A 72,089-nucleotide genomic window follows, 5' to 3' on the forward strand; every position below is an offset into this window, starting at 1 on the left:
GTTTTACTGCTAGGACCTACTAAATAACTCAAAACAAAGATAATTACGGTTTCCTATCTGGCCATTTGTATTCACCTTTAAAATATGTACCAAAAGTTCTTTCTACAATACAATGTGGCAAGTAATTCATGCATTCCAGCAGAATATTTGCAAGCATGTTTGATTAATACAAATATCAATACATAGAAGAATTTCATGTATACTAAAATGATTGTACATATGAAAGATGCATTCATAGTGAAAGTATTGCAGCAAATACAACCTAAAGAAGATACAGAAGCATCAAGGAACTATATGTAACAAAAGAGGAGAGTTTATTTCCAGAGTGGAGAATTCATCTTCAGATATTAGAGGCTAAAATTAAGGAAATAATGGGAAAGCAGCTTAAATCTTACAATTCATACTTTATATTAGCCATCTCTACAAGAATTTTTCCATGCTGGCTGTCAAAGTTGCTTTAGGAACTACACCTATTATTGCCTCCTTCTGATACCATATCGGGATGCAATCGAAGAGTTGTTATCAGTATCCACCTTGTAAAATTTAAACTTTCCTTCATACTCTTTTGATAAATCATCAATGATCGGATGAATCATACGGCAAGGACCGCACCATGAAGCCCAAAATTCAACTACGACGGGCAATTTAGATTCTATAACTTGTGACTGCCAGGTAGCTTCTAAAGCAGCAGGTACTGCAACATTCAAGGAACATGCAATTTCAATTAACAAATAATGCTTTTTCGAGGAGAGAAAGAGTAGGTGCAGGTAATATTATCGACCTCCAATGAGGTAGGCAGCAGAGAAGAGTCGAAAGAGAGCTTAAATTAAAAAATTATTTTATGGATAACAAATTCCTATGACGAATATACTAACATAAATGAGTATTTTGCCTCTCCCGAATTAATATAACATCACATCAAGTGATCGAGTATAAGTATAAACAATGATACAGAGATCTGAACACAAAGTCAGTTTAAAATGTCAGAAATTCTTAAGGTTCAAACAGAAATTTTCAAAAGTCTTCTCCCCATGATCTCATAAATAAAATAAATGTTGGGTATATGGAAGCAGACATGGAAAATTTCTATACAAGCAAACCCCCAATACAAAAACAAATGGAATTCTGTAATCAAATTAGTAAAAGAAAAAAGGACTAGCAACTAAACAAACAATTATGAATTATATACACTACATACAAAAGTGTGTACTTGGGCATGCTTGTATAAGAGAATATAAAGATAGCTGAAATGTACCATTTCTTAACCATTTCGATAGTTCGAGAGCTTTTATTTCAAACCAATCATGCAGAATAACAATTAAAATGCAATATGTTGGAATGACAACCATTAACACACGCACTATTATCATTTCAATGTTAATACTTAAACCGATTGTTAAAACTCAGAATTCGATGCCATACAATAAAATAAATCAAGTTGCATACAGAAACACACGAAAACTGTGGGATGGGAGAACAGGACACAAGAGAGAAAGACAAATGGGGCATTTTGTCCCAACATATTGAGCCAATATCAGACCAGCTCCCTACTGATCATTCTTAGTAGCATCATTAAGACTCAGGCACGGCAGAAACCATCTTCTCAATCAGCAACTATTACTCCTAATGCTTAGTGACAACCTCCCTCTCTTACAAGCACAGGTCCCTTTCAAGGATTTGTTGACAAAATTGGTCTGTCACTCACCAATTGGGTGTTCGTTGTTCACTGATTGCCTAAGGCATCATCTCGGGTAATAATATATGGTCAATGTATTAAGTCGTTAGAAATTTTAAAGCTCAAGCTTTCACTTCAAAATGGAAACACATCTCTACAGCCCAATTCAGAGCCTATTTACAATGACTTTTTGTAGAGTTTGATGAAAGCAATTAGAAGCCATTCTAAATAGGACAGCAGATTCATCCTAATTTAGTATCACTAAATTTTACATTCAGATCAAAGCAAATGCAAGGATATGGAAGGAATATTGACAAGTACATAAATTCAAATAGGAAATGATCTGTTATAACATGTCAGCATCAATCCACCAAACTGACTTCCTTTTTAGTTACTTCTTCCACTTTCGCTCTAATTTTATATTATGCATATACATAAAAAGTTAAATTCGTCATGATCTGACGCTATAAGTCATAACTCTAGAGGTGCTTTAACATATTATTTACTAATCGCACACGTCGAGTTTCATAAGTATCTAAACCAAATCAAACCAAAATAAACACCAATAGCTACAAAGAACGTGATCTTAAATCCACGAAACATCCAAATTTCGTCAAAAGTTTCATTCCCTCGTTTGTCCAAACAAGAGAAAAACGACAGTAAGAGAAAATAGGAGAACAAAATCCCAACCAATGGCAGCAGTTTCCTGAGCTTCACAAACAATAGTTGCAGAACGGTGAGGAAATCTAGCATTGGATCTGGCAGATCGTAGAGAGTGAGAAGTGAAGCTGTGTGCGATCTTCAAGCCTCTGCACTGCGGACGAGAAACGGGGGTGCGACGGGCAGAGAAAGCGGTGGAAGCAAAGGCGGATGAACAAGGAAGAGTGAGGGAATCGAGAACCGTCGCCATCGGAGGAAGGGATTGATGGGTGGTGATGGTGGTTGTGAGTTAGTGAGGGGGAGAGAGAGAGAGGTTTGGGCAAAATTGGGGAATTGGGTTTTTGGTTTGATGTGTCAATGAATGGAGGACGAATGGATGAGGGTGCTGGGGAGTGGCGCACCGTGACGTTGATCCAAGTTCAAACACGGACCAATGGAACTTTAACACGTTGATTGACAGGTGGCGTTCTTACAATAATTAAGTCGTAAGTCGGATTTGGATCTTCAACTTTCACAACTCCAACTTAAATTCCAAATTCAACTGCATCCTGGACTCATGCGAAGGGCCAAAGTTGAAGGCATCACAGTCATTAATACAACTGATACATACGATGCGGTTACGTAAACTTTTAGTACATTTTTTTAAAGAAAATTTTGGCTATCTAAATTTAATCTAAAAGATTTTAAATGTATTTCACTACATCTAGGAATCATACAGGTACAAAGTACAATACAAACATTGGAGTATAAAAGAAAAATAACGTCAAGATTGTAGAAATACAACAATCCATAGAATGCAATAAAAAAGAGACACAAATTTATCAAATCAAAGGAAGAAGACTAAAAGAAATGAGTCTTTTTAAATATAGAACAAAACGAGAAAATATTTATAGAACAATTTTGAAAAATGACAAAACCTACAAGCCCACAACGTGGAATAATAAAAATATCCTACAATTAATCAGTCACATATGCGCTCAAAAAAGCTTCTAACTTAAATGATCATATAATATAATCTAAATAATCATTTAGATATTAGTACACGATCATTTGAATCTATCATTTAGGTATTATCACTTTGCCACAATAGGATAGACGACTTATTGTTTATATTTTGGTAAACGATCATTTGAATCTATCAACTATCTATCTAGAATAGAGAGAGATAAACCATAGACAATGATAGTGGTTTATCTCTGTCTATCGATCTGGGATAGATGACTGATTATTTAGATATTGGTACATGTTCTTCATACATGATCGTGTACTAAGATCTTAGTAAACGATCTTAGTACACGATCTTGTACCAAATATAAATGATTTCGATATACGATCGTTTAGATTTGGTAAACAATCGTTTACCGTTTAGATCTTGGTAAACGATCATTTAGATCTATCACTTGCCACACTGGGATAGACGACTTATCGTTTAGATTTTGGTAAACGATCATTTGCATCTATCAATTATCTATCTGGGATAGAGAGAGATAAACCATAGACAATGATAGTGGTTTATCTCTATCTATCAATCTGGGATAGATAATTGATCGTTCGTACACGTTCTTGGTACATGATCTTGTACTAAATCTAAACGAACTTAGTATACGATATTTTACTAAATCTAAACGAACTTAGTACACGATCTTATACCAAATATAAATGATTTCGATACACGATCATTTAGATTTGGTAAACAATCATTTAAATTTTGGTAAACAATCGTTTACCATTTAGATCTATCACTTGCCATACTAGGATAGACGTCTTATCGTTTAGATGTTAGTACACGATAGTGTATTGAAAAAAGAACAAAAAAGAAGATGAGATATGATGATCACATAAGAAATTCTAAAAGAAAAGATGAAGAAGTCACAAACAAGAAGAATTGGAAATATGAAGAAAGGTAACTAATATTATGAAGAAGATGCACATGAATTTAATACTCGTCTGGAGAAAGTCAAAACCAATAAAAACAAATCTGGAATTTATAAACATACAATGGTGGTTTCATGGATTTTTACTTTTTGTTATTGCTCCAGTTTTATTAGGCTATTAAAGTCAATTATGAGTTTCTACTTGCGAAAGCGAGTGGATCTTTATTCATGTGTTAAAATGTCAATTTTTGCTTGTCTCAGTCAAAGTCGACCATGTTGATTTTGCAATTTACAGTGAGGTAAGTTAACATTATATATACTAATTGATTTGATTCAAAATTTACAATTGATTTCATGGAATCTATCGTAGACCATTCGGGAGGATGGTAAACCACGACATGATCATGGTCGGGTATACGTCCCCACTATTACATCTTAAAAAATTCATGGGAAATCGTCTAAGGAGAAGATGGTTACATGAAGCTATTGATGAATGCAGAAATAGCACATGATTTCAATTTACACAAAAATGCGCCATCATAACCTTGCATTAAAAAAAAAAAGAATAAATCACCTTTCAGGTTTTATACTTGATGTGTTGTACGTTTTATTTATGTTAAATATGTCATATATAATTTTAAATAAGTATACATATAATATCTACATTTCATATATGTATATATAACATATACATGTAATTTGAGAAAGATTGTTTAGTATCCGTGCAAAATCAACATTTTAATTGGTTAGTGAAATATTAAAAAAAATGGTTTGGAGTCAAAAGTCGAAACGTACATGAAGATGAAAAATACATACGAAAGCGGGTGGATTTTTATCCATGTGTTAAAATGTCAACTTTTGCTTGTCTTAGTCAAAGTCGACCACGTTGATTTTACAAATTAGAGCGAGGTAAATCAACATTATATATACTAATTGATTTGATTCAAAATTTACAATTGATTTCATGGAATCTATCGTAGACCATTCGGGAGGAAGGTAAACTACGAGATCATCGTGGTCGGGTATACGCCCCCACTATTACATCTTAAAAAATTCATGAGAAATCGTTTAGGGAGAATATGGTTACATGAAGCAATCGAGAGATGCAGAAATAACAAATGATTTCAATTTACACATAGATGCAGCCATCATAACCATTGAAACATAAGATAATTTTGAGCGTTAGTGTATTTACATTAAAAAAAGAATAAATCACCCTTCAGGTTTTACACTTGATGTGTTATACGTTTTATTTATGTTAAATATATCATATATGTTTTTAAATAAGTATACATATAATATCTACATTTCATATATGTATATTTAATATATACATGTAATTTGAGAAAGATTGTTTAGTATCCATGCGAAATCATCATTTTAATTGGTTAGTGAAATATATAAAAAAAAAATTGCCTTGGAGTCAAAAGTAGAAACGTATATGAAGATGAAAAATACATGCGAAAGCGAGTGGATCTTTATCCATGTGTTAAAATGACAACTTTTCCTTGTCTCAGTCAAAGTCGACCATGTTGATTTTGCAATTTACAACGAGGTAAGTCAACATTATATATACTAATTGATTTGATTTAAAATTTACAATTGATTTCATGGAATCTACGTAGACCATTCAGGAGGAAGGTAAACCATGACATGATCGTGGTTGGATATACGCCCCCACTATTACATCTTAAAAAATTCATGGAAAATCGTCTGAGGAAAAGATGGTTACATGCAGTGTTTTAAAAGGCACGCTGAGCTTGCACTTATTTATGGAGAGGCGAGGCAATGATGAAAAGGCGCGAAAGCCCAACAGGTGCGGGCTTTATTATTTGGGCTGAGTTGTAATTTAAAAAAATATTATACCTATTAGTATTACGTGTTTTACATATTATATTTTACCTATTATGTGTAACTTGGGTGTGAAGAAACGAAACGACGGCTAACGGCTCGACTTCAAGTTCCTTTCCGTAGAATTTTCGATTTTGACTTCCACGAATGACAGCTCGATTTTGACTTCAAGTTCTGCCTTCCATTCCTTTTCGTAGAATTTCCGTCCCTTTCTGCAGAAATTCTATCCACGGCGGCGTCGCCGGCAAGGGCCACCGGCACCGGCCACCTTCTTCTTCTTTTTCCATCCAATCTTATTAAAAAAATCATTTGGTGGTGCTGCTGCCATTACTCTGTTTTTTGGTGCAAAAACAGAGGAGAAGAGAAGACAAAGAAGTAAAAACATGGCTGATGAAAGTTCGAAAAAAGATCCAGTATGGAAATATGGTCGATTGCAAAATGACCTAGATATAAATACTTTTGTCTATGGATTTTGTTCGAAAGTAACAAAAGGAAAGGTGTGTCGATTGAAACAACACCTCGTTGGTGGTTATAGAAATGCCACAGCTTGTAGAAAATGTCCGGATCATGTGAAGGAAGAAATTAAAGATTACATGTTCAAGAAAAAGGAGATCAAAGAACAAAGAAATTTGATTGTGGACATTGATGTACAAGATTACAGTATCGAGGATGAAGATGAAGGGAGTATTAGTGTAAATAACAGAGCAACATCAAGTGGCTCGAGCTTGAAGAAGCCAAGACAAAAGGGTTCAATGGATGCATTTTTTACTCCCAATCCAGAAATCGTGGTTCAAAATAGAAAGAACGACAAAGGAAAACAAACTTCGTTGAATGCGACGTACAAGAAGAAAATGAGGGAGCACACCATCCATAAAATTACTCGATGGTTCTATAATGCATGAGTGCCTTTGAATGCTTGCACATATGATAGTTTTGCCCCTATGATGGAGTCAATTGGGCAATTTGGTCCTGGATTGAAACCACCAACATATCATGAGTTGAGAGTCCCATGTTTGAAGAAGGAATTAGAAGCAACAAATGAGTTGATGAGGAGCCATAAAGCTGAGTGGCCTAAGGTTGGATGCACTGTTATGGCTGATGGGTGGACCGATAGAAGAAATAGGATATTAATTAACTTTTTAGTTAATAGTCCTAAGGGCACCATGTTTATTGAGTCCATCGATGCTTTATCTTATGTGAAGGATGGAAAGAAGATGTTCGAGCTACTTGACAATTTTGTAGAGCGCATTGGAGAAGCAAATGTTGTACAAGTAGTTACTAATAGTGCCTCAGCAAATGTGATGGTAGGTAAGAATGTAAATTATTATGTTAATAGGGAGATTGTTAGATTTAGTGAGTTCTATGCTAAATGTGTACTTATTTTCTTTGTTAATAGGGAGATTGTTAGAAGCAAAGCTACCACAATTAATATGGTCTCCATGTGTTGCTAATTGCTTAGATTTGATGTTGGAGGATATATACAAGATCTCTAATAGCATTGAAAAGAGGCACGGAGATTAGCAACTTCATTTATGTTCGTCCTAGATTATTAAACATGATGCGACAATTTACTAACCAAAAGGAGTTAGTTAGACCAGCTAATACTCGCTTTGTTACTGCTTCCATTACATTATCGAGTATACATCATCAAAAGAACAACTTAAGGAAGATGTTTACTTCAGATGAATGGAAGGATAGCAAATGGAGTAAGGAGCAACAAGGAAGACGAGTAGTTTAGACTATTTTGTTGGCTAGTTTTTGGTCTACAATTGTGTTTACTCTTAAAGTATCTGGCCCACTAGTCCGAGTTCTTAGATTGGTTCATAACGAAAAGAAGCCACCTATGAGATATATTTATGAGGCCATGAATAGAGCTAAATAAGCTATTGCTAAGTCGTTCAATAATAACGAAGAAAAATACAATGAGATTTTCACCATAATTGATAGAAGATGGAAGCATTAGTTGCATCGTCCTCTGCATGCAACATGGTATTATTTAAACCCGTCATTCTATTATTCGAATCCTAACATCCAAGAGAATGATGAAATAGTTAATGGGCTCTACTCATGCATAACAAAAATGGTTGCTTCATTAGACGTCCAAGACAAAATACTTGTAGAACTAAGCAAGTATAAGAGAGTTAAAGCATTGTTTGGACAACCTTTAGCAATCAGACAAAGGGACAAAATATCTCCAGATAAATTTCAACTAATCGATTAGTCGATTACTCAATAGTAAATTATTTTATTAATAGATATTTTTTGTTTGTACGTTGTACCTATAGTGGAATGGTGGGATAATTTTGGACAATCAACTCCAAACTTGCAAAAGTTTGCTGTGAGAATTTTAGGTCTTACTTGTAGTGCTTCTGGATGCGAACGTAATTGGAGTGTGTTTGAGTAGGTTAGCTTTCCTCTCCTTTACATGTGAATGTAATTTTTTTGATTCACTGGCAGTGACAAATGAAATTTTCTAATTTTGTAGCTTCATATCAAGAAACGAAATAAGCTTGCTCAAAGTTGTTTGAATGGTTTAGTGTTCATCAAATACAATAGAGCATTAAAACGTCGATACAACCTTCGAGATATCGTCGATCCCATCTCTTTAAGAGATATTGATGATAGTAACGAATGGTTGATTGGAAGATTGAATGATGATTCTGAGGAGGATGAGCTGGTATTTGATGATGATACTTTAACGTGGGGTGATGTTTCAAGAGTTGCCGGAGCAAAAGAACCAACCTTCTATTCTAGAGCTAGGGCCTCAAGAGCGACTAATGTTTCATGTTCATCCTCGTCTACCATACAACCCACACCCAAACAAATAAATTTGGATGACTCTGATAAGGAAGAAGAAGATACCGATAGCTATAAGTCCAATGAAGGAGTGAATGAAGATGTGGATCAATTTAGTGATGATGAGTTTGATCTTTAGGAATGAACTTTTATTTTGATTATTGTTGAATTCTGACTAGTTTTCTATTGTGTTTTGTTTTTTGGGTAGAAAACTAATATTATAATATTTTATACATTAGAGTTGAATTCCCGCGCCTTTTTGTGCGTCTAACGCCTAGGCCCCAGAGGACTAATGCGCCTTAGTGCGCCTTGTAGGGGTGTAAGAATAACCCGATCAACCCGAGAACCCGAACAACCCAACCCATATTATATGGGTTGGGTTGGGTTAGTTTAAAATGTGGGTTGGGTTGGGTTAAAAAAATTTAAAATTTTCGGGTTGGGTTGGGTCTCGGGTTGGGGGTTGAAAAATTCGGGTCAACCCAACCCAACCCGAATTAATATAATATTAATATATTTATATTTATATTTATACTTTATATTATATTTTTTTTAAATAAAAGATTTATTTTTAGGGTTTCTTTCATTTGTTGAAATTGAAAATCTTCAAACTTCAAAGGACAGCAGTAGCCTCACGTCTCCCATCCCAGTCCCTCCTCAGCCGTCATTCACATCTCCCCGTCGTTCACGTCTCCCCAGCCCCAGCCCAGTCGCCGACTCCCCAGCCCCAGCCCCGACGACTCAGCCCCGACGACTCCCCAGACTCCCCAGCCCCAGCCCCGACGACTCAGCCCCAGCCCCAGCCCCGACGACTCGTTCACGTCTCCCCAGCCCCAGCCCAGTCGCCGACGCCCTTCACGTTCAGCTTCAATCCCCAACAACCACACTTCAATTGCCGACAACCACACTTCAGTCCCCGTTCTGCTAGCTTCAATCCCCATTCGACGTTTAGCTTCAGTCCCTGTTTAGCTTTCAAACTTCAACCCAATCGACTGCCATTGTAACAGGTTTGTTCTATTTGAATTTTGAAATTTAAATTACATTTTATATAAATTATTGTTTGTATTTTGAAACATATTTATATAAATTTTTGTTGGTTACCATAGAGTGCTTGCTGGAAATTACATATTTATATGAGTTGATTGGATGCTTGCTGGAAATTACATATTTATATGAGTTGATTGGATGCTTGCTGGAAATAATTGCGGTGATGGTTGATTGAATGATTGCTGGAAATAATTACTGAATTACATAGAGTGCTTGCTGGAAATAATTTTAATTATGGTTGTCGTAATTGTTTATATTGTTGGTTGATTGTGTGAGCTATCTGACTTTAGCTGTTATACTTATATTTTTTTGTTGGTTGCGATTGCCTTGACTGTTTAAAATTGTTGGTTCATTGTGTGGGTTATCTGACTTTAGTTGTTATATTCTTTTAGACCATGGAGACAAGTAGTGGACAACATAGTGAAACTAGCCCCAGTCTTAGTCCTAGTCCTGCCCCTTCCACTAATAACGCAACGGGAACTGTGAGTTCAAGTAAACCACCACTACCAGATAAGAAGAAAGTTAGAGCCACTAAGAAAACAACTTCCACGGTATGGGATCACTTCACAAAGTTGGAAGAGAATAGTTCTAGGTGCACATGCAATTATTGTGATAAAGAGTATTGTTGTGATACTACATCATGTGGAACTAGCACATTATGGAAGCACCTAAAAAATCAGTGTAAGAAGTACCCATATAAGGAAGTAGAAGTAGGACAAACTATTTTGACTCTCCAAACTTCCACTAGTGGAAAAAGTGGTAGTAACTTTGTGACCTCTCTTTTTAGTCAACAATTATGTAGGGAAGCATGTGCTAAGATGATAATTGTTGATGAGTTGCCATTCAAGTTTATCGAGAACGAGGGATTTAGAAATTTTTGTAGAGTGGCTTGTCCTAAGTTTGACCCTCCTTCAAGAGTTACAATTGCTAAAGATATATATCAATTGTACCTTGATGAAAAGAAGAAGTTGAAATCATTCTTAGTTTGCAATTCTCAAAGGGTATGTTTAACAACTGACACATGGACTTCTTTGCAAAATGTTAACTACATGGTACTCACTGCACACTTCATTGATTCAGATTGGGTTTTGCATAAAAAGATTTTAAACTTTTGTCAAGTTGCTAATCACAAGGGTGAGACTATTGGAAAGTTGATAGAGAGTTGTTTATTGGAATGGGGGATCGATAAAGTCTTTTCTATAACTGTTGATAATGCAAGTTCAAATGATGGGGCAATTTCCTATATTATGAAAAGACTTAGAAGTTGGAAAACCCTAATTTTGGAAGGAGAACTGTTACACATGAGGTGTTGTGCTCACGTAATTAACTTGATTGTAAATGAGGGATTAAAAGAAATGCACGATTCAATTGCTTGTGTTCGTAATGCTGTACGGTATGTTAGATCATCTCCTAAAAGATTGATAAAGTTTAAAACTTGTGTGGAGCAAGAAAAAATTGATTGCAAAGCTCTTGTTTGTTTAGATGTTCCAACAAGATGGAATTCTACATATCTTATGCTTGAGCATGCACTTAAATTTGAAAAAGCTTTTCAAATATTAGAGGAAGAAGAGTTAGATTATCAAGACTATTTTGCAGAAGATGAACATGGGAAGAAAAAGATTGGGCCACCAAGTAATTATGATTGGAAGAATGTTGAAGTGTTTGTCATGTTTTTTAAGGTGTTTTATAATGTCACTAATAAGATTAGTGGTTCCTTATATGTGACTGCCAATTCTTTCTTTCATGAGATGTGGGGGATTAATGATCTTTTAATTGGTTGGAGCAACGAGCATAACTCTATTTTACGTAATATGGCTATAAATATGAAGTCAAAATATGACAAGTACTGGGGTTCAATTGAGAAAATTAACAAGCTTGTATTTCTAGCTGTGGTGCTGGACCCTCGATATAAATTGGACTATGTTGGCTTTTGCTTTGGAAGTATACATGATGATGCTACGGTTAAAGTTCTTGTTGATGGGATTCAAGCTTATTTGATGCGTTTGTATAATTGTTACAAATCACAAAATGGTGACTTTGCCTTTCGTAATGATTTGAGTGGTCAAGCTGTTGTTTACGAACAAGTTGAATCAAGTGATAGTTTAAAAGTATTGAGTTCGGGAACTACAATGGAAACTGACGCGAGTTGTAGAGTATTATCACGCTACAAGAGAAGAAGACAAGAACAAAATACTTTATAATTGAGGAATGATGTTGATCGGTACTTATCCGACCCTTGTGAGGAGCTAAATGATCAGTTTGATGTTCTAACTTGGTGGAAATTAAATGCGGTCAAATATCCAATTTTGTCAAAAATTGCTCAAGATATTTTTGCCGTTCCGGTGTCTACTGTGGCTTCTGAATCTGCATTTAGTACTGGAGGAAGGATTCTTGATTCTTTTAGGAGTTCCTTATCACCTAAAACAGTGGAAGCTTTGATTTGTACACAAAATTGGATTCGTGGCAAAACAACCTTATTGGATCTTTGTCCAGAGCTTGAAGAAATGGAAATTTGTGAAAAAATTGAGAACGGTAAGTTTTGTACTCTCCAACTTTTATTTTTATTGAACATTGTATTCTTATATAGTTATATTACACTTTATAATTTTATTTTGTGTTTTTAGATAATATCAAGTTCTCCATCACATCATCAACGTGATCTAAACATGATTTATGGGTTGACAATTTTCATGGTAAGTTGATTACTTGTATTTTCGTCATTTCGTTTATTTTATATATTTAAACTACTAACTTGGTATGTTTTTTTTTTTTCAATTTTCAGGACAAATTTGATTGCTTGGGATGCTTATTGGATTTTAGAAATTTATATTTGGCTTCTCTTATGTTTAAGAACTTTTTTATTCCTTTATTATTAAAGTTGTACTTAGTGTTCTTTTATGAGTAATTTGTTTGGATTTATGTATCTTAATGTTCTTTGAATTTGTTTGGATTTATGTATCTTAATGTTCTTTGAATTTGTTTGGATTTATGAGCTTTATAAACTTTGGTATTTAAAAATTTAAAAAGAAAAAAACAACCCGACAACCCAACCCAACCCAACCCATATTTTATGGGTTGGGTTGGGTTGGGTTGGATACATAATTCGAGTTATTCGGGTTGGTAACCCACCCAACCCGAAAATATGGGTTGGGTTGAGAATATCTCCCAACCCAACCCAACCCATTTACACCCCTAGCGCCTTGAGCCCTTAAAAACACTGGTTACATGAAGTTATCGAGGGATGTAAAAATAGTACATGATTTCAATTTACATATAGGTGCAGCCATCATAACCATTGAAAACATAAGATAATTTTGAGCGTTAGTGTATTTACATTAAAAAAAGAATAAATCCCTTCAAGTTTTATACTTGATGTGTTGTACGTTTTATTTATATTAAATATGTCATATATGTTTTTAAATAAGTATACATATAAATCACCCTTCAGATTTTACACTGTGTTATACGTTTTATTTATGTTAAATATGTCATGTATGTTTTTAAATAAGTATACATATAATATCTACATTTCATATATGTATATATAATATATACATGTAATTTAAGAAAGATTGTTTAGTATATGTGCGAAATAAACATTTTAATTGGTTAGTAAAATATATAAAAAAAAATTGGCTTAGAGTTAATGAAGGGAAAACATCAAGAGACATGTTGCAGCGGAATAAAGAGGATCATGTTTTACTCTATATGCATCTAAACGATTTAGAAGTTGACATACATGTGCTATGCGATGGACCTAAATGAAGAGCATAAAAGGTAAATGATGAACTTACCTTTTATAGTTTTGAACTTTTTCTTCAATTCAAAGCTTCTTGTTTGCCTGAAAATCACGAGCAAGGAAAACTACTAAGTTGACTTACTAATCTCAGGACCAAGAACGGAGTTGTGTGACTCGGTTTTGTGAAGTAAAACTTAGAGAGAAAGGAAGGAGGTGTATCGTTTAGGTGATTTTTCAGCGAAAACATCATCATTTCTCACTGTAATGAGAAGTTTATATATGAAATTTTCATATAAATTGCATGTAAATTATTTTATATAATCTCAACACCTAATTAATCCATTAACTCTTAATGGAATTAGTGACTTCTATTTCACAATAGGCTGCCACATTACACATTAACTTTTCATTAAGTAATTAGTCAAAAGGGCAATTTGGTCATTTGACCAATTAAGTCAAAGTCAAACTTTGACTTTTCTTAATCAAAAGTCAATTTTTTTGACTTTTTGTTATTTTACCCGTTTTGACTAATTCTAACCTCCCGAGTATGAATCTGCATTCATTTTTATAAAATTCAAATCATATTTGAATATAAATCCGGTCAAAGTTCAAAGTTCAAAGTCAACATGTTGACTTTTACAACTTTGACCGTTTCAAAACCTTCCAAGCTTTTAAATATGAATCTATATTCATATTTATTTAAATCATATTTAAACACAAAGCTTATAGTTTATTTCTATCGACTTATATCTTATATATTTGTTGATTTGTCTCTCTTTTCTTAGTTCGAACGATTCAAGTTATTTCAACATATACTTGTTCTTAATTGAATTCATATGAGCTAGTAGGGAAACCTAATGGACCTATAGATCATGGACTCCAAAGATTCGAGATTAACTGGCTAAACTCTTTTGGACCAAGCTTAATAAACATTCGTTAACTAAAGAGTCATTCCACTAAAAACTCTTAGTTGCACTATTGAACAATTGGTTTAAGGTCCAACCTATAAACCTAAATTCTTCTTGGGCCAATGAGAAGGTGGGGCCCCTTGTTCGAGACTTGGATTCAGTCTTTAAGAGAACAACCTATCTATTATCCCACAAGTGGGTAGGAGTGAATTCCGTTTTGCACCCTATGTCTCTAGCTATCCACTCGGTCTTGTCCCTGAAATAGAAGGCTTATTGGGCCAACGAATGATGAGCTACCCTCACCTATGCAGATCTAAGGATACTAGCGAATGAACAAAAGTTCATAGTTAACTCATGATTAAAATCAAGTTACCCAAGTCATCATAAATGAAATAGTCAGATTATAGTTTACGGTATTATAACTAAAAGTGACTATTTCGTGGTTCCAGTCTAATGTAAATCATATACATAGGATGCCCCCACTTTCACGTCTCTACATGAACGATTTAAGATTACATCGTTTGTACTAACTATGGAACGGGCCGCATACATAATGTTTTTCCAGAATAAGGCGCCCAACCTTATTCATACACTATAGACTATTTGGGATATTAACTCGAACTTAATCCATGTTTATGTCTTTACATAAAGTTCAAGTGTATTGGACAAACTCAGTAAAATAGCTTTAAGACTATAATATTCAATAATAAATTTTATTGAATCAAATAATAAAGTACGAGTTTTATGACACAAATTTCAACAGTTAAAAATCGAAACGTACATGAAATTGAAAAATACATGCGAAAGCAAATAGATCTTTATCCATGTGTTAAAATGTCAACCTTTGCTTGTCTCAGTTAAAGTCGACCACATTGATTTTGCAATTTACAGCCAGATAAGTGAACATTATATATACTAATTGATTTGATTTAAAATATACAATTGATTTCATGGAATCTATTGTAGACTATTCGGGAGGAAGGTAAACCACGACATGATCGTGGTCGGATATACGCTTCCACTATTAAAAATAAATCACCCTTTAGGTTTTACACTTGATGTGTTGTACGTTTTATTTATGCTAAATATGCGATATATGTTTTTAAATAAGTATACATATAATATCTACATTTCACACATGTATATATAATATATACATGTAATTTGAGAAAGATTGTTTAGTATCCGTGCGAAATCAACATTTTAATTGGTTAGTGAAATATAAAAAAAAAAAAAATTGGCTTAAAGTCAAAAGTCGAAACGTACATGAAGATTAAAAATACATGGGAAAGCTAGTGGATCTTTATTTATGTGTTAAAATGTCAACCTTACTTGTCTTAGTAAAAGTCGAGCTTGTTGATTTTGCAATTTACAGCGAGTTAAATTAACATTATATATACTAATTGATTTGATTTAAAATTTAGAATTGATTTCATGGAATCTATCGTAGACAATTGGGGAGGAAGGTAAACGACGACATGATCGTGGTTGGGTATACGCTTCCATTATTACATCTTAAAAAATTCATGGGAAATCGTATGGAGTGAAGATGGTTACATGAAGCTATCGAAGGATACAAAAATAGCAAATGATTTCAATTTACACATAGATGCAGCCATCATAACTATTGAAAACATAAGATAATTTTGAGCGTTAGTGTATTTACATTAAAAAAAGAATAAATCACCTTTTAGGTTTTACAATTGATGTGTTGTATGTTTTATTTATATTAAATATGTCATATATGTTTTTAAATAAGTATACATATAATATTTACATTCATATATGTATATATATTCATATATGTATATATAATATATACATGTACACTACTACAAATTTGATCTTTCTTGATGCACGTAAAATTTGATTTCTTGATGGTCATGGCAAAGGACCATTAAGAAAAATACAATGTTTATCTTGACGGTCATCTACGTCAAGAAAAGTTCTCATATTTTGTTAAAGAAATATAAAAATTCTTTAAAAAATGTGGATTATTAATTTCCTTGATGGTCAAAATTTCCTAAGTTTCGTTGATAGTTTGAAAACGTCAAGAAAACTATTTCTCGATGGACAATAAACATCATGGAAAATATATTAGTTGACGGACAATGCCCATCCGGATAACTAGGTTTTCTTGATGGATGGACAAGATCCATCAAGGGATGAACTTTCTTGATTCGCAATAGCCATCATTGAAAAAAAATTAATATATTTGTTTTGGATTTCTTCATGGGTTTAGACCTTTATTTGACTGGGCATGAATCAAAGAAAAGTATATCAATCTCCTTTTCAGCCGAGGCCTTGGTCAAGAGAAGAGATCAGGCTCCCTACCCAGCCCCCGGCTTCTTATTGCAGACGTTAGGAGCAAAGAATTTGCGAGGCGAAGGACTCTCTTAAATCCACTTAAACGAACTCAAGCTAGAGCTTAAACTGAAAGAACGAGACCGCCAAAAAGAATGAAACTAGGATTTCTTCATGGGTTTAGAATTTTCTTGATGGGTCGGGTTTCTTGATGGACATAAAAGAAAACGATGGGCAAGGTCCATCAAGAAACATGATATCTTGATGGACATTGCCCATCAAGAAAAAGAATTATAATTTTTGGTTTGCAATAAGATCATGAGCAAGTCCCATCAAGAAAACAATAGCTTGATTGACAATGCCCATCAAGAAAAAATATTTTCCACTAACCACAAATTTTGGGCCCTCATTAATGGACTAAAACACGATATTCATCATTTTTATCTCATTCACTCTATTCCTAAACTAAATTAACACTACTCTAATTTTATCATTTTTCTTATTAATTTCTAATTTTTTTAAAGTAAAATCAAATGGTTAGGTACATAACTTCAATAATTTTTTTCTAATATTAAATTAATAAATCCATTTACATTTAAAATTTATTTAAGCAAACCCATTAAATACAAAAGACCAAATGGTGTAGTCATTAATTAAATTTAAAATTATTTAATTTATTGTTATATCTATTAGTTATTTAATCAATTAAAATAAAAAAATATATATGATTTCAAATTATTTTACGTCAAGTATAGTGTAGAGTTTGCTTGACGCTGTGGTCGTGTCAAGTATAGGTAATATTTACTTGACGTGAAAAAAACGTCAAGTATAGTTTACATTTTTATTTAAAAATATTTTGGAAATGTTTAATATAGAAAATAAAAAAAAAGTATAAACATATCATTTATTCCATCTTTTCATTAAATAAATTTATTAAAATAAACTTAATAAAATAAGGTTATTAAAATTAATTTGTTAAAAATTATTTTAATAAAACAATTTATTAAAATAAATAAATTAATTAAAATTTCCCTCCTAACCCTAATTTTCATTTTCCCTCTTTCTCTTCCAAATCCATCTCAATATCTCAAGCCTCTATCCAATCTCACCGCCGCCGCTGGACGCCGACCCACCCGCTGTAACACCGTTGAAGCCGCACCAGATCCATCGTTGAAGTCGCAACAACGTCGTCGCCCACACGTCCACACGTTGTAACGCCCACACGCTGTACCGCCGCCGCCCACACACTGTAACGCTGTCGTCGCACTCACTGTAACGCGCCACCGCCTAACCCGTTGTAACGCTGCCGCCGCACCGACTGTAACGTCGTACCCGACCTGTTGTAACGCGCACACTCTAACCGCCGCCGCTGCCACTATTTGTTGGTAAGTCTCTTCAGCCATGAACTTTGAGTTTGTTACATCGATGGAGTGGTTTAGTCTTTGTATTTAACTTAGAGATGTTTAATTTATTGATTGTTTAATACCTAATAATGTGGTTGATTTTTGTATGAATGAAATGTGATGTTTAAATGAAATGTTGATTGATTTTTGTAGCTTAATATTATAAATATTAAAGGGATTAGGCCAAAGAATTCAAAATTTTTAGGTTAAATACAAGGAGAAAAGAGCATTCTTCATGGGTTTGAAGATGAGATTCTTTTAAATTTGAAAAATGTTAACTCAATAAGTTCTAATTGTTATTGTGCATTCCCTCTCCTTCAAGCAAGTGACAAATTTTGTTATTATTTTATATATGCTATTAAAGTTCAAATTTAATATAGGTGAATTAATTTAAAATACATAGATTTTGTTATGTGTGCTGTTAAAGTAGAGTGATCACTTTAGGTGTGTTAAACTAAAATACATAGATTGTGTTATTACTTTAAAAGAGTTATAATTTTATACCTATATTTGATAGTTTAGACATTATAATCATAATCATATTTTAGTTTAGATATTAGAATCATAATCATAAGAATACATAGATTTTGTTATTACTTTCTTTCTTTTCTTTTATTTTATTGGATCTCTATATTTACTATAGGCAAAAGGATCTCTATATTTTGTCTTTTGGTTTGAGATCGTATAGTTTGTAACTTAAGTTTGTTTATGTTTTATGTTTGGATCCTTGATTTGAGACTACTCTAAGGCTTGACGATGAGTAAATTTGCTTGTTAGATGTTACTACTAGAACACTTAAGATAGATTGAGATTTCTTTGTTGATATGATAGTAAGTTGCATGTACATAAAATATTAGTGATGAAGGTGTTAGTTCTAAACAATATATTTATATTTAAATAATTAATTAAAATCAATAGTAATTGAATAATTTAAATTACTATATTAATTAATTAAATTATATCATTTATATTTTGATGGGATTAATTGAATTTATAAAAAACCTAATTTTGAAACTTTTCTCACAGTTGTCATCGATAAGCAGAAGTTTTCAAAACTTTTCTCAATTTTTCTATTCAATTGTCGTTCAATCCGCCGTCGTCAACCGAAAACTTTGTTGATTTTACAATTCTTCTACTGTTCAACCCCTCGCCATCAACGGAAAGTTTTTTTTTTTAATTCTTTTGCCGCTCAACTCCGCTACCATCAACTAGAATGTTCATGATATTTTTATTCTTCTGTCGCTCAACCGCTCGCTGTCGATTGAAAAGTTTCCTATATATCAATTCTTCTGTCGCTTAATTGGAAATTGCATTGAATATTCCATTTGTTTTCAACATTCTCCCCAAGGTACTCTTCTTCACTGTTTCAACCCATTTGCCCCCTTTTAAAACTAAAATGACATTGTCTTGGTTCTTCCAACATGATTTTGGTTCGCAAGAAAGCTTCATGACTTGAGGTGGCAAGGCAGCAAAGTAAATACTAAGGTGCCCTGCCTTCAATCTTCTTGTTTTTGTGCTGTGTAAGTTGCATCAGTTTTAGAAACTATAAAGTGATGATTTCAATCTTTATTTTGTTGACGACGAGCTTCAAGCAATTACAAACCAAATTTCCTTCCCCTGTAAACTGGTGTTTTTTAATTTCAAAGACTTTATTTAACACTTGTACAAGTAAGTTTGCTATGAGACATTGAAAGGAACAAGATATAAGTAAAGAAAAGGGAAGTCATTTTTACAAGACCACCGACATATCCTTCCTATTTTTCGATTATCCAATATTGTTCATCTATATAGTCCAACTTCGAGGGGGACATTAGATGAAAGAAGTTGTTATTGATATGATAGATTAAAAAAATTTGTTAATTATGAGTTATTTGGTTTGTCTCGTCATTGTAAATACCCCTAAATAGAGAAAATATCAATATCAAAGCCACTTATGTTTCTTTTCCAATATTCAAATTTTAATAATTTTCATGTTTTGTTTGTTTTTTTCAAGTTAAACCTTTGTGACTTTAAACATATATTATTAGATAATCAATATACTAATTTATAGTTAGCAGATAATTTAGGTTAATTAAAGTTTAATTAGTTATTTTGCATATTTTATCGTAAGATTATAAATAGTCACTTTAGGATTTATAATATGACTAGAAAATCTACATTAGAATTTTGATGAGGTCAGTGACGTACATTAGAATTTTCTATGAAAATCTACATGTATTTATATACTCTACTATTTAATTATGTAAAATCGACGATTGAAAAATTGAAAAGGTCATCACATATTTGAGAATTAATCCATGAATGGATTTCAAATGTAATTGTAATGAAATGTCTAAATTGATTCGTCTATGAAAATTTAGGAATTAATTTTGATCGAGAGCAAGTAAGTTGTCTTAGGATCTTTGAGTGACTTTCATAGATAGTTTTTGTTTCTTCTTTTTATCTCATGCATTTTAGTTTTTTTTTTTACTGAATTGTCTCAACTTTGTATGTATATTTATTTATTTATTATTTTAATGTTTTTGTATTCAATTCAGTTTAGAGAAGATTGAATGTTTTTTTTTTTTCTTTTCATTTTTATGTTTTCTTTTACCAATTAAGAGTTTAGTTTGTTTATGTTTTTATATTTTACTTCCTTTTATTTGTAAGTAATCTCGTTAGTATAATATGTTTCATCTCATTGCTTGATATGCTTAGAGTAGCTTGAGTTAATCATGATGCTTACTTTGGTAATGCATTAAATGACTATTCGCAGTTATGGTAGTCACTCAGATACTTTGTTATTTGATTTTTTTTCATTTTGTTAAGGTGATTTGTCTAATTAATTTCATATAATTAGGTTATTACACAATGGATAAGTTGTGGATGATAAAAGATAGATTATCTACGGAATATGAAGAAGGTGTTGATCGTTTTATTGAGTTTGCACAAAAACATTCAAGTGGCATAACTTCTATGTCATGTCCATGTATTAGGTGTGGAAATTGCAAAACACTTAATACTAATGAAGTTAGAAACCACTTATTAATCAATGGTATTAACCAAATGTATGACAATTGGATTTGGCATGGCAAAAATCTTACTAAGTATTGTCCAACAAATTTAGTTTCTGATACAGACTACAATTCTAGGAAACAATTTTTGGATGATAATGTTGATGACAATATGGTTGAAATGGTGGAAGAGGCACAACAAAATAGTGTAGATGATCCCCAAAAATTTAAAAAGTTACTTACAGATGCTAAAAAACCTTTATATCCAGGCTGTGAAAACTTGACCAAGTTGAGTACACTAGTCAAATTGTATCACTTAAAAGCAAAATTCGAGTGGAGCAATACTAGCTTTACAGAAATGTTGAGTCTGTTGAAAAGTATACTACCTGAAAATAATGAATTGCCAACATCGACGTACGATGCAAAAAAAGTTTTAGTTACTTTAGGAATGACGTATGAGAAGATTCATGTGTGTCCTAATGACTGTTGCCTATACAGAAAAGAATTTGCTGATATATCTAATTGTCCTCATTGTAATGAGTCGAGGTGGAAGAAGCATAAAAACTCGTCTGAAGTACAAAAAGGAGTGCTTGCTAAAGTTGTTTGGTATTTTCCACCAATTCCACGATTTCAAAGGATGTTCAATAATCAAATACATTCGAAGAATTTAACATGGCATGCAAACGAAAGATTGGTTGATGGAAATTTACGCCATCCAGCTGACAGTCCATTTTGGAAATTGGTTGATCATTTATGGCCTGATTTTGGAAGTGAGGAAAGAAACCTTCGTCTTGCTTTATCTACTGATGGAATTAATCCTCATAGTGAGATGAATAGTAAATATAGTTGTTGGCCCGTGATATTGACAACATATAATCTCCCACCATGGTTATGTATGAGACGTAAATTTATGATGTTAACAATGTTAATTTCTGGGCCAAATCAATCGGGATACAATATAGATATGTATTTAACTCCTTTAATAGATGATTTGAAAATACTATGAAATGATGGTGTACCTTATTATGATGGATATCGAAATGAGGTTTTCACATTAAAAGCAGTATTATTGTGGACTATTAATGACTTTCCTGCATATGGTAATCTGGTGGGTCGCACTGTCAAAGGATATTGTGCATGTCCCATATACGACAAAAACACGTCTGCTATACATTTAAAATTCGGAAAGAAGATGACATATCTTGGACATAGAAAATTTTTACCACTTAATCATCCATTTAGAAAACAGAAAAAGGTTTTCAATAACGAAAAAGAGCTTGGAATAGCTTCCCAACCGTTGTCAGGAGAACGTATTTTTGAAATATTTATCAATAATGATTTCTCTAACGACGAAAATTCATCGAGTACCAGAAAGAGATCAATAGGCTTTTCACGTAGTTGTTGGAAGAAGAAATCCATATTTTTTGAACTTGAATATTGGAAGAAGCTTCAAGTTCGACATTGCTTGGATGTTATGCACATTGAGAAGAATGTAAGTATGAACTTGTTGGGTACATTGCTCGACATTCCTGGTAAGACAAAAGATGGATTACAGTTCCGTCGTGACTTAGAACAATTAGGCATTTGTCCTGAGTTGGTGCCAAAGGTTGTAGGAAATAGAACATACATACCTCCAGCTTGTTATACATTATCCAAAAGCGAGAAACGCACAGTTTATCAATCATTGTCGAAAATGAAAGTTCCAGAAGGGTATTCCTCAAACATAAAAAATCTAGTGTCCATCGATACTTTAAAACTTATTGGGTTAAAGTCTCGTGATTGTCATGTGCTCATGCAACAATTACTTTCGGTTGCAATTCGTGTTGCACTACCTAAACACGTGAGAAATGCAATCACACGCTCTGCTTATTTTTTAATGCTATATGTAGTAAGGTTGTAGATGTCGCACAACTAAGTGTCTTGGAATAAGAGATTGCAGTAATATTGTGTCTATTTGAGAAATATTTTCCTCCATCATTCTTCACCATAATGATTCATTTAACCATACATCTAGTCAGAGAAGTTCGGTTGTGTGGCCCTGTGTATCTTCGATGGATGTATCCATTTGAACGTTACATGAAAGTCCTTAAAGGATATGTTCGAAATTGAAATAGACCTGAGGGTTCTATTGCTAAAGGGTATATTGTTGAGGAAACTATAGAATTTTGTACAGAATTTTGTCAAGATAACATGTCAATTGAACTTGGGAAGGCTAAAGAACGAGATCAAAATGATGATATTGGACGACTGTCATCTGCAGCTTCTCACATAAGGCCTGAAAAAGAACAACTAATGCAAGCTCATTTGTATGTGTTAGAGAATACAAATGACGTTCAACCTTACATGGAGTATGTCAACTTTAAATATTTACTTTATTTATTTATTTATTATGTTATACCTATTAGGATATATCTAACCATCGTGAGTTGATACAATAACTTTGTAGGAAACATATGGATCATTTGAAAAAAATCTACTCATCAAAGGCAAAACATCTAAAATGGCTACAAGATAAGCACAATCAATGTTTTATTTCATGGATAGGTAGCCAAGTATGTATCTAACGATGTTCAAATATTTTGTTTATTTACTTTGTTAAAAAATTCTTGCTAATTTATATTTACATGACTATGATTTTTAGGTTGCTATAGAACTTGAGTTACCAAACAACACAATATCTGATACATTGAGATGGATATCACATAGTCCTTCGCCTAGTGTGATAACTTACTTTAGTTATGTAATGAATGGTATTCATTACAATACAGAGCATCGTGATGGTGTTCGTAATGTGCAGAATAGTGGTGTATGTTTAGTAGCGAATACGATGCAGATATCTAGTGCAAATGATAAACATCCTATAGTGATAAACATGTCGTTTTACGGTGTGATCCAAGAGATTTGGGAGTTAAACTATATTAACTTTAAAATTATAATGTTTAAATGTAACTGGGTTGACAGTGTTACGGGTGTCAAAACAGATGAGTTGGGGTTTACATTAGTTAACTTAAACGTATTGATCATAAGACAGATTCTTTTATCCTAGCATCACAAGTAAAACAAGTATTTTTTCTCGAAGATCCAAGTGATTCTCAATGGCATGTTGTGTTGAATCCTCTCAATCGAGAGTACAAGGATCATATTAATGATGATGAGTTAGAGGATATAAGTTTGAATTGTATCAGTTCTAACAATGTTCCTATGAATGTGTTTGAGGAAATAAACGACGAAGATGATCCAAACTACACGCGAACTGATTGTGATGGTATTTGGATACAAAATCAAAATGAATAATAGATGGTAAATTTGTTATTATTTTGCTTATTCTTTATGAATGTTATTGGCTCTATGATAATGTTTATTTTCATGACAGGTTAGGTACTAATGGACTGTTGTAGTGATGACCACCTTTCAGTAGAAGCCGACGAGGATGTAGTCCAGGTTGATTATTTTTTAGAGACATCTAGTCAAAGGAGTATGCGTGGTCTTACCACGATGATTCATTTGACACAAATTAGCTCTGATGCAAATCGATTGGTTGTTGACTACAATGAACGTGGTGAATAGATTGGTGAAAATGCAACTCAAATGGTGAGTTACATCGGGACATGCGTTCGAAACAACATTCCGATTACATATGCTTCATGGTTAGACGTGCCATTAGAATTAAAAGATAAAATTTATGTTTGCATTCAGGTAAGCATCTTTTATTCTTAAATTAATATATTGAGATATGACATTATTTTTACATATGTTATTTTGTCATTTTCAGAAATCATTTGTAACAAACCCAAAGTCCAAGAAAGATATTTTGAAAAAAGATGGAAGTGCATTCAGAAATTACAAAAGTATTTTGAGAAACAATTCTATTTTTCCATATATAGACGAACCAGAATACTTAAAATGTCCTCCGCCAAACTACCCTGCTATTCATCTATCTGATTGAGAAACATTTGTATCACTATCCATAAGTGAAGATTTTCTTGTGAGTCCTATGACTTATTTCATGTTTCAATAATTACATATATCAATGCATCATTGACTTGTGTTATGTGGTGATATAGAAACGTAGCAACATGCAAAAAGAGAGACGCAAGAATTACAAATATAACCATAGAACGTCTCGCAAAGGCTACGCAAATTTGGGAGAAGAGTTGGTAAGTTTATATTACTATGCACAATATTATCCTATGTTTATCAAATTTAATGTTTAATTTATGTGTATACATGTAGAAAAGAAAAAGAAAAATTATCACCATCGGCCAATCGAGCTACCCTTTGGAAACATGCTCGTGTGGGTAAAGATAGAGAATTTATGAATAAAGAAGTCGAAGAGATTGTAGGGAAAATCGTAAGTAAATTTGATTACTAGCATTTTATATGTTTGAGACATATTTACAACTTGGGACAAACAAATTTTTAATTATTTGTTCATATTATAGGATAAACTCCAGAAAGATGTCGATAAAACATATAGTGTTTCATATGATATTTTAACTCAAGCTTTAGGGACACTTGAACATCAAGGACGTGTGAGAGGTGTAGGCGGATTGATTACACCTTCGTTCCACTTTCACAAACATATTCCATTAGAACCCAGAGAAACTAATATTATTGTTGATGTAGATGCCAATTGAAAAAAGGAGAAATCACAGATTTTATGAGAATACAGTCAAATGGCAAAAAAAAAAAAAATGCTTAAGTTAAAGTCGTTGAAGAGAACTAAAGAAACAAGCTTAGATGCACACTCTGGGTGCAATCAGAATATTAGTGAGAAACAGTTCATCTCGACGTCCATCCATCACACGGAAAAAAACGATCTAGTAAATACTATGTTAATTTCAATTTTATATATTGTATTTCATGATTTATTATTCAACATTGATGGTAAATTGAGATGTGAATGTAATTTTTCAGGGGAGACCATGTAGTCTTGCTGTTGGAAAGGTTGACAACATTGTTGCAACAGGAACTGCATTCGAAAGAATAAGTACAGATGAAATAGTTTATGGAGTACGGCTTGGAGAAGGTGATGTGCGGGTTCTCATTGAACTTGCATGTGATAGTCATTCTCTACTACCCATACCTATTGTTGGAAGCATATATTTTGTACACGATGCAATTGGTTCACACGTTCCATGACCAAAATATCTTATAGTTATAGAAGAACAGAAAAAGGTAAAGTTTTAATTTCAAAATATGCATTTTTGCATTAGCATGTTCTCATTTTAATTTTTGACATTCTTTTGTTAGACATCTAGTAAAACGTCTCGTGAGTTAGAAGCTTTGGAAGGAACAAAGTCGAAAAGGAATGAATTAAAACTGCCAACAACAATAAGATTCGTGTTGAGGCATGTAGAGAAGGATATGAAAGATGAATATCTTACTATCCCAGTCGACACTCAGGAGATTTTTGGGTATAGCTTCAATGTGAACATGATGGAAGATAACATTAAACAGCTTTGTTTGATGGAGGAATTAGCTCTTCGGTGATATTGAGCTACATGATGTAAGTGCGCAACTTCAAAATTTTTATTTTTCTTATTTCTTAAGATGCCTATTTATAATATTAGAAGATTTTTCTTTTAATGTTAGATGCTTATATGAATCTGATTCAAGTATTCTAGAGGAATATGCATTCATGAATCTTGGACAAATTTCAAAAGGTTTGGGTACAGACGAGCATAGAGCTCAACACTTGTGTAATAGATTTGTATCAATCAAAAATAAATTATTGATATGTCCATTTAATTGTGGGTAAGTTAGAATCAAAGTATCATTATTTTTCATATGGTTCTTAATTATAAATATTTTTTACTAAATTGAAACATATGTTTATTATATAGATATCATTGGATATTATTTATTATCTCATTACGGGCAAATACAGTGTATAATTTGAGAAAGATTTTTTAGTATCCGTTCGAAATCAAATTTTAATTGGTTAGTGAAATATATATAAAAATTGGCTTGGAATCAAAAGTCGAAATGTATATGAAGATGAAAAATACATGCGAAAGCGAGTGGATTTTTATCCATGTGTTAAAATGTCAACCTTTGCTTATCTTAGTCAAAGTCGACCACGTTGATTTTGCAATTTACAGCGAAGTAAGTTAACATTATATATACTAATTCATTTGATTTAATATTTACAATTGATTTCATGGCATCTATCGTAGACCATTCGGGAGTAAAGTAAACCATGACATGATCGTGGTCGGGTATATGCCCTCACTATTATATCTTAAAAAATTCATGGAAAATCGTCTGAGGAGAAGATGGTTACATGAAGCTATCGAAGGAAATCAACATTTTAATTGGGGAGAAGATGGTTATATAATATATACATATAATTTGAGAAAGATTGTTTAGTATTCGTGCGAAATCAACATTTTAATTGGTTAATGAAATATAAAAAAAAAATTGGCTTGGAGTCAAAAGTTGAAACGTACATGAAGATGAAAAGTACATGCTCAACAAAGTTTTCAGCGATAATTTGTTATATGATTTTTACTATTTTTTGAGTTTTAGGACATAAAACTCAACACTCATTACATAGGGTACAATAGATTATCCTTCAATTATTTTAAATAGTTATAAAATCTTATACATTTATAAATCACAGGCATTTAGAAAGCATAATATAAATCATATATTTCAAGGCTTCAATGGAAATATCTTTAAGGATGTAAACATATTGGAAATCCCTTTTGGTTTTGAAAACATTTTAAAGAAAAATATCTCATAATCAATGGGCTTCCTCATTTAACTTTCAGTGTCTCCCATGCCCACCATTCATGCTTTTAAGTTCTTTGAAAATCTTTTGGAAATATTGGAAATTCTTCTCAATTCTTTCTCAAGTAGGATCAGGGTAAAAGCAACTTTAAAATGGTCGGACTTCATTTATTTATAAGCCTTTTCGATGACACTTTCAATGCAGAAATGATGACTTCTGCTTGGCAGTGAGAATTAGCCAATGTCAAAATGCCACATGTCACTATTGTTTCCTTATCCTAAATGGATTGGGCGACAAATTCAAATCAATTGTCGACTTCCTTACACAAGGGTGACGTCATTACTTTCTGGTAAAGTAAGCCCAAAATGCATAATAGTTCCTCGCGTAGCCTTTATCACATAGTTAGTTCTTTGTTGCATGCATCATTATCGTGTAAGTTAAAATGCATTTAAGGCCTCACAACTACTACCTCCTTATTGAAATTTCATCCTCGAAATTTAGTAAGTCTTATGTGAAGAATTGTGGGGACTTAGCTTTCATTAACTCCTCACTTTCCCAAGTGACTTCATCAACACCATGGTTATTCCATAAAACTTTGACCATGGGGATCACCTTTGTTCTTAGTACTTGTTCCTTTTTGTTTATTACACGCAAAGGTCTTTCTTCATAGGTCAAGTTTTCTTTTACTTCTAGGGGTTACTGTTGGTATGTATGAGGGGTCTGGAACATATACTTTCACAGTTTTGAAATAGAAAAGACATTATGAATCCTAGACAGTTTCATGGGTAACCTTAACTTATAAGCCACTAGTCCCACGCATGCCAGAATCTCATAAGGTCCTATAAACCTTGGGCTTAGCTTTCCTGTAGTGGTTTGACGAACAATTTTTTTATTTGCTCATGTATTGTGTACTCTTTTTTACCAAGCTTATCTACTGTAATGAATTCATATTTGGCTAAGAACGTATTGAAAATGTTTTTTTTGTTTTGTTTTGTTTACTTACCTAAGTAACTATGTAGGCAAATTGTAGCGATGTGCATAAACTAATTTCAAAACACAATAACCTAAAGATATGAGGAAATTACTTTGTGGAGATTAACCATAAATTTATCAAATGAATATCCTAATTAAGAAGATTTAATAATATCAATTTAAGATTTATGTGTTTTTCATGTACCGTATATGTGTATGGGAAAAAAGAGTAGTGAAAAATGTAGATTAAAGCTAAGTTTATTAAATGAAAATCAAAGTTGACCAAATTTTGTGAAATCAATTTAAGAAAAAATTGTATTTCAGGTACCATATATATGTATGAAAAAAAAATAGTGAAAAATGAGGTTTGAAGCTAAATTTTAAATGAACGTCACAATTAACAAGATTTAATAAATCAATTGAAGAAAAATGTGTATTTCATGTACAGTATATATGTAGGCCAAAAAAGAGTAGTGAAAAACCCATATTATAATAGTCTCCACCCCAAACACAGATTATAATAACACAGACTATAATAATCTACACCCTCATCCCAAACACAAATTATAATAATACAACTATAATAGTTTAAACCCTGAACACAGACTATAATAGTTTAAACCTTAAACATAGACTATAATAATTCTGAGTATAATACTCTACACCCCAAACGCAGACTGTTATAATCCCAAGACTATTATAATACGTAGACTATTATAATCCCCGGACTATAACCCACTCCTTGCCTCAAATGTCCCAAAAGATTTTAAGACAAAGGAAATAAAATCAAATAAAATGGGAACAAAACTATTATTATTAATGCTATTATTATCTTTATTTTCAATCAATCATCAATTTTGTATTATTCTTTTTTTAAAATGTTATTTGGTCCAAGATCGTGTACCAAGATATCGTATACCAAATATAAAAGATCTTGGTACACGATCATGTACCAATGTCTAAATAGTCATGTACTAAATCTAAACGATCTTGGTTCAAGTACTAAATCTAAACACAATATATTTTTGTTCAATGATCGTAAACAGTGAAAAAAAATTGTTTAGATCTTGCTATATACGATTGTTTAGATTTGGTACACAGTCTTGAATCAAGATGGTTTAGATTTGGAAAGCAATCGTATAGAAAATGATACGCAATCGTGATCGCGTATCATGATCGTTGAGAAGAAGAATTACACGTGCATGTGTAGCAAATTAATCACGTGTTGACTAAGACATTTTAAGTATTTCTCATTGTGGGCCTGAGGGTTTTGTTTGTTTTCAAAATTGTTGTATACATTGTAGATATTTTGCCGATTTATTATACTTTAAAAAAATCCTTAAAGTAAATATTGTAATAGATTATTATTTTGTTAAAACAAATATTTAAATTATTTTCTTAAATTAATATCAGTTAATTAACTATATTTCAAATGAAATTATATATAAAATGAAAAGTAGATGAAAATGGAAAAAGAGAAACTTACAACTTTAGAAAGAAATAAATGAGAAAAAAAAAAAAAAAACAAGTTAAGAAACATAAAAAATTAAGAAATAAAGAATAGAGAAACTTTCCTAAATATAACAAACTACTGAAATATTTACGGCTGTGTAACAAAGCCTATAAATTTAGCCATTTTTTAAATATTCCGGATTTGCCCTTTTATCCTTTTCTTCGCGATTTTTTATTGTCTTCTTCCTCTGTACTCATGCGATTTCTTCCATCTTTCTTTTTATAGATTTGGGTAACCAAATCTATTTTTTTTTATTCCTGTTTCTTTTTTTTTTCATTGCATCTTCTTTATTCTTTTCTTTTTTAAACAGATGATGTATAAAGAATTTTGAAAAAATTGGTTAGGCATTTAAATTAGAGTAACCAGAAACTAAAAGATTGTATATAAAGAATATTGAAAAAAATCATCTTTTCTACGTAGATGGTGTGAAAAAATTGGTTAGGGATTTAAATTAGAATAACCAAAATTAAAAGATTGAGTATAAAGAATATTGAAAAAAAAAATCGTTTAGATTTGGGGTAGCCAAATTTAAACGCCCCAAATCTAAACGATTGTATAGCCAAATCTAAATGATCATGTTGACAAATCTAAACGATCGTGTAGGAAAATCTAAACGATCGTATACCAAATTTTGAAAAAAAAAAAGATTTGGAACCCCAAATCTAAACGATCGTATAGCCAAATCTAAACGATCGTGTAGCCAAATCTAAACGATCGTATACCAAATTTTGAAAAAAAAAGGTTTAGATTTGGGGTAGACAAATATAAACGACTAATTAATTAAACGATCGTGTACCAAATTGCGTTACCAAATATATTACGCGCATCGTTGACAGAGCATTTTTTGTATTTTACACGGTGGGCCTCTGGGCTTCTTTCATTTTCGAAATTGTTCTCTTTTTTATATTTTTGAAAAAGACCCCTAAAAAATATCATAAATAAACCAACTAAAGATTTTAAAAGGTAAAAGAAATAGAATCAAATAAAATGAAATGAAAACATACAAGAGAAAAGAGAGACTAAGAACTTTAACACACAAAAAAAATAGAATCAAATAATAAAAGAGAAAAGAGAAACGAAGAAGTTTAACGCATCAAGAAAATAGAATCAAATAAAATAGGAAATAAAATCGACGTAGGTTTTCTACGTTGCCCGATTTTTAAAAATATTAAAAATTTGAAAACGAGAAACAAAAATATAATTACCAAACACATCATTTTATGAAACGTTATCAAACGAACCCTTAATTATACATTAATTAAACGAAAATGTATTAGGTGATGTTTGTTTCAATGAAAATGTCACTTTTTTAGTGGACATCAGAGATGGAAAAAGGAATAGGCATGCACCCAAGTCCAAGAATTATACGTTAAACTCATTCAATTTTTTAATAAGGGTTGACAAGAAAAATAACAAAATTAGAGGTTTATTTTGGATAAATGATAATTTTATTTTTAATTTGACAAAATAACAAAACAATTAATTTTTAAATAATATATAGAAGAACAATACCTTAAATGTCCCTACCTAATTGACAAATGTGATTTCTAAATACAATTATAACAAATATCACAAATACTTGAACATTCTAATTTCTCCGCCAAAGAAAATAAACATCTTCTGCATACAACTACTTTACATCTTCTGCATTTTTTGTGTCATCTCCTTTCCTTCATATCTTTGTTCCTCTAGCATCTTCGTTGCTTCAAATCTTCGATTAGCATCTTCATTGCTTCAAACTTTCGTTCGCGCGACCATCTCCGTTCTTTCCTCCGTTTCGGTGACTTTTAAGATCGCTTTCCACCGGTCTTCGTTCAGGTATTCAACCATTTGTTTCGTCTTCAACTTTCTGTTCGTTTTCAACCTTTTGTTTGTTCTTCAACCTTCTGTTTGTTTTCAAATCGGTGAGTTATTCTTTGGATTTGTCCCCTATTCTTTCATGCGGCCATCTCCGTTCTTTCCTCCGTTTCTGTTGATTGTTAAGATCGCTTTCCACCGTTGCTTCCAATTGAATCTTTTAATTTAGTTTTCCTTAATTAGTTCAAATTTATCATAATAATTAATTATTGCATTGTATTTGGCATGATTTTAAGGAGGGATTAAATTTTGAATTTAAACTTAACTAATTTATGGTAATTATTTGTATTATATTTGACATGATTTTAGGAAGGGATTGGTACGATATTCGTAAAAAATTGAATCTTTGAAATTCTTTTTCGTTTATTTCTTAATGTTTATCCTAATAATTAATTATTGTATTATCTTTGGCATGATTTTAAGGAGGGATTCAATTTTGAATCTATAATTCGAAAGATAAAAATTTGAATATTTGAAATTCTTTTTCGTTAATTTCTTAATTTTTATCATAATAATTAATTATTGCATTATCTTTGGCTAGATTTTAAGGAGAGATTCAATTTTGAATTTAATAATTCGAAAAATAAAAAATTGAATATTTGAAGTTATTTTTCGTTAATTTGTTACCTATAATTCGAAAAATAAAAAATTGAATATTTGTAATTTTTTTTCGTTAATTTCTTAAATTTTATCATAATAATTAATTATTGCATTATCTTTCGGCTAGATTTTAGAGAGAGATTCAATTTTGAATCTATAATTCAAAAAATAAAAAATTGAATATTTGAAATTATTTTTCGTTAATTTGTTATCTATAATTCGAAAAATAAAAAAAATTTAAATATTTGAAATTCTTTTTCGTTCATTTTTATCATAATAATTAATTATTGCATTATCTCTGGCTAAATTTTAGCGAGAGATTCAATTTTGAATCTATAATTCAAAAAATAAAAAATTGAATATTTGAAGTTATTTTTCGTTAATTTGTTATCTGTAATTTTAAAAATAAAAAATTGAATATTTGAAATTCTTTTTCATTAATTTCTTAATTTTTATCATAATAATTAATTATCGCATTATTCTTTTGGCTAGATTTTAGGGAAGAATTCAATTTTGAATCTATAATTCGAAAAATAAAAAATTAAATATTTGAAGTTATTTGTTGTTAATTTGTTATCCATAATTCGAAAAATAAAAATTGAATATTTAAATTTCTTTTTCATTAATTTCTTAATTTTTATCCTAATAATTAATATCGCGGATTCAATTTTGAATCTATAATTCGAAAAATAAAAAATTAAATATTTGAAGTTATTTTTCATTAATTTATTGATTTTTATCGTGATAATTAGGGAATGTTGAAACTAATAACATATGTTTAAGGATGGTTGAAACAATATAATAATTTCTTTGATTTAGTTAATAATTATTATAAGCGAGTATATTTACAAATATACTGTATTCGTGATATGTAATATTTTGTTTGATTTTTTGATCTCAATAAATACACAGTATTTATATATGAACAATTGTCATCCATGGAAGGATAATTTCAAACAAAAAAAAGTAGGAAAACATTTATGACAGTTAGTTTTGCCATAAATCAAAATAATATAACAGTTTGCTATTTTTTTTTTCCTATCCTCATATTTGCTATTTCCACGGATTCCCCTTTAATAATCATACTTGAGTATGTATAATCACATATCAAACTAACTTTACAAATAAATAAATGTCACATATATATAAAAAAAAACAAGGAAGAAATATCGTTATCACTCGACAAAGTAACAACAAATGTTTTCAAGCCCGTATAAATACTATAAATACTAAAAATGAAATCGGTATCGAACAAAAGTAACTTTGTTCTGTTGGTCTTAGTTAAGCTAGGTTCCTTTCCTTCATAAAAGATTCAATTTTTTCCACATCTTCAGGAACATCAACACCATGAGCCTCATGGTCAACCTTAATAACCTGTAAAATAAAAATGGCAGTCATACATTTTCAAAGGTGAAAACAGAACTTTCCTTTTTTTTTTTTTTTCCTTAAATAGTTTCTAAAATTTAAACCTCAATTTCTAAAGGTGCCCTTTATTTAATGACTTAAAAACAATAAAGACAAGATTAAAGTTTCCATTTGGTCTAGTCTTCAAAATGTTACACTTCGAGTCTTTAAATTTTGAGTTCGATTTCAGTTTAGTTTTCATGTTTCAAAAGGTTATAACTTACTCTTAAGATTTGAATTTTGTTTCAACTTAGTCCATGAGTCTCAAAATTTACACTTTTAATTTCAAATTTTTGCCAAAGTGAACTCGACTGAGTGCTAATTGAGAAAACTTTTTCCTTAAAGATTGAAGATTCAATTTAATACACTCTTATGATTGTTGTACACTAACAAAAATTGAACTTTCACTATAACTCACTTTTCATCTTTGGTGTTAATGGCATTAATAAATTAATTAGTAGGAAATTGATATGAATAAAAAAAAACTATTTACAAAATATAATAAAAAACTTAGGTGAACTAAGTGTGATAAATTTTGCTATATTTATAAACATTTTCAATATTTTGCTATTTTTGAAAATATTCCTTAATTAATTTAGAATAATTAAAAGAATTATAAATAAATTAAGTTTTGCTATTTTTCTTTTTATCATTATTACAACTAATTTTAAAATTTCACTTCATAATTATTTTAAATGAGTTTATATACATTAACGCTAAAGACCTAAAGCAAGTATTAAGTGAAAATCTAAGTTAAAGGTGTTTCCTGAAATCGAATGACCAAGTTAAAAATATATCAAATCATACGTAAAATTGTAATTTATACTGAACACACTTTAGATTAGATTAGCCAAAGAGACTACCACTCAAATGACAAATGGTATGCATTAGTAACTAAAATGCCTATAGTTTGAATCCCACTTTGTCAGTTAAAAAGCAATTTTTTCTACAAAAAAGTTATTCCATACAAACTGTAAGAATAACTGCTTTTAGAAAGTATATGAATTTCCAAAAGCGGGAAAAGATGCTATATAACATAAGAAGATGAGCTGTACCTTCATTTTGTAGCCATGTTCTAATACTTTTAGCTGTTCTAAATCCTCCTCTAGTTGCAATGGTGTTGGTTCGAGTTCAGGATAAATACTTAAAAATTTCGAATCATAGCTCTGGAAAGAAAAATAGAAAAAATGGAAGGTTCATTTAGTCTGCCATTGCGGCACAATGAATTCATCTCCTATACATTCAGTTAATACCTGGATTCCAAGATGAAGCAAATAAGGAAATTGAAGGTTGACCTTTCCTGACCTGCATGAAGGAAATGAATTGATGAAACTTGATAAATTTTCTGAGCAATCAAAGCTATCTATAATGGAAGCCTTGAGTTGATTTAGAAGAGTACACACAAGGGAAATCCAAAATAGAAAAGAAAATCTTACTTGTTGAAAGGGATCAGTCCTCTTGAAAAATAGATAGCATAACCACGACTATCCACTACGCACTTCACCCGATTGGGATCGAATGCATCTTCAGATTTTAAGGATGTCACGGCAGTGCTGAACACTGCATCCGGGGCAGCCTACACACCATAGAAACACAAGTTAAACAATTAAAATGATACAAGACAACATTAAACCAAATTTTGACATCACTACATTATTGACTATGATTGGAATAGGATTATAAAGGCCAATTTATTACCATGCATTCGTTTAATATCAAAACTTCCAAGTCTATCTAATAAAATGTTATAATAACTGAAAGGCATGAGCTCATTTACCTGCAAAGCTTTAACGATGCCGTCAATGATCTCTGGTTCAATAAGAGGCTCATCCCCCTGAATATTTACAACGATGTCATATTTCTTTTCAAGCTTGTGAAGTGCTTCATTACAACGCTCAGTCCCTAAAGTAGTTTCATACTTAAATAAGACTTCAAAAGTTTTCATGAGATTTTGTTATTTATAAAATCACAGTGCTTACCATTCCGGCAAGACTCTGATGTCATTACAACATCCGCACCAAATCCTTTACAGCATTGTGCAATCTTAGCATCATCGGTTGCTACAACTGGAAAGATTTCAAATAAAAAGGAAAGGATGAGATGATGAAAGTGAAACATGAAACAAAAAGAAAAAAAACGCACTTACCAACACAATCCAATGTAGTAGCCATTTTCGCCCTTTCCCATGTTCTCTGCAGTATATGAATTTCTTAGAAACATTAAAATTTCAACAGACTTGAAAGTTCAACAATATAAAAACAGAATCATAGGTCATATAGTACGAATTATTCATTCATACAAACTAAATCAACACCCAACACTGGAGAACTGAAGATTAATCAGTATAACTCTTTAGATCGCGAAACACAGATCCGTATAACATATGATATCAGTTACACATTTTCTGTGAAGTACAGATCTCCACCAGCCAATGCAAAATTAAAGTCCTATTCATACAAGTCCTTATGGATTTGAACTACTAGAGCTGAACTTATAAGAATTGGTGGAACTGACATCACTGGAAAATAGTTCCTAAAAACGTATAACTGAACGAACCCATAGGATTGAAATTTGGTTCTTGTTGATCAGATTTTGTACGGAAGGCTGTTGGTTTGATCAATAAATGATATGATATGATATTACAAAATAAACCCGAAATAGAGAAAATTATCAAGAACTTCTAAAATTGAAACAAACAGTATTTAAACTGTAATAATTGACAGAAGCACAATATTTACAGTAGAGAAGACCCACAAAAGAGTGAGTCTATGAAACTGTCAAAATACATTTCTTGTTGATTATTCTATTTTTCCTCCCAAGCTGAAGATATCAAAAGAAGGCTATCATGAACTATAGCGGACGGGTGCTCTTTTCTTTCATGAATGGGTGGACCACCCAAATTGCTGAAAGGAAATTGTTGGTACCCACGAGAAGAGCCACCGGCAAGTTGAAGGGGAGGAAAATGGATCATAAGGAAACCACAGAATTCTGCCGTTCATTTCTTTATGGCATTTCTGCTTTAGCTAAGCTCACAAAGCTTTCAAATACCTAAGACCAGTGTGAAACCACTGTGAACAGTTGTACTCACACCTAATCAATAGATACAGAGGAATTCTACTAATTCAACTACAATTCATCTCACAAAACCTACTAGTTACATTTTATGCTAGATCCATCACATAATGAATAGTTTCAACACAAAGTTAGAAATTGAAACGGACAAAACCCAGATCAGACATGAAACAAATGAAAATTCCATGAGTGTTTACAGTAGTATACATCGAAATTGGCGGATCCAGAAATGACCCGAACAATAAAGAGAAAGATAAGGAACAATTAGACTAACCTGGATCATGGGCTTTCCCAGAATCTCAACGAGAGGCTTCCCCTCGAACCGAGAAGAGGCAAAGCGGGCGGGAATGATTCCAACAACGCGGCTACGGAATCTCTTGGATCGACCCAAATAAGATCGAGCTCCGAAGGCGGCACCGATAGCGATTCCGGCGACGATACTATGAACAATCCAGGCCTTGGCACTGCCGAGGTAACCGGAGGATGAAGATGAAGAAGAAGAACAAACCGACATGGTCTCCCGCTAAGAAAAGAGCTCGCTATTGCACCGATGGGAAATTGGGCTGTTGGCTGTTGCTTCCCCCTTTTTTTCCTTTCTATTCAAATTTTTTATGAATATTACTAAGTTATTTGACAAAGGTTCGTTGCACTAATCTAGCTAGAGCACCTAAATGAACCTTTGGTCATCTTTACCCTCATGAAAGTGGATGCAATAGTGATGAAATTTGATCCATAGATCAATTCTAAGATAATTCAATTCAATATAGTATTTTTAAGTGGTGGGTGACACTTGAGTAGTAAAGTGTCACGAACTTTTTCTGTTTTGCAAATATATCAATTTTAGTGTTGAAGTATATTGAATATATCAAGTGTATAACTGTGTATAATAATAGTGTATCAACAATATCAAATGTATAAGCGTGTCAGTACTAAATGTGTATTACATCTCTCACTATTTTTTTTAACATTTTATAAGTTAGAGTTTGTTTTTTTGCTATTTTTGTAATTATTTTATCAAATCTACCATAACCCTTGAAAATAACAATGGTCAAGAGATATACATTATTTGTTAAAATTGAGATTATTCACTCCCACACATTCAATGACCACAAAAAGATTAAATAGAAAAATTGTAGTATTAGTAGGCCCTTCTATCCATCTCCCTTGCTTGAAATTTCCTTCATTTGGAATCCATCGGTCATCCTTAATAAAAATTAGATTGATTGTTACTTCAATTTTTCCTTGTTGTAATTTTTTTTTTTCAAAATTTCAAAATTTCAACTAAGAATAATGATTAGGTACATCCAATGATACACCTATTTACCTGCTCTCCATCTCTCTATCACACTAAAATAAGATTAAAACCTATTTATAAAAAATGACAGTTTTTAATGTTATTTTTGTGTGATAGAGAAAAGGAAGCACTTAGATGGATGCATCCGGGATGCACCCAAAGTTTTTTCTCTAACTAGTCGGTAATTGGGGTTGTTAAAAATTGATTAGTAACCATGTTTTATCCATATATGTTGGTTGGAAAATTTTAAACCTCAAAAGCTTAACTCTACTATATCCTTACAAACAACTTTTTCCAACTTCTCCGATAAACTTTCTTTCAATCCTAAGAGGAACCCCACTAGAACAAGGCCCTCTAACGAAGGAGGCATAGGGTGTCCAATCCTTTCCAACTACCAAATAATTTTATAACTCTAAATTGAACCAAAATTGTAGCATTAGTAGGTTGGATCAATGCACGAAATGGTATTTTATTCTTTGAACTAAGGGGGTAATGAATGTAAATGGCATGAAAATTAAAGTTAAGAGTTGTTACGAGATTATCAAATGAGAAAGATCTAGTTTAGGTATTTGGATATACTCATGTATTCGATTGTTGTAATTAGACCAATAAAAGTAATTATCGAAATCATGTAAGTGCTCATCCAACTTGCAAGATGTACATGAGAAGCAACATGGGATATTATCAAAACGCTTAATTAAATTGAACTTTTTGAGTCCCAATTGTAATATTAAACTTAATTTATTTTATTAGTAGTTTTCAATTAATTAAGCTCTATTTTCAATTGTTTTCACTTGTTACATTTTCATTTTTGTTCTATATTCAATTTGGCAAGCATTCCAACTCTTTGATTTCCGGTAATCCTAATCATATGTCAGTTTCCCAAACACTTTCTAAGTGCTCAATGAACCAGATATGATCCACTTCATAAACATTTCACAATAGAATTTAGATTTAAGGAAAAGCTAGGATGATGAATACGTAAGTAAAGCTACAATAGTACTTTAACCGGTTTAATCTTGAACGTAACTTAACCAATCATGCAATATTGTAAGTGGATAATCATGAATAGACAACCCATTTAAACACAAGCATGTTTTGATTTGTATTACTAAAAATTAACACGCAACTAAATGTCACAGATTGGGAGACAGTACTTGTAAAGCAATGAAAATATACTTATTCCAATCATACACAAATTAAGTTAGTCAGATTTTTTCTCATCGATGTCTCAAAACATCTATATTGATTGAAATAAATATGAAGTTATGACCTGAAGAAATAATCATCTATATTCAAATAATCAAACTGAAGAAATAGCAAAGCAATTTAACAGAAGAAAAGTTCGAAGCTGGACCTCGAGTTTTAGGTGCTGAAGAATCGATCAAGACTTTATTATAGATGCCGCTCAAAGTTTTCAAACAGTATCAATTGAGCAAAACAGATGTCAAAATGCTGTCCAAAATGAACAATATCCTTGAAAACTTGAAGCGTTCTTCCAAAAGATCTCTCTTATCTCTAAATCATACACACACAAAGAAATCCAAGTGATTTTGTTTGTCTCCACAAAGCCATTGTCACTCAAGATATTCAATGGCTAACCCTAAAGAAGAACAAGATCAAAAACAACCAAAAGATCAAATAAAAGGTTGTGATCAGCCTGAAAATAGCCTACGTTATGAATTATTTGCTAACCCTGAAGGTTAAAAGGATGCAATAACGTAGAAAATGATGCAAATGATGGTGTTAAACTGAGAAATTTTGAAGAAAAAACGATTGCATTCAGGAAAAACAAATACATTGAAGAAGAAAACTAGAATGACCTTAGATGTCGGTTGGCAAAAATGAAAATTGATCTTTAATGTCGCTTTTTAAAATGCGGATGTTTAATGTCGGTTTTAAACTGACATCAAAGAGGAGGATTAATGTCGGTTTAAAACCGGCATAAAAGCCTATGGTTAATTTTTTTTTCATTTTTTTAAATTTTTTAAAATTAAGTATTATCCCTCCCTTTACTCTCACTCTCTTCCCTTTCATCTTCATCTCACGTAAACTCCCCACCCAAGCCCTCTTTCTCAATTAGTAACTCTTTCGCCGTTGCTCCGTCCACCGTCCACCACCTCTGACTCTTCGGGCCTGGTCGTCCCTCATGCCTCTTTTCGTGCCAGTCGTCTCTGGTGTCGCACCATCCTAGACCTTTAAAGATATGTCGTCCACTAAACCTTAAAATCGTCGTCGTCGTGCTCCACCATTTTGTTATTGTCGCCACTACTAGAAAATTGATGGTACGTAGCGTTCGTGTGGTTGTGCAGATCCGATGGTGTGTAATTTGTATTGTTGTACTTTTCTTGAACCTAACATAATTTTTCGAATTTCTTTTAGATTTATTGTTACAAATAATGGATCAGGACATGATGTTGTTGGTTTGAGGTGAGGATATATTTAATTCATTCAACAAAAGGTGCTTGTTCAGTAATTTTAGAGTGTTATGGAGTACGAAGAACATGAAAAACGAGCTTGGAGTGTTGATTTTAGTGTTGATTATTCACGTTCTAAACCTTTCATGCTTGTATCAGGCAGTATTTGATTGAAGCACACACTATCTTGAGTTGGTGAAGATTATTGATTCAAAATTAGACTTGTGATTCAAAATTAGATTTGTGATTGATGCTCATAAGTGAGGATTAACTAGCAATTTTCTAATTTTTACATTGCAAATTTTTTCATCTTTTTCAATGGTTAGATTTGTAGTAGAGGATATTTGACTTGTCAACTGTGGCACTTGAAAAATGCTATCCTTTATTGAGTCGTATCTGTACATTAGGCAATATAATTTTGGATCCATGCTGAAACTGTTACTACCACATGATTTGTAGAAATTGTCCAATACAACTGTGTATTACTCAAGTCTGGGTCAAATGGTTAATAGTTTGTCAGTTGTGGGTGTTTTTTTCTCTTAAATAAGTTCTTCTCCTACTTACTAACTTCAAGTTACAACATTAGGTTCTTTCCATTATGTTTTTTCTGACACTATTCTCAGTTACATTGCTCTTTTTCTTTTAATAGGTCAAACTTTAGTGCACAAGACATTAGGGAATTGCTTACTGACTTCAAACTGATTACTTCAGGCTCATCCATCTTGGACCTTGGTTGTGCTCCCGGTGCCTGGCTTCAGGTCTCATTTCTCCACTCCTCACCTTCCATTCACCTGCTAACTTTTCATTTCACGTATAAAGTTTTGTTGGTTTTAGGTAGCTTGCTAGAGTCTGGGGCCTCCTAGAAATGGAGGCTCTATTTTGGGTATTGATACGAAGGTGAACTATTTATCTTCTTTTAGGTTACATAATTATGTTGAATCTTATTTATCAGGAAGTTTTAATTTGTGAAAGAAAATGTGGGTTTTGCAGAAAGTTTCCTCATGTGCATTGCGATTCAAGGGTATAAATTGTTTGTGCTGATGTTATGAACCTTCCCAAAAGCAAATTAAGGTTCCTCATGTGCATTGCAATTCAAGGGTACAAAGATGACATTTTTTTTTTCAAAGCTGTCTTGGTAGAATTTTAAAGATTAAATGGTTTATTTGGATATTGTTTGTAGAATGATTGAAGTCATATCAGGTTGAAAGCTAAGCGATTATGTAGATGGCCAGGCAACCATTGAAGGTTGAAGGTTGAGAAGACGTTTAAGATTTCTTATTATTTAAGTCTTGTATTAGGATTTTTTTCATGTACTGTTATGGAATGTATATATAAATACACATTATTAAGATTTCATTTTGTGTATACAAATGTAAAAGATAAATATTATAGTTTCTAAAATAATATTAATTTCATTGGTTTTTTGGCATGAAAAAAATATTTATCTACATGCACCCAACGTCGGTCTATAAAAAAAAGGGACAATAATGAAACGATTTAATAAAATAAATTTGAAAAATCAGGTTCAGAACAAGACAAATATGTTTTTAAACTGTCGGTTTAGAAACGACATTAAAGGCATCTTTAATGTCGGTTTAAAACGACATTAAAGACACATTTAATGTTGGTTCTAAACCGACATTAAAGGTCAACCGACATTAAAGATCTTCAATAACACCATCAAAGATGTTGATTTATAACCGACATTGAAGGCCTTTACTTTAATGTCGATTATAAACCGACATTAAAACCCAACCGATATTAAAAGCCTTTAATAACCCTCGCAAAGTTGTTAGTTGCCAACCGACATTAAAGGCCAAATTTCTTGTAATAAACTACAAAATTTCAGATGTTTAAGTTCTAAACACTAAATACAGAAGGACGGCGTGAAGGAGAATGGAGCCTCGAACGAAGGACGGCGTGAAGGGTACGGAAGCGACAACAGAGGACATGAAGGAGGACGACTTGAAATTAATGGATAGAATGGCATGGAGATGGAGAGTCGTGGGTTGTGATCGGCGGCCGGCAGAGATGAAGAGTCGTGGGATGTAGGTCGGCGGTTGGTAAAGATGGACAGCGGTGGGTATGGAGATGGAGATGGAGAGAACGACATGGGTGAGGGTTTTGGGAGAGAAAGGGGGAGACGGAGGGAGGAGACGAAGGGAAGGGAGGGAAATTTTTAAAGATTTATTTTAATAAAATAATTTTTAAGAGTTTTATTTTAATAAGCTTACTTTAACAAATTTATTTTAATTAATGAAAGGGGAAATGAAAAGTATTTTTATACTTTTTATTTTTATATTTTTTATACTTGAAATTTTCAAAATACTTTTAAAGTATCAGATAAAAATGTTAATTATAGTTGACGTTATTTCCACGCCAAGTAAATGTTAACTATTCTTGACACGAAACAAACATCAAGTAAAATCTGCACTAGATGTTAAAAATCCATCAAGTAAATTTTCCTTTATACTTGACGCGAAAATTTTACTTGATGAGAAAAAAAACGTCAAGTAAAAGCTAACATAAAATAATTCAAAAATTTTTGTGAAAAATTTGTTTTCTTCAAACTATACATGACGCGAATAAAATGTCAAGTAAATTTTTGCTATACTTGATGTGAATAAAATGTCAAGTAAAATCTCCCTTATACTTTACGCAAAAAAAAAAAAAAAATGTCGAATAAAGCATAATGTAAAATAGTTCAAAAAATTTTGTGAAAAATTCGCTTTTTTGAAGCTATACTTGATGTTTTTCCTTTAAAATGATCAATACTTGATGTTTTTATAAAAAAGTCAAGTAAAGCAGATTTTGTAGTAGTGAAAACTAAATAAATTAGGGATTTTTTTTTTATAAAACTTATGCCCACATTATTTGCATTGCCCTAAATCTTGCGTAGGCAAAAAATGTGAGGTTTTCACCACGAAAATTAAGTTGGCAAATATTTAAAATATCTGCCCACACACGATTCGTGGCCATAAACTAGAATAAACGTCGGTAGAAATCCAACTTAAAAATTTTCTTTAAAACCACACAACTTTTTATCCACGTGTATATTTTCGTCTGCAAAAAAGATAATATGCCCATGCAATACACAAATTTTGTTCACGTACATATTTTCGTCGGCAAAAACTAAGATATGCCCACGTAATGAAAACTATGTCGGCACATCATATATTTGTCCACGTCTTTTTTGTTGCTAGAAAAAACTATTGGCAGAAACCAAAATTCTTGTAGTGGTATGAATGATTCATTTTTCTTCATTTATAAAAAAAATAATTACAATAAGTAAAACATAATTGTATATTAATAAAAACAAAATATGAAGAAAAATAACAAAACAACAATATTATTCTAGATATTTTCAAAGTCAAACGAAACACTTGTTGTTTCACCAATTGTGTCAATTTTCTCTTCAGGAGTTTCATATAAATCTGCCACATTCAAATTAGTCATGTTGGATGGATCAAATATATCATTATCTTAATTGGCACAATTGGCTTCTACATTTCCCCCTTTTTTTCTTCTCTAGGGAAGCTTGATATAGGTCAACTAAGTGTTTCGATATATCACAAACATGTGACCAATACCCAGTCATACCTCGTCGGTAGCATATCTCTTTCATCACTTTTTGAATTCTTATTTAGTGGAGTCTTCTCTTTATGGTCATCGTTCTGTGTGGTTCTTTTAAAATTTAGATTATAAGAACAACCACCACAAAAATAATAATTGTTTCTTCCTCTTCCACGATTTCTACCTCAACCACGACCAAGACCACAACCTCGTCCATGATTAAAATTTACAACATTTGTTTCAGAAAATGGTGTTGTTCCAGTTGGTCGAGATTCGTGATTTTTCATCAATAACTCGTTATTTTGTTCGGCAACAAGAAGACATAAGATGAGTTCAGAATATTTTAATTGTAAAACCTTTCTCTCGATATTGCTGATGCAAGAAAATATTCGAGATATGAAAAGTAGAAATGTATTTTCCAACATGTTCATATCAGTAATTTTTTCTCCACATAACAACAATTTTGAACTAATTCTGAATAATTTAGAATTGTAATCACTTACTAATTTCAAATCTCGTAGCCTCAAATGTATCCAATCATAATGAGTTTGAGGAAGATGAACTAATTGTAAATGATTATACCTTTCTTTCAATTTTTTCCACAATGTATGATGATCGTTCATAGTTAAATATTCTGACTTTAAATCCTCATGAATGTGATGACGAAGGAAAATCATGGCTTTCGCTTTCGCTTTCTCTTGAGTGGTAGTTGCATTTTCTTCTTTAATTGTATTTTCGATATTCATGGCGTGTAGATGCATGCATTTAAGCATCAAGAACCCATTACAAATAATTACTACCATTAATGTGAAGAGTCATAAATTCTAGCAGCTTTGTAAGATTTGCCATGGTAATACTTTAGGACCTACCTTTAACGAAGAAGACGACTAAAGCTCGTGTTGATAACGTGTTGTGAAAACGAGGCACAACTGGAACACGAAAACCGATAAATTATATTATTAAAATAATAAATTATATAATATATATATATATATATATATATATATATATATATATATAAATAATAAAATTAGAAAAATTAATAAGGTAGTTAATGTTATCAAATAAACAACCAATAAACTAAATAAGAACAATGCAACAACACAAAGAAGAATAGAGAGGAGAGGAAGTAGAGAACAAATGAACTCAATTGTGGTGTGTATTACAAAAGCACCACACACCTCTTTTTATAGGACATATCATGGTTAGGTCATTATGGAATTCAATGGGATGAATGTTACTATATGGAATTGAATGAAAGATATAAAAACTGCAACCTATGTAGGTTATAGATACCTACATTTATAATATATCATTATATTTACAATAGTTAAGAAATTAAAATTCTCAAATTTTTCCACTTTCTCCAAATTATTTGAAAATCTCTCCAATGTTGTTGTATCTTACAACTTCACCAAATGTCATTATTTATAGGCAATTTGGCAAGCATGAAGAGGGTTACATGTGACTACTAATAGACACATAACGATAATGTTGGATGGTTAATGAGTTGACATGTAGCTATGGCCACTAAATACACTTAAGAATCATGGACATCTATATATTATATTAATATTTATAATACAAGAAATATTAATTACTTGTTGATTTTAACTAAAGATGTTAGGGTTTTAATTTTGAACTTACACGATTATGGATTTCAAAATTGTGATTGAACTACAATTACTTAAATGCTCAATATTAAAACAATAACCTTTTTTTGTTGTCAATTTTAACTAGAGATATACAAAAAATGTTCAAATTTAACTTTTAAAACTTTTAATTTTTTTGTTAAAAAAAATACTCGATTTTTATTTTATAGATAGAACTCGGATTTAAAAAATTTAAAGAAAATTTAAAGTTCCCCACGGCTCCCAAATCATGGAGCATGGTTAGAAATTAAAACTTTTAAAAAATCAATATTTTCTCGGCATTTAAGAAATTTAACGTAGTCCACTTAAGGGTTATTGATCGATGGAATACACATTTTGTAAATTTTGGTCGAAATTGGCATATGTGAGACATTTAGTTGTATATTTGACCTTCAAATTTCCGTTCATCTTCATGTTTGAAAAAATTGAACAATCCAAAATTTCTCTTCTTGACTCCTTCTTAATGGCAATAAATTACCAATTCATATATTAATGTTAGTAAATTGCAAGAAACATGAAGAAAATATTGTTTTCCACCAAAAGTGACGTTTACATTCTAATGATTTTGATGATATGTCACTATTTAATGATTTTTTTTAATAATCGTTAAATGACGATACAATGAACATATTATAACATTGAAAAAGTTCATGACTTTTAATTCAGTACCCTTTTAATTCAGGACATTTCATGGCTCTTTTTTACTATTATAAATTTATGACACACAAAATGTCTGATTTTTACCAGAATTTTAGAGACCATTTTTTCCTACCAAAACTCATGAAATGGGCTTTATTGACTCATTTTTGACTCCATCCATTTTTTTGCTACTATTCATGAGAAGAGCTATTTTTGTTGTAGTATGTGTTTTAATATAATTGTGCATTTTAGAAATAAAAAATTTAAAATACTGATTCATTGGAAATATATAAAAATGTTAATTGTTTTAAGATTTGCAATGTTTGGATACAAAATCTGAAAACAAACAATATTTAGTAATATGATATTATCTATTAAGAGACTAATTAAATCTCAAAAATATAAAATAAAATTTAGATTTTCAACACCAAATAGATCTATAAAGATAAATATGAAATTATTTTTTTAAAAAACAATTTTTTGGAAGCTATTAGAAAACACACTAATTAAATTCAATATTATTACACAACCTCAACATGTGAGTAAATTGGAAGACAAAACTTTCCACACATTGCCTTAGAATAGAATAACGTGATCTGCTGTGGCCCCACAACTTTTCTTTTTTAGTTCAACATGAATTTGTAACCTACGTTGATTATATAAATATATGTGTCTTAACAAGTTGAGTTATACTCGAGTTGGTGTAGTTGTTGGGCTACAATTGAGTTCTACATATCGGACAAGTTTGATTAATCTCTAACCAATTGATTATGCAATGTGTATGGAATATATGCTTGCAATTAGGAAAAACTCGACATGAAACTTTTTCTCCAAGGTCCTCTAAACATATTGTGCATTCGTTCGATGTCGATGGAGATTCATTATTCTCTTCACAATCATAATATGCCGATGGTTTCGTCAATTTCTCCATCGCCATTTGAATCTGACGATTCCGCTCCTCAGGATCCACCATTGTCGTTGGTACCCTTGTTGTTGTAGTCGTTTCTCCATTCCTATTGCCATGTCGCTCGTCCTCTGAGGACCCCCGGTGGCAGCAGCATTGGTAACAGATGTAGAGGCACAAGCCAATGAAGGAGATGAATACAAAAATTGTCAAGAAAAAGCCAAAGATGACGACTATGGGCATGAGATTTGGAGGAGGGGTATTATTAATTAGTTAATTGATTGATATCAATCAATTAATCAATTAATCAATCAATCACTTGTGTTGCTTGGATGCTAGGAAAATATGAAGGAAAAAGAGGTGAGAAAAAACAAACTATTGATGAAGAATCATGGTTGGACAACTTTATTCACTTTTCTGCTAATTCATTTATTTTTAGTTTTTGTTGAGAAAAGAAAGCAAGAGAGATCATTGGAGTTCCATAGCAATTTAGGGCAAATAACAAACCGTACTCTTTAATTTGTTGTTCTCATTTTCATCCCTCCCTTGCCATTTTCTTGTTTGTTAAGAAAGTTTATTTGTGAAGCTAACAACAAAGAACAACTATGTTAAACCCATTTTAAGAATTTTTGTTATACATATCCCCAATACAACCTTGTTGCAACAAACTCTCTCTAGAAGGAACTTTCATTTATTTTACTTATTTTGGTCAATTTCAATTCTAAACTTTCAATACAATGTTGACCATGTCATATCAATAAAAAAAAAAATACGTTGCCAATAGAAAAAACTATTATTCAAGTCCCACTAATATGCTTCAAGATTCCACCTCAAACATCGGGACGTCATCTCTTGCTTGCTTGGGCATAATTTCTTGCGTGGCATATATAATCTATAGTTTGAGAATTCTAGTCAAGTCATGGGTGAGTTTATGATATATTGCTATAGACAAACCTTCTAATCCATGGGAAGTGACACAAGACCAACCACACCTATGTCATCCGACACTGCGCAGTAGGTTCATTATCGATGGAAGACATCCAAGACAGTTACTGTGTAACATTTGCCCACGCCATGACACACATGTTCATGAGTGATCATTTAGGTCATCAGGTGCAAGGGATGTTGGACCTACTTGTCGCCACGTACCCCAGACGACGCAGAGTGGCCGACGTCCTTAAAAGGGGTTTAATTTTAAAAACGAAAAAAGATTGGTGGCGACTCCTCTTTTTTTACGGTGTGATTGGACATCGAAATAAAGTGAATCATTTTAAATAAAATAAAAACTGGTCTACGAAAAAATTAGAGTTGGGTTCGGGAGTCATTTGTGTACGGGAAAGGTGTTAGCACCCCATAACACCCGTTTTAGAAAACGGTGGTCAAATTTAATGTCTTGAATAAAATTTATTTTTTTAAAAAAGAACTATGTCTTGTTTCATTACTCACCACTCCAATATTTGGAGCAATGATCCATAAAATAAGTGGGATACACCCATTAATTAGACTATTGGGGGAAAATTCCTCACCTTAAGAAAATGAGAAATTGTTACAATTTCTCAAATTCTATCATAGGTTAGTCTTCGAATAAAGTTTTTTTTTTTAAAACATTGATTAAATATATTTTCTCTTGGGATCAAATCTTGGATTCCCTAAGATATTGATCCCTCACCTCAAGAATCTAGAAATAACGGACTCCCAGAAATTTCTAGATTCCATCGTAGGATTTTTTTTTATCAAAATCGACGTGGTTATTATAAAAAATGTAGATTAAGAAACCTTATGAAATATCTATTTAATTTTGAGTTTTAAAATAAATAATTTTAAAGAAAAAAAAAAGATTCTAAATGGTTTAAAGAGAAAATATTTAAAAAAAAAATTCAAAATTAAATACAATTATGGTTAAAATACATTTTCAAGAAATTTTTAATGAAAGTCAAATAGAAATAACAAATATACCACACAATAAATTAGGCAAATAATTTAGGATATCAATGTATGCATATACTAAATATAACAATAATAATAATAAAATAAGTTAAAAGAAAAGGAAAAGAAAAGAAAAGATACATAATAACGATAAATAAAATAAGAGAAAAAAATGAAAAAAAGAACTAAATGAAATAATAAACAAATGAATATGTAAAAAAGAAATTAAATAAATAAGTGAAGAAAAGAGAACATAGGGATGATAGTAAGTTAAAAGAGATAAAAAATTATAAAAGGAAATAATGATAATGATATAAGAATAAAAATAGCAAAAAGTTTAAAAAAAATCATAAATATAAAAAAATTAAATAAATAAATAAATAAAGTTATATATAAAAAATAAAAAATCAAACAGAAGGTTAAATATATATAATAATAATAATAATAATAATATAATAATAATAATAATAATAAAATTAGAAATAAAATTAAATTTAAATAAACGAATAAATAAATTAAAAAAAAAAAAAGAAACAGAGGGTGACGGCAAGGTTTGCAGCCACCTTAAAAGAAAAATTATATAATAATAATAATAATAATAAAAAAAATAAAAATAAAAATAAAAATGATAATAATAGAAGAATTTTTTGTTTATAACTTTTTCTTTTTCTCTATTGTTTTAGAGAGAAGAAAAACGTTCTTTTTTTTTAGCATGATGATAAAAGGTAGTAAAATGAAAAAAAAAATTCTTATACATTTTTTTCTTTCTCTCCATGTTTAAAAAGAGAAGAACAAAATAAGGATTCAATCCCGAAGAAAATTACTTGTTGTACGAGGTGCGGATCATTGGGAGTAAACCCTACCTAATGCAACCTCCAACTAAGTTTTTCCTTTCTTATGGGATTAGAATTAGGGTAAAAAAAAAGACTATATGAAGATAAAAATAAAAAAAATAAAGCGAAAAAGCTAATGACCCACCTTTTTCCAGATGAATACGTTTCTTCAAATTCTCTCTAAACACTTTTTTTTTGTAGAGATTCTCTAAAAAAAATTTTTTTGTAGAGATTCTCTTTAAAACATTTTTTCCGTAGAGATTCTCTCTAAAACAATTTTTTTCCTCAAGAATTTCTCTAAAACAATTTCTTCTCCCCTTTTCCAAATGACAAAGGACCCTATTTATAGATCCGGGGTGTGCCACAAATTAGGAAAATTTAATAAGTATAAAATCAAATTACATATTATGTAATTTTATTAATTTTCTTTTTTCTAAAATAGTAAAAATATGATATTGAAAGATTTTGTCCAAAATAAATTTTTTGTTTTTTTCCTAAATTGATAAAGATAAGTCAAATATGGTATTAATTTTTTTTTTATATAAAATACATTATCTTGCTTTTCCTAATATGATAAATCAAAAGAGATTTTGTATAAATAAATTAATTTGTTTTTTTTTCTAAAGTGATAAGTCAAAAAAATGATTTGAATTTTTTTTTAAATAATAGACATTTTCATTAAGGACTTTATTTTCCATTTTAATAAAAAGATAAAAAAAACATAAGATTTCATATTATTACAAAAAGATTTTACCTTTTTCTTTTTTTAACAAAATAAATGAATGAAATATCTTAACCGTTGCTACAATTAATAATTTAAAGAATAATAAAAAAAATGTAGGATAAAATTAGGTGGCTACACTACTCTCCCTAATATAGTACATTTTGAGTCATCACTACAAGACGAAGAGGGTCTGCCGACGTAGAGATGTGTTAGTAGAAGTTAGGATTGCATCAAAAAAGGCTATATGACGCAGAAACGGACGTCGGCAAGAGTGTTGTGAGAGATGCGTCGCGAAAGGCACTTCCGACACACGAATGGAACGACGTCGACAAAGGGTTACTGATGTCGCACTATTTGCTGACATGGTCAACACGTCGGTAATGGGAAACTGCAGACGTCTAGTAACGACGTCGCAAATAGGTTATTGCTAACGTCGGCGTACATGAACCACCGATGCAATGTCGACACCGCATCGGCAGAACGACCATTGGCAACGCATAATGTGCATTGCAAAATTCTTATTATAATATATATTTTTTTAATTTTTTTAATTATATTTAATTTAATTTTTTTTTTGCAAATCAGAATCGAATTCAATTTAAGTTCATTTAAATACTAAAAACAACTAACGTAAATTTAATAAAATACCAAATGAAATTTATACTAAAAATATTTCAAAAATATACGTGCATAGTTTAGAAATTACATACATATGAAAAGTACTAAAAATTTAAAACTAAAAACAGAAAACCAAACACATAATTTAAGCATCGGTGTCTGATGAAAGTTTCCCATGCCTTTGAACCTACAATAACACGAAATTAAGTTTAAATATATATCACCAATAATATGAAATTAAAGAATGTAAAAGTTAAAAATTACATACCTCAATGAAATCAAGGTCCTCTTGAAGCCTGAGAAAGGTCTTCAATTATTTTACTCATTTCTTCCATCTACCAAGCATGTGCTTCCATATCGCAAGTTTGTGCTTCTATCAAGCGAGCACTTTCTTCGTGCTTCTTGTTACTCTCTTTTTCTACTACCTCAAGATGAATTTTTAGCTCGTTAACCTTTCTGGCATGGGCCAGCTCTCGCTCGACAGATGTAGATGAAGAACTGCTGGCAGCATGTTAGGACTTTGACTTGGGGCCCTAACCAAGACCTTTTGAGTAGCCCGATCGTATATCTAAAACGGTCTCACATATCTCATCCCCAGAGAGTGGTTGAGAACCATTTGGGGTAGGCTGAGACTTGAGTTCCAGCATTTGGTTTTGCAAATAAAATTTTTGTTAATTAAGTAAAACGTGTAAATTAACTGTTGTGTGAAATAAGACAAATGACAGCTTATAAACTTACATGTGCATCCGCAGCTGCATGCAAGACAAACTGGCCACCCCGAGTGTGTGTTTCCCTAAATAACTCCACACTAATGATCAAATGACCCTGCTATTCAACGAGCTCATGTTGTCGTTATAGAAACGACTTGGCATTGCTATTGTGGTTGTAAGGCTGCTTCCCTCTAGCAGTCATGTTCATCGATGATTGCTCCTACATGCAAACAATCAAAATGTTACATAAAAAAACAAATGAAGTACCATTATAGAACATTAAAAAGTTATAAACTACCTAAAATTGTCGAGTGATGTAGTGATCGCGGAGGAAGTGTCAATCTTGCACCCGATCTGGGGTGGGTTGGTACAAGCCTGTTTAAGATCATCAAACTTCTTGAAATGGCGATGGTTCTGACCTCTGAACTCCTTCCACACAGTGAGCATTTGATGCTTAACAAACTGAATAAGTGCTGGATCAGTGAAATTCAGCACAAACCATTGTTGTAAAAGAAAAGTACACAAGATTTAGGATTGAGTCTCGCATAGGTAACATATATGTACGGGTGATTTAAAAACTTACCTGTAAACTATCCATAACGAGCTCGATCTACTATGGTGTTACATAATCCCACTTAAGAAAGCGGACTGGAAAAGTGTCTTGTGTTAACACGCCAATGGTATTGCCAAAGCGAACGACGTGTGGCAAGATAGGCTTGTCCATGCTTGGAGTGATAGATATGCGGATATTCCCATTTTGTGCAACATATCTATCCAACTTCAGGTTCCTGGAGTGCTATCGTCTCCTAAAAGTGGGAGCAGCAGGTTGAGAGGCATCTAAGAAAACAGAATAATTTCATAAATATAACAAAAAGACTTATGCATAAATAATTGTTTATGTAACGGTGACTAACTATATGTGTCGCCATTCGGTTACATGCCTTGAGCGGTATTGAACTCCTCGACATTAAAATCAAATAGATCATCACTCTCATCGAAACCGGTGGAGAAGTTAGACACATATAAACCAAAATTAATTAAACATATAAGAGTACATGAAACTGAAAATATAAAAAATGAAAAAGCTATGAATACATGAGTCATCAGTTATTATTCTTTGTCATCACTTGATCCGCTTTGAACAGATAATTGTTCATCTTCATTGTTTATCCGTTCGTACTCATCAATGTGATACTTCGCAATGTCTAAAATTTTGACAACTCTCTATCTATACTCAACCAAAAACTTATTCCTGAAGTTCATCAAACTCTTGTCCATCGTTAAAGACCTACAACATAAATACATGTAATTATCTTGTACTAAGGACAACCATAATTCTAACCAAATAAGACTCCCTTACTTCTAACAAACAACTTGTGTTCACAAATAATAAACTACATGCTATCATAACTGCAGAATAGCCATAAAAAATCAATAAAAAGTTTCAAATTCTTAAATTTCGTCAATGCCATAAATTTAAAATTTTCATCAATATCACAATTTCAATAATTATTATCACATTTTCAATAATAATTAATCCTTAACATATTACGATTGTTAAAATTTCATTCACACGTATAATTTGGTTCTTAAACAATTAAATATATATTATAACTAAAAAACTCTAACAATTTCAATTTACAATTTAAATTACAAAGATATTTACTTATTCAATGTACAAAATTTTACACAATCTACGATATACATATTCCCTAACATACCAAGTGGTTCCATATTGAATTTGGAACTTTGGTTGTTCTTTCTAGAATTTTTGATACTTTCTAATGCATATAAGATTAATTCATGGATCATACCAATCAAATCACTTTTTTAAGTTTGAATGGAAATGCAATTTTTAGTAAAAAAAAAAAAAAAAAACTCATTGAAAAGAAAAAAGGATCTCTTTTTATATCAATGAAGGAAAACATACAATATTTATACAATCTACAATATACATTATTCCCTAACATACACATACAATATTTATACAATATACAATATACAATTTATAAATACAATCTAATTTATACATACAATATACAATATACAATTTATACATACAATACAATCTATACATACAATATACAATATACAATTTATACATACAATCTAATATATATTTTTTAGAAACGAAAAAAAACCAAAATACACTATTTTTTTACCAATAGAGACGACAAACCAAATTGACGACAATACAAGGATGGTGGGCAACGGATGACGACGACGGCAAATGGCGGAAGGCGGATGACGACTTCCTCTCCTCTCTTTTCTTTCTTTCTCTTTTCTTAGCATAGTTCTATGTTCTATGAATCACATAACTAAAATGAGAGGATATCTCACGATGCAGCCCGAAAACGTTGTGAGAACGCCTCACTTGCAACGCCATCACTTATGGTGTCGTCGGTTCTCCAAGAATTGCCTACACAGAAACTTACGACATTGTGAAAACCTTGTCAAAAGCAGTTAAAATGTCACTTATCTCGCGACTTTACCTATCTGACGTTGGCAGAGGTTCAACCTCTCACAACGCCATGCAATCTGGCATCGTGATATGATTGTCAGAATTTTTTAAATGTTCAACCTTTGCCGATGCGATCAAAGCAACATTAGAAAAAGGCCGACCTCTCACGATGCCTTACATGCAACATCGACAGTTATTAGGACACTGACGACTTGTACATGCATGGCATCGCGAAAAGCCTATATTATTATTTAAATTAAATGTTTTCGCAACGTCTCCTCACTCGGTGTCGTGGAAGCCTCACCTTCTACCGACATTACTTGTTCGACGTAGCCAGAGCTCCACACTGCCGACACCTTCTTTATGATGTTGGTAGAGCTCCAAGTTTTTGTAGTGCATGTTGTTATATCACCTTAATAGTGGCCTACGAAGTAGTCACTCGACATCATATAGCACCAGTCTGTTCGACATTAATGACAGAACTGATGACTATTTCACTTCAAAAATTACTTCCATCCCCTAATATGCTTTTCCATGCACTTCTTCTTGGTGTGTTTGGATGCTAGGAAAAACGCAACAATTTAACTTATCAATGACATACATTTACTTGATTCAAAGGGCAACACTCTTACATGTCACAACTCCATTTCTTGCTCTAATATATGGTTTACAAACCTGCTAGAATGGTTGCGACAAGGCCACACACACAACTAATATATTTTTAAACAAAAAGTGATCGATTAGGCTGATTTAGTCTTTATTGGACACACTGAATTGACCTTAATTAATATATACCCTTCAGTCTATCGATTGAAGTCAATTTGATCAGTTTTGAGAAGGGATGAGAACACTTACACAACGAAAGATTTAATAGAACCATTACTCAATTTTAATTGAAATATAAAAATACTAATACATCGGCAAATAAATTGTAGAAACTAATTTCCTAGAGGCTAAGCATGCTTCTAAAATTAAATTACAGGGAAGAGACATAACACTTACACACGTTGACGACTCTAGATTTACAAAACTCCAAAAAGAACATCACCACTTAAAAAACTTATCCTATTCTTTGAGAATGATTTTTTTTTTTTTTTTTGTTTGTGGGAACCAAAAAATTAGAAGGGAATTTTGTTTTGAGAGAGTTTTGGAGAGAATACATTACGCAAAGTTTTCCCTAAAACGCTTTTGTTCTCACGTACTAGTATCTTCCTTTTCTTCAGACTAAAGAAGAGGGAAGTTGGAGAGTAAAACGGGGAACGAGGGAAAACCACCCACGTTCTCTATTAATTTAACCAATTAAATTAATATTAAAATTAAAATTAATAATTAATTAAATCATTTTTTATTAATACTTTATTTAAATCATATTTAATTAATACTTTATTTAAATCATATTTAATTAATACTTTATTTAAATCATATTTAAATGAATATCTCTTGCATAACTTATACTTTTAATTTAATTAATTTAATTAAATAAAATTAAACTAAACTATTAATTAATTCTCTAATTAATTAATTTTTAAATTAAATATCATATATTTATTTAATCCAAATTTGAATCATATTCAAATATAAATTTCTCTCGTAGCCTATAGTTTTAATGTTTATCATATACGTATTAAATTTTAACATATAGTTCTAATATTTGAACTCATTTAAATATATTATCTCTAATGAATTAATTTTGAATCATCCAAAATTAAATTTATATAATACAAAGTTTAAATAAAATATAAAGTTTGTATTACAATGTATCACCATACATTATATTAATTCTTAGAGTAAATTTGAACATTTCAAATTACAACCAATATATATAAATCAATCTCGTTACCCTTTATGAGCTAGGAAGGGGACATAATAGACCTACAGATCAGAAGCTACAACGATATGAGATTAATTGGCTAAACTCATTAACCACATTAATCAATATTCGTTAACTGTGTGTACACTCCACTAAAGACTCATATCTGAACTCTTCTCACTATAGATATATTTCCATGTCCATGGATATAGACCAATACGAGTAAGTTAGTCCTTCATAAGTATTCGTAACACCAGCTGGGTTAAATTACCGTTTTACCCCTGAGTTACTTTAAATACTAGTGCTCCTCTAGTGAATAACCTATTTATGGTCCAACCATTAAACAGAAACCCTTTCATGCCAAAGAGAAGGTAAGATCCTTTGTTCAAGTCTCGGAGACACCATTTAAGGGAATACTTATCTACTTACCTAAAGTCAGAAAGGAATGAATTTCATCTTGTGTGATTATATTCCCAGCTTCCCACTCGGTCTTGTCTCCATAATGATAAGCATATTAAGTCAAAAATCTGGTCACTCTCACACGTACAAATCAAACGACAATCCCTCAGTAACAGGAGTTCATAATATACTCAAGATTAAGACTAAGTTACCTAAGTAATCTTAATGAAAAACCTAACTAGTTAACGGAGTTACATCTAGTGGTTACTATTTCGCAATCTAGTCTCATGCAACCTCATTACATAGGATATTCTTACTCACATGTCACCTACATGAATGCATTGGATCATTGTGTTTATACCAAATACAAAGTGAGTCATAATCATAGTGTTACAAGAATAAGACACCCAGCCTTAACCATATACTATAGACCCTTTAAGCTGATCTTGAACATTGATCCACGTATCTCTCTACATGTAACGACCCAACTTCTTATACTAAGTTGAAACCATTACTAATTTTAAAAGACAAATAAAATTTATAAAGTTTGGATAAAATGAAACAAAACCACAAAAATTTAAATTATTTAAAAGCCTAATCAAAAGTAATTTGAGATATGTGTAAAGGTAAAATCCTAACTCGGGCCCTATCTAATTTTAAAGAAATAAAATAACGAATAAAGAATAGACTAAAATGAAGCGTTAAAGCCTGAACTACGACATGAAGCGGAAGCATAAGATCCCTATGGCTCGCCACGGTCACTTCTGGTTCCTCGCCAGCTTCCTCTTGTCCTTACCTCTACCTCTGCGTGAAAACAAAATGAAATGGAAAGAGTGAGTATACAATACTCAGTAAGGGACCCACTACTAGTCCCGCTTGGTGTCTGTTAACTTCCTATTAGAGTCCTGAAAATGGTACCCAAGAACTGGCACGTTTTCGAACACGTGCAACATGTGATCCCGTAGGAACAAAATTTGGTCTTCAATGACCCAAAGGAACACCTAGGACAAACTGATCTGTAGCGTACCCGAAGAAAACACTAAGACAATCAGACTGCGAGGATCCCGTCGAATCACTCGAATCATGTCTATATCAATGCCAGACTAACGATCCCGTTGGACTACGCAATCTTAAATAGGTGATGATCCCGAAGGACACCCATGCAGGTACGACTCTAATAGGAAAAGCTAACATGCACCCTAACCGTAGCATACACGTAACATAGCATCATCACGTCATCATGTCACATCATATCATCATGTCAAATCATATCATCATGTCAAATCATATCATTATGTCATATCATACCATCATGTCAATATCCTCATCAATTGTCATGTCGTTATGCAGTCTAGTCATCAACGTGCATAACTAAGAATGTATGCGGTCTCTTAATCCTACTCGTAGGGCTAGTAGTAGAATCTCTTACCTAGAGATTTGCTCAATGAGTCCTAACCGCAAGGTCACGCTTTCCCAGAAACGAAGTCCTACTGGTTAGAAACAAAAAATTTTCATAACTTAATCACCAATCGACCAAAGACTCCAGACATTCCATTGAAGTAACTTACCTTAGGTCGAGGTTGCGACGCTTGAGCCCTTAACTGGAGAAGTCTCACGCTCCAAGATCAATTGGTCCTAGATGTGCTTTAAGAGAAATAATTTAATTTTAACCCCAAAATTAAAATATTTGAGATCCAAAAATTTTTAAATGTTTAGTTGGGTATTCCAAAACCCAATCAACTTACCAAGCTAGGTGAAAAGTACCGAAGCAGGCTGGCGACTCAAAGACAGGCGAAGCGGCTAGGCAGCTCGGCTAGAAAGCAGAAAATGGCTCGGACAGGCGGCTCCCGCGTGTAGGACGGCTCGACAGTCGACTCGCGCGTGCGACTCGACTACTGAGTAGGCGCTGGCGCGGCTTGCGATCGGCTCAGGGAGAAGGGTGCGGGTCGGATCGGCTTCACACGGTGAAGAAAACGCGGACACGCGAGTCGAGTTTCGGGTCCAAGGCAAGGGCGCGGCTGTTTGGGTCGGGTGCGCGTGTGCGACTCGGGTTGCGGAGGCGCAGGTGCAGCTGGGCTTCGCAGACTTCGATGGACGGCACTCGATGTGCGACAGCTTGGCTGAGTGAGCGGCTGGGCGACGCGGCTGAACTCGTAGCGACAGTTGACGGAAATGCTCGGGCGGACGACGGATCGACGCAGACGATGCGACGGGGCTCCACGTGAACGGCTTAGAGACGCGACTGAGATCTGCGCGTGACGGCTGGAGCTCGACGGTGCGGCGGGCTTCAGTCGACGGTGGCAGCGGCGTGGCGGCGGCTAGGGTTTCTTTCCCTTTTTTTTTCTTTTCTTTCTCATAGAAGATGATGATGGTTTGCACGGGTCCCAATGGTCCTTTTTAAAGAGATAATAATAATAATAATAATATGCTTAATATTATTCTTCTTTTCTCTTTCCCTAATTTAATCAATTAAATCCACTTAATCTCTTTCTTATTTAAGCCCAACAATCTCCATTATAAAAAAAAAAAAATCAAAATCACCCAATCACCTTAATCTTTTTTCCAAATAAATATCGCCCTTAGATATTTTTTTGATGTCTAAAAATCAAATGTTCATAAATCTCTTAATTCAAAACACCCAAAATTTCAATAACTACACTTGAGATAATAAATTAAATTCCAAATTATTGGGGCGTTACAATCTTCCCTCCTTTGAAAAACTTTCGTCCTCGAAATTTCTAATCCTCAAACAGCTCGGGGTACTGGGCTCTCATGTCTTCTTCTCTCTCTCATGTGGCCTCTTCAATTCTGTGGTTTCGCCTAAGAACTTTGACCAATGAAATTCCTCGATTGCGGAGCATCTTGACATCTCTTGCCAAAATCTCAACATGTTGCTCCTCATAGCTCAAGTTCTCATTAATTTGTAATGGTTCGGAGTCAACCACATGCGTCGGGTCTGTGACATACCTCCTCAGCATGGAGACATGGAATACATCATGCACTGTAGAAAATGATGGGGGCAACGCCAAATGGTAAGCTACAGGGCCAATCCGCTCCAGTATCTCAAATGGCCCTACAAAACGTGGACTTAGCTTCCCCTTCTTCTCGAATCTTAGAACACCCTTCATCAGTGCTACCTTCAGAAAAACCATGTCTCCCACATCAAACTCGAGATCCTTACGCCATACATCAGCATAACTCTTGTGTCTGCTCTGTGCTGTCAACATACGCGCTCTAATCTTCTGTATGGGTGCATTGGTGGTCTGCACTAATTCAGGGCCTAGCAGTCTCTATTCGCCTATCTCCCCCCTAACAAACGGGAGACCTGCAACACTTACCATACAGAGCTTCAAACGGCGCCATACCAATGGTGGCCTGATAACTGTTATTATAGGCGAACTCCATCAAATGCAAATGGGAGTCCAATCTCTGAAAACTCTAACACACAGGCTTGCAGCATATCGTCCAAAATCTGGTTCAACCTCTCTGTTTGACCATCAGTCTGAGGATGAAAAGTTGTGCTGAAGTCTAACCTCGTGCCCAATGCAAGCTGAAGTCCTTTCCAGAACTTCGATGTGAAACGAGCATCTCTGTCAGAAACGATAGATACAGGTACTCCATGCAGTCTCACTATCTCGGTCATATATAACTGTTCCCACTTACTGGCAGTGTAAGTGGATTTCCTTGGAACAAAGTGGTCTGACTTCGTGAGTCTGTCAACAACAACCCAGATCACTATATAGCCCTTTAGACTCCTGGGCAGTCCCGTAATGAAGTCCATCGAAACGCTCTTCCACTTCCACCCTGGTACACTCAAGGGTTGCAACAAGCCGGCTGGCTTCTGTCTAGGTGCCTTCACGTGCTGGCACACCAAACATCTACTGACGAAGTTTGCCACTTCTCTCTTCATGTTCCTCCACCAATAGACACGCTTCAAATCTTGGTACATCTTCGTACTTCCAAGGTGCATAGTAAATGGAGAACTGGGCCAACTGTGAGGTAACTTCCCCTACCAAGACTGCAATCTCAGCTCTCTCAAAATCTCTTAGTAAGGGAGCTTGCTAGGTGATGAGCGTTGCTGAATGTGCAACCTTCCTACTCAGCGCATCAACTACCACATTTGCTTTACTTGGGTGATACAGAATCTCGCAGTCATAATCCTTTACCAACTCAAGCCATCTTCTCTGCCTCATGTTCAACTCCTTCTGGGTGAAGAAGTACTTTAGGCTCTTATAGTCAGTGAAAATTTGTATCTTTTCACCGTACAGGTAGTGTCTCCATATCTTCAGTGCGAAAACAACTACTGCCAACTCTAGGTCATGGGTAGGATAGTTCTGCTCATGACTCTTCAACTGACGGGAGGCATAAGCAGCTACCTTACCTTGCTGCATCAGAACACAACCCAGTCCTTTCTTTGAGGCATCACTTTAGATCATGAAACTTCTAAATCCATCTGGTACTGTCAGGACTGGTGCAGACACAAGTTTCTGCTTAAGTTCCTAGAAGCTACTCTCATAAGTTGGGCTCCAAACAAAAAGAGTCCCCTTCCTGGTCAACTAAGTCAAGGGACTGGCTATACGAGAGAAGTCTTCCACGAACCTCCTGTAGTAACCTGTTAAACCCAGGAAACTACGAATCTCGCTAACTGTAGACGATCAAGGTCAACTGGTAACCGCTTCGATCTTTGCTGGGTCTACAGAAACTCCCTCACTAGAAACCACGTGGTCGAGAAAAGTCACCTTCTTCAGCCAGAAGTCACACTTGGAGAACTTGGCGTACAACTTATTAGCTCGAAGAGTCTCCAAAACCTGGTGCAAATGCTCCTCGTGCTCAACCTCAGTCTTGGAGTAAATCAAAATGTCATCAATGAAAACTATGACAAACGTATCTAAGAAATCCTTAAACACCCTGTTCATCAAGTACATGAATACCGCAGGAGCATTAGTCAACCCAAAAGACATCACAATGAACTCGTAATGTCTGTATCTTGAACGGAAAGCGATCTTAGGAATATCACTATCCCTGATCCTCAATTGGTGGTAGCCTGATCGTAGGTCGATCTTAGAAAAGACGGTGGCTCCTTGCAACTGATCGAACAAATCATCAATCCTGGGTAAGGGATAGTGATTCTTAACTGTCACTTTGTTCAGCTCCCTGTAGTCAATGCAAAGGCGCATCGATCCATCCTTCTTCTTCACAAACAACACTGGTGCTCTCCAAGGTGACACACTGGGTCGAATAAAACCCTTGTCCAGTAACTCCTACAACTGCACCTTCAGCTCCTTTAGCTCAGTTGGAGCCATTACGTAAGGGGCCCTCGAGATAGAAGCAGTGTCTGGCTCTAACTCGATGGTGAAGTCTATCTCCCTGGGAGGCAGAAGTCCTAGAAGCTCGTTAGGGAAAACATCGAGGTACTCCCTTACCACTGGTTTTGAGGACAGGGAAACTTCTGGTTCTTTGGTATCTACTACGCTTGCCAAGATGCTCCAGGTGCCCTGGCTGAGTAGCTTACTAGCCTTCATGGTTGAGATGACCTTGGTTATACATACGATTCCTGCCCCCTTAAATTTGAAACTAGTCCTAGAGGGAGGGTTAAAAACGACTTCCTTACGGAAGCAGTCTATACTTGCATGGTTAGCAGACAACCAATCCATGCCTAGGATTACATCGAAATCCTGCATGTCTAACACTAGTAAGGTCACATCTAACATCTGGTTTGCTATCTCTATCCGACATGCCTTTATCTTTTCTTTAGACAACAGAACCTCCCCAGATGGAGTAGAAACAGACAAAACACTATTCAACGGTTCTACCTCTAACCCAACATGTTGAACGAACACAAAGGATATGAATGGGATGACCCAGAGTCAAACAACACAAAAGCATAGTGTCCCAAGTTTGGGAGCATACCTATCACCACTGTACCAGCTCGCTCGGCCTCTTGACGGGTAGTGGCAAAAACTCTTTCCTACTAGGAAGTGGAAGGCTGGTACGGGGTAGTCTCAATGGGCTTTCGAGGACAAGCGTCAGCGGTATGCCCTGGTTTCCTGCACCTGAAGCACATTCCGCTCCCGGCTAAGCAACGACCTCCATGCACTCTCCTACAGCTAGGACAAATGGGTAGCTCTCTCAAGGTTCTCCCGACTGCTGCAAGCTCCCAACGATGCTGCTGGAAAACACCTCCTGACCTCAAATTCCGCTGCGGTGTCAAGTCAGGCTGCGACTCCACCTTCCTCTTCTGTCCAAGGGCTGACCCTCTACCGACAGCCTTAGATGGATCAGCTCTCTCATGCAGGCTCAAATCTAGTGTCAGGCGTAAAGCATCAGCATGAGTAATTGGTCTGAGGGCTCGAACAATACCCTAGAGGTCTAGTCTGAGACCTCTAACAAACTTCTCGGTTCTGGCCTCCTCATCCTTCACTACTCAGGGGCAAAACGGGACAACATGTCAAACCCAGCGTCGTACTGCTCCACAGTCATGTCGTCTTGTTCCAAGTTCAGGAACTCTTGTCCAACATCCTCTCAGCAGTCTCCCACCACGCAGTGCCTCTGTCCTCCAGGAAGAAAACTGCGCACTGGACCTTCTGGTCCTCAGGGCACTTCATGTACTTGAAGATCTTCTCTATAGAGGTCAGCCACACCTGGGCCTTGGTGGAGTTGTCCATGGATCCGTCAAACGTTTTAGGATTGTACTTCCTAAAGTCTCTCAAGTGTTTGGCCTCAGCCGACAGTTGAACCGGCGCAGTCTGAGCTCCCACAAGGGCTAGAGGAGGGATAGTCTAGGCCTGAACAGGGGCGGCATGGGTCTGCTGGGCAGCGAGAAAAGGTGCTAAAGCAGCCTGTAGCATGTCCTGATATCGCTGCTCCATCGCGGCGAGATCCGCCTGGGTGACCGGTGCGTTAGGGTTGGCTGCCTGCACAACAGGTTACTCCTCCGGCTGGATACGTCCAGCTCCTCTGCCTCCCCTACCACCCCCTCGACGTGCACCTCTACGTGGTGGCATTTTTTCCTGAAGTTTCACTAGAAGAAACTTTTCACAAAATAGCCACAACACTTATACTAACTACACTTATTTCATTCAGGCAAGATTGTAACCATAACATTTAGCAAGGTCTTAAAACATACCCGACGAGTAACGAAGGACCATGTAGCCATAGAGGTAAAATAAAACAAATCAAAACAAAACAAAACAAAGACTTACATCGTAAGTCAGTCTATAGAACCTGAAACATAGGCTCTGATACCAACTATAACGACCCAATTCCTTATACTAAGTCGAAGTCATTACTAATTTTAAAAGACAAATAAAATTTATAAAGTTTGGATAAAATGAAATAAAACCTCAAAAATTTAAATTATTTAAAAGCCTAATCAAAAGTAATTTGCGATATGTGTAAAGGTAAAATCCTAACACGGGTCCTGTCTAATTTTAAAGAAATAAAATAACGAATAAAGAATAGACTAAAATGAAGCGTTAAAGCCTAAACTACGACATGAAGCGGAAGCATAAGATCCCTATGGCTCGTAACAGTCACTTCTGGTCGCTCGCCAGCTTGTCCTTGCCCTTACCTCTACCTCTGCCTGAAAAATATAAAATGAAAAGAGTGAGTATAAAGTACTCAGTAAGGGACCCACTACTAGTCCCGCTAGGTGTCTGTTAACTTCCTATTAGAGTCCTGCAAATGGTACCCAAGAACTGGCACGTTTTCGAACACGTGCAACATGTGATCCCGTAGGAACAAAATTTGGTCTTCGGTGACCCAAAGGAACACCTAGGACAAACTGGTCTGTAGCGTACCCGAAGGAAACACTAAGACAATCGGGCTGCGAGGATCCCGTCGAATCACTCGAATCATGTCTATATCAATGCCAGACTGGCGGTCCCATTGGACTACGCAGTCCTAAATAGGTGGTGATCCCGAAGGACACCCATGCAGGTATGACTCTAATAGGATAAGCTAACATGCACCCTAACCATAGCATACCCGTAACATAGCATCATCATGTCATCATGTCACATCATATCATCATGTCAAATCATATCATCATGTCAAATCATGTAATTATGTCAAATCATATCATTATGTCATATCATACCATCATGTCAATATCCTCATCAATTGCCATGCTGTTATGCAGTCTAGTCATCAATGTGCATAACTAAGAATGTATGCGATCTCTTAATTCTACTCGTAGGGCTAGTAGTAGAATCTCTTACCCGGAGATTTGCTCGAGTCATAATCGCAAGGTCACGCTTTCCCAGCAGTGAAGTCCTACTGGTTAGAAAAAAAAATTTCATAACTTAATCACCAATCAACCAAAGACTCCAGACATTCCATTAAAGTAACTTACCTTAGGTCGAGGTTGCGACGCTTGAGCCCTTAACTGGAGAAGTCCCACCCTCCAAAATCAATTGGTCCTAGATGTTCCTTAAGAGAAATAATTTAATTTTAATCCCAAATTTAAATTATTTGAGATCCAAAAAATTTTAAATGTTTAGTTGGGTATTCCAAAACCCAATCAACTTACAAAACTAGGTGAAAAGGACCGAAGCAGGTTGGCGGCTCAAAGACAAGCGAAGCGGCTAGGCGGCTCGGCTAGAAAGCAGAAAACGGCTCGCGCGTGCAGGACGGCTTGACAGGCGGCTCGTACGTGCGACTCGGCTACTGTGTAGGCACTGGTACGGCTCGCGATCGGCTCACGGAGAAGGGCACGGGTCGAATCGGCTTCACGAGGTGAAGAAAACGCGGGTGCGCGGGTTGAGTTCCGGGTCGAAGGCGAGGGCGCGACTGTTCGGGTCGGGTGCACGTGTGCAACTCGGGTTGCAGAGGCACGGGCACGGCTAGGCTTCGCAGACTTCGATAGACGATGTTCGATGTGCGACGGCGTGGCTGAGCGAGCGACTGGGCGACGCGGCTGAACTCGTAACGGCAGTTGACGAAAATGCTCGGGTGGACGACGGATCGGTGCAGACGATGCGGCGGGGCTCCATGTGAACGACTTGGGGACGCAACTAACATCTGCGCGTGACGGCTGGAGCTCGGCGGGCTGCGGTCGACGGTGGCGGCGGCGTGGCGGCAGCTAGGGTTTCTTTCCTTTTTTTTTCTTTTTCTTTCTCAAAGAAGGTGATGATGGTTTGCATGGGTCCCAATGGTCTTTTTTAAAGAGAAAATAATAATAATAATATGCTTAATATTATTCTTCTTTTCTCTTTCCCTAATTTAATCAATTAAATCCACTTAATCTCTTTCTTATTTAAGCCCAACAATCTCCATTATAAAAAAAAAAATCAAAATCACCCAATCACCTTAATCTTTTTCCCAAATAAATATCACCCTTAGATATTTTCTTGATGTCCAAAAATCACATGTTCATAAATCACTTAATCCAAAACACCCAAAATTTCAATAACTACACTTAAGATAATAAATTAAATTCCAAATTGTCGGGGCGTTACACTATATACTGTTTAAGACTCATCAAAACAACTTAGCATGTTAGTTTATTAGATTTGGGTTATTAAAACTAAACTAATAATATAACCAATAACACTTATTCAGATAATAATAATAATAATTTATTAATAACGGTCAATGGATTATATTTACTATCTATGACTTTTAGGATATAAAACCCAACAGTTTGATCCATTGTCGGCTCCATTTTTCTCGTCTTTTATGTTCTTTTCATCCCTTCATTTAAGAGTTTTTTTTTTTTCATTAAGATGTCCAAGGGGTGATTTGAATGTTTGATCTATTGAGTTGAATAATGTATAAATGCTTCTACAATGTGAGTTTCTTTGTTTCGTTGCTTAATTTTTAAAATCATTTTTTTTTAAAAAAAAAATTCAAACTAAGTATTAAAAACAAAAGAAGGTAACCTTTAAAAAGCTTTTTATATTTTGTTTTGTCTTTTAGAATTGAACTACGAATTTAAACGTTAGGGAGATGAGAACATAGTAAAAATTAAACAAATGGAGAAGAATGGTAGTACAATTCTAGGAAACAGAAAATTAGTTAAATCAGCCTAATGCGAATAAAGTTAAACATTTTGAAAATGTGTGAGCCAAAAAAATGAGGCGATTCAATAATGGGATCAAAAGTTTAAAATATTTACATTGGCTTTTAACAAATCTCAGCATTTATCATTGACAATAGAACAGCGACAGATGGGACAAGTCATGTTCTTCTTCAACCAATGTTGAATACAGGAATAATGAAAAATGTGATTACACACTGGAAAATTCTGGCAAAGCTCTCCATTTTCAAAATCCTCCAAACATATTGCACAATCAATGCATTTCGCCACCACCTCCGAGCTCCCATAGCTCACCGGCGCGGCCACTTTCTCTATCATTATTGTTCTCTCCATGCCCTCCCTCCATGTATTGCTTTCTGACCTCTCCATGATGTCTCTCCCATGACTACTTGTTTGATGATGAGTTAACAAAATCCTACTCCTAGCGATCATCCTTTGGTTTTCGTTTGTCTCACCCGCTTCGAGGTCGGAAACATGTTCGTCTAAACTCGTTGACCCAATTAGGTATTTGCAAATGATATAGATGAAGATGATGATGGCAAAAGAAGCAACCACGGAGAAGATGATGATGGAGATGAAGATGACAATTACGATCGAAAAGGCGGTGAGGAAAGGGAGAATTGAAGGAGGAGGGTTGGATTGTGGAACAGTAAGAGCTTGAGGGATCATGTTGTGACTTTATTTTTCTTCTTTTTTAATTGGTTATGTTTTTTGAGCAAAGGTTTTTAGGGTCTTTGTGTGAGAAGCTGAAAAGGCAATGAGGCATAATTTTGGTTTTCTTAACAAACTTTTTTGTAATTTCCAACCTCAATCTACAAAGAAAGGATTTATTAGGTTTTCAGTTATTTTTAACAAATTAAATTTAACAGCCAATTGCCAGTATAATGGAAGCCTCAGTAGTTAATTCCCATCCAAAAATAGACTTTTTAGTTTTGCGCTACCTGTCCAAGGTGGGTTTGCAAGGCTCATGGAAAACTCTTTCATATGTATATTTTGCTGGCCAAAAGCTCTAAACAAATTAAACCATTCTTCGCTATACACATTTTTTGGGGCAAATGCAAGATTGACAAAAATATTTGAAAAGATTAGGTCTACAGCCCAAAGATTTATTTTTTTTTCAAATAAATAGCAAAACTCCGCATCCAACCCAACTTAAAAGGATAAGTTAAAATTGAAAATCCTAAAATACTTGGTTGATTTACGAACTTGCATATAAAAATTGATTGTCATGTGATTGTTATCTAATTATCATTTTATTATCATTTTTTTTAAAAATTAATTAATCTTATGAGATATTACTATCTAATTGTTGTTTGATTAACATTCCATTTTTTTTCAATTTTAGTTAACCTTTTGAGATAGTCAATTGATTACATTTTAATTGTCATCTCATTCTTTTTTTTTTTTTTTTTCTCATAGTAAAATTTGATACTATTTGGTTGCCTTCTAACTGTCGTCTAATTAATTTCTACTCATTAACATGTCTAGATGCTATTTGATATTTATTGTTTTCTAATTATATTGTATTGATTTGTTATCTAATGGTAGTTTGATTGCTATTTGATATAGATATTATATTTATTTGTTTTCTTAACTTTATGTGATTTTAGTTTTCTTTTGCAAACACCAATTGTCAAATCATCATTCTCAAGGTTAGATTTGAGAAATTGAGCCTTTTAAGTATCGACCTTTCATATTTGCTTACTAGAAAATAAAAAGAGATTCATCGTGCCTGATTTTTATATAATAGATAGTCATTTTTTATAGTCATTTGATTTTCAACTGATTACCATATAAAAACCTTTTATTTTTGTCGATTACTTAGTCATCCAATTGATTTCTGATTGTCATATAATTACATTATATTCTTTTTCACAGAACTCTTATAGTTTTTAATAAAAATCCCAAAATAAGATATTAATCACATGACAAAAAAATATAAAAATCTCAAAATAAGGTATTAATCACAGACAATAAAATAAAAATCACAAAATACTTCAAAATATCTAATGAAAATTAAATTACATGACAATCAAAGAACAATCACGTGACAATCAAACAAAAATCACGAAGTAAATCCTAATTCTTACCTAATATCTAATGAAAATAACATGAAAATATTCAAATAGCAATTAGAAAAGAAATCCCAACATACTTAGTATCATGCAATTAGATAGCAATCACATGATAATCAAATAGCAATCAAATAAAAGTTAGATAACGATCATATGACAATATGTAATTTAACCATTCAATGAAGAATAAACAACTTTTCTGCCTTTTGACACTAAGATCATCGCTTAAGCAAACTCCACCAAATTCGACAATATCGTCGACCAAACACCCAATGTACCGAGAGCACTATGTAACAGTATGTGAGGTAGTTAATTGCATATTATGTGATTTACTATGAAATTATGAGGATGATTATTTATTGAATTTATTATATGCACATGCTTTGGATTGACAGTAATTATTAGCTTTAGTTATTAGGATAATATACCCTCGTGCACGATGTCCTTAGGGTTCACTACTACAAAAACTGACTCTCTTGACGGTTTTAAACTGTCAAGAATGAGTATTCTTGACGTTTTCAAAACCGTCGTTGAATCCAGTGTCAAGAAAGGCCATTTTCTTGACGGTTGTAAAAAGTGTCAAGAATTGATATCGTTGACACTTTTTAACCGTCAAGTATTCAATTTTTCATGACAGTTGAGAGCCGTCAAGAGGATACGTTTTTATGACTGTTTTAAACCGTCAAGAATGAGATGATGAAGCCCGAAAACCGTCAAGAATACGATTATTCATGACATTTCAAAACCGTCAAGAGTGCATTTTTCATGACATTTTAAAACCGTCAAGTATTCAATTTTCATGACATTTACAAACCGTCAAGAGTTCATTTTTCATGACATTTAATAACCGTCAAGAGTACTCTTTGTCATGACATTTGGAAACCGTCAAGAGTGCTTTTAAATGACATTTTAGAACCGTCAAGAATTTTGTTATTTATGACATTTGCAAACCATCAAGAAATGTATTGTTAATGACATTTGAAAACCGTCAAGCAACTTTTCAATTTTTTAATTGTAATTTATTTTATATTATTCTTCCTGTATTATGCTCCCATTGGTCCAAAAATTCAACTACATATAAACGACAAATATACATCAAATATAGTTTGAAAACTCAAACATAAATATGCACTAGAACAATTCCAAAACTTTAACATATATTAACATTTTACCATATATGTATCAACATTTCGAAAACTTTACATATTTGTTCGATATTGTCATATACAAAACATTACTTCTATCAACCGAACTCAATGACCTTGAATGAAACTTGGCTTCAAATAAACTTGCATTCTGCATCCTCTACTACCTCCAATTCATGAGCTAAAATAAGTACCACCAATAGCAGAGCTAATCTACAAGAAGTAGAAAACATCACAACAACAAATATAGGATTAATGATCAGCTATGTTGATGATAACAATGTAAAGGGGAGGTGGAAATAGGTTTAGATCAGATTGTCAATACCAAATATTTACAAACTCCTTGTAACTAATTGTTTCAAATTCACCTATACTCTGAGCCATCAGCAGAAACACTCATTTTGAACTTTTTGATTTCAATTCAAGAGGAGTGATTAGTTTGATCCTCACTTATTCTATTCATTGTCATGAAAATATTCGATTTGAACCATCAAGTTTTAAAAAAACAACAGTAGAACATTTAAAAGAAAGACACCCCAAAGCCATCACAGAGTAAAAAGTACAAAAACAAAGAAAGATTAATCCATTGGCATTGCAAACCTGGTAAGATGAAGTAACCCAAATATCTGCTCCAGCCTCCAATATTTGATGTTCCAATCCTATAAACAGGAATCTGAGTTAGTTAAAAAAATAAAAGTAGAAGTCAAGGTGCAAAAAAATTTCAATTAGATCTCATAATCAAACTACAGACAAATTATTTATTCCATTTATGACCACATAGCAGTTTGATACAAATCACAATCATGCCCCTTAAATCACTATCACCAAGCCTGTGATCATATATGTAACAGTGCTAAAGTTTTCCATAAATATGCAGTATCATAAAACTAAGCTTACCATCCAATAGTGTTGTTAACATTGAGTTCTCTCAAGCATCTCATTATTTCAAGCTGGTAATTAGCACAATTGAATTCAATCTCCTCATCCTCCTCTCGAGCCTAATAGATTCATGTTAATAAATTAAAAAGAAATTCAAGCTAGGAAAAAAAATAAGTACGAACATAAGTATGACCAGACGTGGAAATTTCTCAACGTAACCACTAAAAGAACAACGAACATTCAACAAACAACAAAAATGATTAAGTTAAAATGAATTAGCCTCTATGCTTCCAGATCCCTCTAATGACCATAAAATGTTTTCCACTCCTTCCCGCAAATGCACTGTATTGTTTCTATCTATCAAAGCCATCCAACTAATTAACTCAGTCAAAAAGAGCCCCTTCTAAGGCCTAGCTACATTCCAAACTTCACTATCATTATCTTAACAATCATAACTATAGGCCTCTTTTTTGCAATCTATCATTATGTCTATCTATCAAAACCATCCACTTAGCCTTGAGCTTAGCAACCAACATATTCCAAAAAGCTTTTCTTTGGTGATTCCAACCTAAAGAAAAACCAAGGTAACT

At 33.3% G+C, this 72,089-nt stretch overlaps 3 protein-coding genes across 3 annotated transcripts in view; all 3 read right to left on the bottom strand.

Annotated features, from left to right (window-relative positions):
* Positions 1-473: 473 nt before the first annotated feature.
* Positions 474-2,585, bottom strand: LOC103493333 (thioredoxin M4, chloroplastic). The gene is made up of 2 exons (XM_008454039.3): positions 2,366-2,585; positions 474-694 (listed from the first exon to the last, which is right to left on the bottom strand). The coding sequence occupies exons 1-2, from the start codon at positions 2,583-2,585 to the stop codon at positions 474-476; spliced, it is 441 nt and encodes a 146-aa protein (XP_008452261.3).
* Positions 2,586-33,994: 31,409 nt separating this feature from the next.
* On the bottom strand, positions 33,995-38,122 carry LOC103493332 (3-deoxy-manno-octulosonate cytidylyltransferase, mitochondrial). The gene is made up of 8 exons (XM_008454038.3): positions 37,676-38,122; positions 36,476-36,521; positions 36,309-36,395; positions 36,107-36,231; positions 35,766-35,905; positions 35,583-35,634; positions 35,385-35,495; positions 33,995-34,299 (listed from the first exon to the last, which is right to left on the bottom strand). Exons 1-8 carry the CDS (start codon positions 37,913-37,915, stop codon positions 34,207-34,209), a joined length of 894 nt encoding a protein of 297 aa, XP_008452260.1. The 5' UTR covers positions 37,916-38,122; the 3' UTR covers positions 33,995-34,206.
* Positions 38,123-70,607: 32,485 nt separating this feature from the next.
* The window catches only part of LOC127150054 (uncharacterized), a 3,731-nt gene continuing 2,249 nt past the window's right edge, over positions 70,608-72,089 (bottom strand). Inside the window, exons 5-7 of the mRNA XM_051086786.1 lie at positions 71,518-71,618; positions 71,221-71,279; positions 70,608-70,833 (exon numbers count right to left, since the gene is read on the bottom strand). Coding sequence (XP_050942743.1) covers positions 70,829-70,833; positions 71,221-71,279; positions 71,518-71,618 — 165 coding nt within the window. The 3' untranslated portion in view covers positions 70,608-70,828. The remainder of the gene's footprint in view (positions 70,834-71,220; positions 71,280-71,517; positions 71,619-72,089) is intronic.

This window comes from Cucumis melo, chromosome 6 (genome assembly GCF_025177605.1).
Source record: "Cucumis melo cultivar AY chromosome 6, USDA_Cmelo_AY_1.0, whole genome shotgun sequence".
Classification (NCBI taxonomy): Eukaryota; Viridiplantae; Streptophyta; class Magnoliopsida; order Cucurbitales; family Cucurbitaceae; genus Cucumis; species Cucumis melo.

Coding starts and splice junctions, on each gene's coding strand:
- LOC103493333 (XM_008454039.3), bottom strand. CDS start 2,585: ATGGCGACGGTTCTCGATTCCCTCACTCTTCCTTGTTCATCCGCCTTT. Junction 695..2,365: donor TCAGGAAACTGCTGCCATTG/GTTGGGATTTTG, acceptor TGAATGTTGCAG/TACCTGCTGCTTTAGAAGCT.
- LOC103493332 (XM_008454038.3), bottom strand. CDS start 37,915: ATGTCGGTTTGTTCTTCTTCTTCATCTTCATCCTCCGGTTACCTCGGC. Junction 36,232..36,308: donor ATCAGAGTCTTGCCGGAATG/GTAAGCACTGTG, acceptor AAACTACTTTAG/GGACTGAGCGTTGTAATGAA. Junction 35,496..35,582: donor TGCTTCATCTTGGAATCCAG/GTATTAACTGAA, acceptor TTTTCTTTCCAG/AGCTATGATTCGAAATTTTT.